Here is a 72,089-nt window from a genome sequence, read left to right as displayed (position 1 = left end):
CAGACATCGACATCGCAACAGCTGTTATCTGGCAGGCCCGGAGCACTCCAAAGACAGGTTCCAAACATCAAAAGAGTTGCTGGACAGCTTGTCCAGAGGGTCAAAAGATCACAGCGTGCTAGGCCGCAAAATGTCTGCCAAAGTAGGAAGAGTGCAGTGTGGCACTTTTTTGAACAAAATCCTCATGATCAGGCCAAGGTTATCTGTAAGAAGTGCGCAAAGACCTTTAGCCGAGGGAAAAATCTGAAAAATTTGAATACCAGTTGCATGCTTAGACATTTAACCAGCATGCACTTGCAAGCGTGGACACAACACCAAACCTCAAGTGCCACCTGTGCAACTGATCACAACGAAGGTAGTCAGCAACGCTACATTGTTTTCCCCACTGTAAGCCCACCGGTTAGCACAGCAGCAAATGTTGAGGTGTCGTTGCAAGACCACAGCAGTCAGGGAATCCCACTGTTATATCAACGAAAGACTGATTCTAGGCCATCAGAAAGAACACCAACTCCATCACCATCATCAACCCTCTCTCAGTCCGCCCTGTCCACCGCTACTTCCACCATATGCAGCTCTCAAGTCCAGCTCACCCTCCCAGACACTATGAGTAGGTCAAGAAAGTACTCAGTCTCTCATCCGCGTACACTGGGTTTGAACGCCCACATTGCCAAACTAATCTCGTTTGAGATGATGCCCTTTCGGTTGGTGGAAAGCAGCTTTCCGCGAACTCATGGCCTATGCAGTACCACGCTATGACCTACCCAGTCGCCACTTCTTCTCTCGCAAAGCCATCCCAGCCCTCCACCATCATGTGAAAGACCGCATTGTCCATGCACTCAAGCAGTCAGTGAGTGGAAATGTGCACCTCACAACTGATGCATGGTCCAGTCGGCATGGCCAGGGCCGTTACGTGTCCATCACTGCGCACTGGGTTAATGTGGTGGATGCAGGGTCCACAGGGGACAGCGGTGGTGGGACAGTGCTGCCTAGCCCACGGTATAGGAAACAGTTGGCTGTAGGCGTTCGACCCTCCTCCTCCAGAAGCGAAAGCTCGTCCACAGAGCGCAGTCGTACGAGCACTCCATCTGCAGCTGCCACTGTTGCACACGATGTGTCCCCCTATCGAGCAGCTAGTGGAAAGCGTCAGCAGGCTGTGTTGCAGATGATGTGTTTGGGCGACAGACACACCGCCGAGGTGCTGGCCGAGTACTTGAAGCGACAAACTGAGTCATGGCTGGGCAGTGTACATCTTGAGGCATGCAAGGTAGTTAGTGATAACGGCCGTAATTTTGTGGCAGCCATAGCCCTTTCAAAACTCAGCCACATACCTTGCTTGGCTCACACCTTGAACCTGGTGGTGCAGTGCTTCCTCAACAATTATCCGGAGTTAACAGCCCTGCTCCAGAAGGTGCGAAGACTGTGCGCGCACATCCGCCGGTCGCCTGTACACTCCGTTCGTATGCAGAAGCTGCAGCGATTGCTCCACCTTCCCAACCACCGCCTCATTATCGACATTGCAACAAGGTGGAACTCCACCCTGCACATGGTGGAGCGGCTGTGCGAGCAGAGGCAGGCCATAATGCATTTGTGGGAGGATACACGGCCAGGCACTTTGAGAGCAGACATGGAGTTGACAGGTGTGCAGTGGTCGAAGCTGAAAGACCTTTGTAAAGTCCTTCAGTGTTTTGAGGAATGCACACGGCTGGTAAGCGCAGACGACGCCATCCTAAGCATGAGCATCCCACTTATGCGTCTGCTCATGCAAACTTTGACGCACCTTAAGGAGCAGGCGTCTGCAGCCAATGTTGATGAGGAGGAAGAGGAGGAGGGAATCCTTGATGACATTCAGCCATTGTCTGCTCAGGGACCTCTCCTGGACGAGGTGGAGGAAGAAGAGGAGGAGGAGGAGGATGATGGGGATGATTACTTAGGGGAGGAGGATGCATCTCGTGGGGCAAGTGAAAATGTTGGCGTGGCAAGGTCTGGTACAGGGTTTGTGCGTGACTGGAGGGATGTGGATTTGCCAGAAAGTGCTCCTCCACCCAGCACTCTCAGTGCATCATTGACACCGGGAACATTGGCCCACATGTCAGATTATGCCTTGCGGATCCTAAAAAGTGACCCCCGCATTGCCAAAATGATGAACGATGACGACTACTGGTTGGCCAGCATCCTGGATCCACGCTATAAAGGCAAATTACAAAACATCATGCCACAGGAGAACCTTGACCTTTATATTGGCTAATAAACAAGCAACTCTGGTAAATCGGTTGCTTGAGGCATTCCCAGCACACAGCAGCGGTGATGGTTCTCACACGAGCCGTACGGGCCGGGGGCAGCTTGGCAGAGGTGTTCGTGGTGCACACAGCAGAAGTGGCGTTGGAGACAGGGGTTTCATGACAATGTTGTGGACTGATTTTTCAAATACCGCTCACACAACTGGTAATACTGCATCGATGGAAAGTGACAGGAGACAGCAGTTGTCAACTATGGTTACAAACTACTTTTCCTCCCATATCGATGTTCTCCCACACAGGTCATTCCCCTTTGACTATTGGGCCGCTAAACTGGACACCTGGCCTGAATTGGCCCAATATGCCTTACAGGAGCTCGCTTGCCCAGCTGCAAGTGTGCTATCGGAAAGAGTCTTCAGTGCAGCTGGATCAATCCTGACAGAAAAAAGGACCCGTCTGTCAACCCAAAATGTGGATGATCTAACCTTCATTAAAATGAACCACGCATGGGTTTCCAAGGATTTTGTCCCACCTTCCCCTGATGACACATAGGGTGACAGAAAAATGGCTTGCTTTGGTCCACCTCTTCCTGGTACTTCACCTATTTCGCCTTTTGCATCAGCTGAATGTCCAACATCAACATATGCCACTTTCTAAAACTCCCTAACTGTGCTGCCTCCCCCCCATGGCCGGGGTCACCACCTACCGCACGACACCGTGCGAGTGCCGTTGCCCTGGACAGGTGGGTAGGCCGACTCTTGGGCGCGGGCACTGGCACAGGGTCCCTCATAGTGCAATCAAGTGTCTCTGACGGTGGTGGTGCACACCTGCCGTCAGACACACCGCTGTACTATGAGGGGCCCAGTGCCAGTACCGACGCCCACGAGTGGGCCCCCCCTTGCTTGGGCAGGGCCCCAGCATTTGCAATCTTTACCTCTCCCTGTTCCTCTGCTGTGTAGTCTGGGCCGTCAAATCCATACTGTGCCTGACACCGTCTGAGCCTGCCTCCTGAGACATATATTTTGAATGTGTACGCTATCCATACATGTTATCCGGGGATACGGTACCCTTTCTAACCTTTGTGCATTCACGTGCAATCCATACTGGGCCTAACACCGTCTGAGCCTGCCTCCTGAGACATATATTTTGAATGTGTACGCTATCCATACATGTTATCCGGGGATACGGTACCCTTTCTAACCTTTCTGCAATCACGTGCAATCCATACTGTGCCTGACACCGTCTGAGCCTGCCTCCTGAGACATATATTTTGAATGTGTACGCTATCCATACATGTTATCCAAGGATACGGTACCCTTTCTAACCTTTGTGCAATCACGTGCAATCCATACTGGGCCTGACACCGTCTGAGCCTGCCTCCTGAGACATATATTTTGAATGTGTACGCTATCCATACATGTTATCCAGGGATACGGTACCCTTTCTAACCTTTGTGCAATCACGTGCAATCCATACTGGGCCTAACACCGTCTGAGCCTGCCTCCTGAGACATATATTTTGAATGTGTACGCTATCCATACATGTTATCCGGGGATACGGTACCCTTTCTAACCTTTGTGCAATCACGTGCAATCCATACTGTGCCTGACACCGTCTGAGCCTGCCTCCTGAGACATATATTTTGAATGTGTACGCTATCCATACATGTTATCCAGGGATACGGTACCCTTTCTAACCTTTGTGCAATCACGTGCAATCCATACTGGGCGTGAGAACGGCTGGCGAGCTGTTAAGCAAGCTACAGCACCTGTCCAGACAAGTACAGGGATTCCCTAGCGAGGAGACTTATTTGATTGTTTTCAATGTTGGGACAGCAATTTTTGGGGAGCACTATACTCTGGAGAATGATAGATGGGGCCCACCATACACTGGAACATTCCAAAGGTGGACATCAGACACTGGAGCAGCATTTACAGGGCCCATTATACACTAGAGCATTAGAAATGGGGCCCATTATGTTTGGAGCATTATTTGGGCCCATAAGACAGTGGAGCTTCATCCATGGGGACCAACATATACTGTAGCATTATGTGGAGCTCATCATATACTGTTTCAAACATTATATGGGACCAATGATTCTGTATGGAGAAATAGATGGGCCTCGTCATGAGATGTAAAAAGTGAGGTATTTTTCATTGTACTATACCGCTATTTATCTGCCGTATCGGAGCATGATGAGTTGTGGTATGTGTTAAAGGGGCGCTCTTTCGCCCAGGGCACATGAAAACCTGCAGCCAGCCCTCCCCCCCACAACTTTAGCCAAATAACCCCCATTTTTCAGTGCGTAACTTGTATTATGAAGTTAATTAAGGTTGACAAGCTTAAGTAAGAAGAATTGATGCTTTTGGCATTCAAATGGGCACTGTAGGTGTGTTTCCTGTCCTCCTCTCACTGCCGACTTTTATTCCCCATTGACTTACATTGGGTTTCGTGTTTCGGGACGGCCCCGACTTTTCCCTATAATCGGACGATCTTGCTCGACCCGACTTTTGGAAAAGTCGGGTTTCACGAAACGAAACGCGACCCTAAAAAACCAATAGTCGCTCAACTCTAGTGATAACTAAATGGCTCAGGGAACAAAACAGAGATTTTGGGACCATGGCCTGGAAACTCCCCAGATCTTAATCCCATTGAGAACTTGTGGTCAATCATCAAGAGACGGGTGGACAAACAAAAACCTTCAAATTCAGACAAAATAAAAGCATTGATTTTGCAAGAATGGACTGCTATCAGTCAGGATTTGATCCAGAAGTTGATTGAGAGCATGCCAGGGAGAATTGCTGAGGTCCTAAAGAAGAAGGGTCAACACTGCAAATATTGACTTGCTGCATTAACTCATTCTGTCAATATAACCTTTTGTTACTCATAATATGATTGCAATTATATTTCTGTATGTGATAAAAACATCTGACAAACACACATAAAAACCAGAGGCCAGCAGATCATGTGAAAATATAATATGTGTGTCATTCTCTAAACTTTTGGCCATGATTGTATGTACAATAATGGGAGGTCATTCAAGTATTATCATAAATTCTATTTGGCGATACAAAAAAAAAAGTCCATAAAAACCCGACTTTGCCTAATATACTGTATGGGTATATTCTTTGACCAAGGGATACGGCCTCTCACCATTGCACATATAGTAATCCTACCCTAAATGGGCACATGTATGTACCCATACAAAAAGGAAACCATAGGAATTAATGTGTATTGAGCTTGACTACAATTTTTAAAAAACAAATCCCCTCAGGAACTCAATGTTGAACAAATTGTAAACAATTTTTGTAAGAAAAAGAAGGGGAGACAATCTTGCATACGTCCCCATATAGACTAGATAGTAGTAATAAACGTTCACAATAATAACCACAACAAGAGGAAAATCTTGTATATTCGTCTTGGAGTATTTGACCCGTCGTCCATTCCACGATTTTTATATTGTCCCAGTCCATGTTATGACTTGTAAGGAGTGGTCACACAAAAAAACAGGATTTTTGGGTTGCTTACCGTAAAATCTGTTTCTCGGAGCCTTCATTGGGGGACACAGAGACCATGGGTGTATGCTGCTGCCACTAGGAGGCTGACACTATGCACAAAAAAGGTTAGCTCCTCCTCCGCAGTGTACACCCCACCGACCGGCAGGAAATTCCTCAGTTAGTGAGAAAGCAGTAGGAGAAGTAACAGAATAGATTGAAAACAGAACAGACAACTCAACTGTAAACAGCCAACAAACATAATAACAGGAGTTGTAGAACATGGGAGGGTGCTGTGTCCCCCAATGAAGGCTCCGAGAAACAGATTTTACGGTAAGCAGCCCAAAAATCCTGTTTTCTCTGTCGCCTCATTGGGGGACACAGAGACCATGTGACGTCCCAAAGCTGTCCCTGCGGTGGGAAAAACAAACTTCCATCAGGCCAGCAGACTCACTACCGCAGCCTGCAGGATCCTTCTACCTAGGCTGGCGTCCACCGAAGCGTAGGTGTGGACCTTGTAGAATTTCACAAACGTGTGAACCGACGACCAGGTTGCAGCTTTGCAAAGCTGCAGCGCGGAAGCTCTGTGACGTACCGCCCAGGAGGCCACCACTGCCCGGGTAGAATGCGCTCTAATTCCCAGACGGGTCGCTCGATGTTTGACCCGGTAGGCCTCCAAAATTGCCGATCTGACCCAGCGAGCAATAGTGGCTTTGGAGGCCGGCTGACCTTTTCGCGCTCCATCTGGAATGATGAAGAGAGAGTCTGTCTTCCGCAAAGGAGTCGTCCTAGCTAGGTAGACCTTCATCGCCCTGACCAAGTCCAGCTTGTCTTAGGAGCGCTCCCGAGGGTGAGTTGGACCCGGACAAAAGGACGGGAGAAAAATATCCTCATTCAGGTGGAAAGTGGACACCACTTTAGGAAGGAAAGAGGACGGAGGCCGCAGAACTACATTGTCCTGGTGGAGTACCAAGAAAGGAGAGCGGCAAGAGAGCTGCCAATTCCGACACGCCGGATGGAGGTGATGGCTACTAGGAAGGCTACTTTCCATGAAAGGAGAGATAGGGAAAACCTCCCTGAGAGGTTCAGAGGGAGGACCTTGCAGGACCTCGAGAACCAGGTTAAGATCCCAAGGATCTATGGGCGCTTGGTACGGAGGAGCCGTATGAGCCACTCCTTGAAGGAAGGTTTTGACCTGAGGACGAGAGGCCAAGGTCTTCTGGAATAAAATGGACAGCGCCGAAACTTGACCCTTTAAAGAGCTGAGGGCGAGGCCTGCATCAAGCCCTGCCTGAAGAAACGCCAGGACAGAAGGGAGCGAGAAACGCATGGGCGGAATATCGTTGGCTTCGCACCAAGTGAAATAGGCTTTCCAAGTACGGTAATAAATCTTGGAAGACGATGGCTTCCTGGCCCGGATCATGGTATGAATAACTCGATCCGAAAAGCCTGATCGTTTCAAAACCTCGGTCTCAACAGCCACGCCGTTAAATTGAGCGGCCGAGAATTGGGGTGGCAAATCGGACCTTGAGACAGCAGATCTGCCCTGTCTGGAAGTTTCCAGGGGGCGTCCGCGAGAAGGTTGACAATGTCCGCGAACCAAGCCCTTCTGTGCCAATTCGGGGCGATGAGGATGACTGGAATTCCTTCCGCCTTGATTTTCTTCAGCAGCCTGGGAAGAAGAGGCAGGGGAGGAAACAGGTAGGGGAGCTCGAACTGCGACCAAGGAATGGCCAGAGCGTCGGCGCCCACTGCGAGAGGATCCCGAGCCCTGGATACAAACTGTAGGAATTTCCTGTTGAGGCGAGAAGCTAGCAGATCTACGTCCGGGGTTCCCCAACGACGGCAAAGCTGAAAAAATACTTCTGGATGTAGGGACTACTCTCCCGCCGCGAGACCCTCGCGGCTTAGAAAATCGGCGGCCCAATTGTCCACGCCGGGAATGTGCACCACGGATATTGCCGGGACTGAAATCTCCGCCCAAAGAAGAATCTTGGACACTTCTGCCAGGGCTGAGACACTCCGCGTCCCCCCTGGCGGTTGACATATGCCACCGCCGTGGCATTGTCTGTCTGAATCCGGATAGGCAGTCCCCTGAGAAGTCTCTCCCAGTGAACGAGAGACAGATTAATCGCTCGTATCTCGAGGACGTTGATTGGCAGGGCTGACTCCTGAGTTGACCAACGACCCTGAAGAGTGTGAATGCAGAACACTGCCCCCCAGCCGAGGAGGCTGGCATCTGTCGTCACAATCTGCCAGTGAATGGGGAGGAATGACCGTCCTAGGGAGATAAGAGGAGACGTCAGCCACCAATTGAGGGACTGCTTGACACGGTTTGAATGACAAATTGGGTGATCCAGGGAAAGGACAGACCTGTTCCACCGGGATAGGATGGCGAGTTGGAGAGGTCTGGAGTGAAATTGGGCAAAGGGAACCGCCTCTGTTGCCACCACCATCTTTCCCAGGACTTTCATGGTTGTCTGGAGAGATGGAAATCTCATGATCTGCAGCGATCGTACATCCCGTTGCAGGGAGCCAATTTTCTCTTGAGGGAGAAAAACCCTCGATCGACGAGTATCGAGCAATAGACCCAGAAACACAAGACGTTGTGTCGGGACAAGACAGGACTTCTTTTTGTTGATGAGCCACCCGAAATTGGGCAGGTTGTCTAGGACAATGGTAAGACTTTGGCAAGCTTGATGAAAGGAAGGAGCTTTGATCAGAATGTCGTCGAGGTACGGAAAAAGAACGAGACCTCTGATTCTCAACAAGGCCATCAACGTCGCCATGATCTTTGTAAATACTCTGGGTGCGGTGGCGAGACCGAACGGCAGTGCAACAAATTGGTAATGTTCCTGGCGAATCGCGAAGCGCAGGAATTTCTGATGCCAGGAGAATATGGGAACATGTACATAGGCATCTTGAATGTCTATTGAACACATGAACTCCTGCGACTCCATGGAAGCGATTACCGACCGAAGAGACTCCATTCGGAAATGACGCAGTCGGACTCTCCTCTTGAGTAACTTGAGGTCCAAGATGGGGCGAACTGTCCCGCCTTTTTTCGGTACCATGAACAGGTTTGAATAAAACCCTGTGAAACGTTCTGATTCGGGAACAGGCACAATCACCCCGGAACTGAGGAGAGAGGCGATGGATGCAAAGAACCCCGGAACTAAGGCTGGATCTTTTGGAGGACGGGACTCAAAGCGATCCCGTGGACGAGAAATGAACTCGATCTTGTACCCTAAAGATACAACCTCCCTGACCCAAGCGTCCTCTACTGAGGCCAGCCAGACGTCCCTGAAGAAACAGTCGACCTCCCAATTGGGAGGGACCCTCGGGAGATCGTTGATAGTCATGCTGATGTGGACCGTCCAGATCTGGACCCGGAGGGTCTGCCCTGGGAGGAGTGAGATCGCCAGGAGGGAGTGGGTCTGAATGACACCTTCTTTCTATCCTGGCGTGCCTGTGGTCTTTGTTGGTTAGAGAAGTTCTCTGTCGTATTGAAGCAACGGTAAGTCCGAAAGGGCCGAAACTGACGCCTTGGCGGGGGTCTGCGAGGCTTGGACTGAGGGAGGAAGGTACTCGTGCCTACAGTGGCGTCCTTAATAATCTGGTCCAGCTGGGACCCAAAGAGACGCGCTCCCTGAATAGGCAGATTGGTAAGAGACTTTTTAGAAGACAAGTCCGCCTGCCAAGCCTTGAGCCAAATTGTACGTCGGATTGCCACAAAGTTGATTGACGCCTGAACAGCGCAGGACGCGGCATCCAAGGAAGCAGAAAGCAGATAATACCCTGCATGGGAAATCTGGTTGGCCAGATCGGCCAATTGCTCTGGTTGGGCCTTATCTAGAATGCCCTTACAGAGATGCTCTGCCCAAGTGGCTATGGCCCTTGCCACCCAAGATGAGGCAAAGACTGGACATAGCGCCGCTGCAGCCGCTTCAAATGCTGACTTTGCCAAGGATTCAATAATTCTATCATTAGAATCCTTTAGTGAGGCTACACCTGAAAGCGGGAGAACCGTGTTATTAGAAAGTCTGGACACGGGTGCGTCCTCCGAGGGGGAAGCAGACCAGTTGTCAGTGAGCTCTTTAGCAAACGGATACAGCATGCTGAGGCGCTTCCCTCTTTGAAATTGCCTGGACGGATTTTCTCTTTCCCTGGCAAGGATCTTGCCAAACTCAGAGTGGAAAGCGAATACCCTGGATGGTGTTTCTGCCCGTCTGAACGAAACCTCCTGATCTGAGGATTTCGCAGGGGAGTCAGATATTTCGAAGGTGTGGTTAATCGCCACAATGAGGTTCTGTACCGTAACCTTCATGTCCGCGTCTTGGTCAGATCCAGCTCTAAAATCCCTTCAGAAGACATATCCGAGAACGCTTCACCTGACTCTGGTGAGGAGGCACGGGAGGGCAACTGCTGGGAAGGACTAGGTGCAGATGAGAGGCCAGGAGAGGATTCCGGCCGGGGATCCTGCCTGGGCCTTTTGCGGCTTCTGCTAGCTGGCTCAGATGGAACGTCTTGCGACCTGCTGGACCCTGCAGAAGTGTCCAGGGGCAACTTATCAAGAACGGCCACTAGGGACTGAGACACCCTGGTGAGGTCTGCCACTGATTGTGATAGAGATGAAGCCCAGCCAGGAATGGGGGGTTCACTCTCACGTGGAGCAATAGAAGGCTCCTGAGCGGCGTCGGGCTGAATGGGGTTGCTGCAGTCGATGCAGAGGGGAGTGGACTGACTTGAGGGAAGTTTGCAATTGCAGGAAGAACATGCAAAGAACTTGACTTGAGTGCAAGAGGGAGCCAGAGGACGGGCACGATCAGGCTTAGAGTTAGACATAGTGAAGGAGAACAACTGAAGCAGTGCCGGAAGGTTGGGGGACAGAAGGCAAAGGAGGGTGTCAGTCTGCAGTTGCAGAGCTTACTCACCGTCCGGTGTCCCAAGAAGCTATGCTACACGACTTGTCTGCAGATGCAGGGCAGAGGAGAGCGGTGTCCGGCTGACAGGCTGAGAAGATGGCTGCCGCCTGAGAGGAGCAGGAGGAACGCGCGCTTTCAGGGGAAGAAGGGCGGAGCTAGCCGTCGAGCTGAAGGAGGTACTGCCCGCTGGCCAAGAACAAGCTAGGGTCCAAAGGAGAGGCGGTGGGCGGACCTAGAACGGGCGGGAGAGAAGCCCGCTTAGGAGAAAGGGGCGGGGGGCGTGGCCGCAACGCTGAAGTAGGCCCGAAATGAAGCCGGGACCTAAATTAATAGCGGCGGCCGCCTGTCAGCGCGGGGTGGCGCGGAGGTCCCGCAGCGCTGCCGCGGCAACCGTCCTGAAGAACGCCGCCTGATGTCTGCCGGGCGGGAGAAGCCCGCCTAGGAATGAAAGCGGGGGGAGAAGCGCAGAGCAAGGCCCACACTGAAGCCGGGGCCTGGATTAATTGCGGCAGCCATAGAGGTGCGGGCGGCGCAGAGACCTTGCATTAATGCCGCAGCAACCTCTTTGAAGAATCTTGAGGAAACCGGAAGCCGCTGAGAAGCCCGCCTAAGAATGCGGAGGATCCCATACTTACCTCCGTTTGCATTCAATAAAGGTACCTCAATATCCCACGCTGTCCGATCCGTCTTCTGTTGTGTCCGCGCCTCATCCAACCGACAGGCTCTGGTAGGCGAGTGGGTGGGAGACGGAGGGCGAGGACCATCTGGATCGCTGGCACGCAGCCGTGCTCTCATAGTCCTGCTGTGGAGAGCTATGAGGATACGGGGTGGCAATACACGCCGTACTCAGTCTCTTTGTGGGAGTACAGTTGTGACTATTCACACTGTATCCCTCTGGAAACCTGAAAAGGACCGACGCACGTCGAGGTAGATAGGGGTCTAACGAAAGACCCGTGTCCACCTCCTACTGACACTAAGCTAAACTGAGGAATTTCCTGCCAGTCGGTGGGGTGTACACTGCGGAGGAGGAGCTAACCTTTTTTGTGCATAGTGTCAGCCTCCTAGTGGCAGCAGCATACACCCATGGTCTCTGTGTCCCCAATGAGGCGACAGAGAAATACAAAGATATGCTCTACAAAAGACAAACAAAATAAAATTAGTAAAATAAAAACAAGGTGAGATAAAAATTGACCCAAACATATCAGAGAAATGGAACAAAAGTGCAGGTTTCATTTAGACCCTGTGGATGCATAGTCTTCAGAGTCCAAATCTATTTGGTCTCTAAACGTGCTAGAGGCCGACTCACTTCCCCTCCCCTGATATCAAGTAGAAGTCTATCAATGCCTCTAACTTTCAGCCCTTTGGGGTCACACTGGTGATATAATATGAAATGTTTTGGCAACGTGCGTAAATGATCTATACATGTCTCCTCTTAGGCAGCAAGAATATCACGCACATGTTCTCTGACCCGTATTTTCAAGGCTCTAGTCGTAAGACCTACATAAATCTTCCCGCAGGGGCAGCGAGCATAATATATAACTGCCTTGGTTGAGCATGTAATAGATTGAGTAATCATATAATTCTTGCTGCCATCCGAGGAAGAAAAAGTAGTTGCACATTTAATGTTTGGACACGCCATGCATTTTCCACACGGAGTGCAGCCCCATTTTTCTTTTTGGGGTTGAGTAAATGGGAGTTGTTTCTGATCACTTTTTTCGTAATGACTACGAATTAGAATATCCCTCAAGTTTTTGCTACGTCGAGCAGTAACAGTTGGAGTTGGTGACAAATAGTTGCCAAGGGTACGATCGGCAAGAAGTATAGGCCAGAACTTGGCCATAGTCTTACGCATGTGATGTTTTTATGATCTGGCAAGGTACTTTAGAACAGCTAGCCTCTTTTTTCTCGACGTGAAAAAAGGAAGTGAGTGGGCCTCTAGCACGTTTAGAGACCAAATGGATTTGGACTCTGAAGACTATGTATCCACAGGGTCTAAATGAAACCTGCACTTTTGTTCCATTTCTCTGATATGTTTGGGTCAATTTTTATCTCACCTTGTTTTTATTTTACTAATTTTATTTTGTTAGTCTTTTGTAGAGCAAATATTTGTATTTTTTATGTGACCACTCCTTACAAGTCATAACATGGACTGGGACAATATAAAAATCGTGGAATGGATGACGGGTCAAATACTCCAAGACGAATATACAAGATTTTCCTTTTGTTGTGGTTATTATTGTGAACGTTTATTACTACTATCTAGTCTATATGGGGACGTATGAAAGATTGCCTCCCCTTCTTTTTCTTACAAAAATTGTTTACAATTTGTTCAACATTGAGTTCCTGAGGGGATTTGTTTTTTAATAATTGTTGTCAAGCTCAATACACATTAATTCCTATGGTTTCCTTTTTGTATGGGTACAAACATCTGCCCATTTAGGGTAGGATTACTATATGTGCAATGGTGAGAGGCCGTATCCCTTGGTCAAAGAATATACCCATACAGTATATTAGGCAAAGTAGGGTTTTTATAGACTTGTTTTTTTGTATCGCCAAATAGAATTTATGATAATACTTGCATGACCTCCCATTATTGTACATAGAAATAATGTGCCCATACATAGGGTTAATCTGTGCTTTACACCTGCTTGAGTATGGTCCATGTCTTATTTGGATGTCCATAATATAGTTCCATCTATGCTATGCTTCTTTTTTTGTACATAGAAATAATGTGCCTATATATAGGGTTAATTTGGTCCGTTATTTTTGGGCCAATTTGGTTAATTGTAAGTCCGTAATAGGTTTCCATCTGTACTATGGCCCTCCTTTATTTTTGCTGTCTAATATCCTTATTACACTCTATGTATTTCTATTTATATAAGTTTTATGGACTCTGGCTGCCCGGGGTGACCGCTGTGAGCACACGACCGCTGGACGGTTTCTGGGATATTAGCAACAAAAATCCCATAGGTAAAATAAATGGTGTGGATACAAGGGACAACCCTGCTCCAACACCATAAACATAAGCTCTGCAACTGATATGAAAAACCAGGAGGAGCAAAAAGAGCATAAAGTCACATAATTGTAATAAAATGTCAAAATTCTTTATTTAAATATCAACAGTGCAATACAGATCATAATGAGGTGCTCATGAATAAATATGGACATATATCCCAGGGAAAACCCCCCAAGTTGGAAACAACCCGGCAATTATACAAAAAATATATATATAGATATAGCACGAAGCCCCAAAAAGGGTCCTATTACCATATTAGTCACCAGGGGACTGAGTCATATCAAATCAGTAACAAAAATGGGGCTTTAGTGCTACCTAATATAAGAGCATAGTGGCAATAGATCATAGAAAATGCTCATAAAAGTTTTCACAAGAAGCCATGTGGCAACTTACCAGGAAGGAGAGAAGAGGGAGAGCCCAGCGTAGGTACCCCCGACGCGCGTTTCGCGACATCCCCCGTCGCTTTATCAAGGAGGCGATAACGCTAAGTGTCCCAGTAGGGCCTTAAAATAACCCCTAACCCCGATCATGTGACCGATATCGGCCAATCACAATGGCGCTTGCGGCGCATGCGCCATGACGTCTGCAGGTCCTGCCCTGCAGCCTGGCGTCAAACACAGTGCGCACGCGCCGGGAAAACCCAGAGCAGTGCACACCATGTAAAGAGACACCGGCCACAGCGCGGAGCCGCAGATAGCATGGCGATGCGCTCGGCCATAAGGGCACAAGATAGTAAGGATGTAGGCACAATACCACGGATCAAGGAGAGAGAGGGAATTACAATAATATATTTAGTGGCCTTCTACCACCATGTAGGTCTATATGCCAGAGTAAAATTCATCTCAATAACATATATAATTTAACCCTCTATCTTCCTGCAAAAATTGGAAACCACCACAATGAAAAATATATGACGCATATGCAATGAGATCATTAATATAATGCAGACTCAATAAGCATATAATAGTGCCCATGGGTATACACTAAAGGAAATGAATACATTCAATGAACCTATAAAGAGTTTCATACAACATCCTAATTTAAGTGCACCCCAAATACAAAAGCCTACATCCCCATATTTATATGGAACATGGGGAAAGCATATAATCAGTTGACAAAATACATAATAAATTCCATAAGGTGTTTGATTGCAGTAGATGATGTATCAAGTCCATGATAAGGTGCCACTTCAAGAAAGAACTGGGACACGCCAAATAACAACTGTAAAAAGGTAAGATGAGGAAGAATAAGAAAAATATAAAAACAATAAGAAATTAAAAACAACCACCGCTAAGCGGCCTGGGAGATATAGGGTCATGCGAGAACAATAAACAAGGAAAAAACAGGAAGATGTCAATATATACAAATATATATACCTGCATATCAAGCTTAGTTAGAAAACATAATAATGTAATGGAAATCTGAAAAAAATGGGTCCAAAGTCAGGTTGCACAATTGGTCACAAAAATGGGGTGAAACTTAAAGACTCATTAAGGCCTCTCGGGCTCAGTGTCCAACTGGACAATCCATCTGACCTCCATTTGCCCGAGAACCTTTTTGTAATCACCTCCCCTTATCCCCATGTGCAGCACATCGATACCCCTAACTTTTAACAATCCCGCATCACAATTGTGATGTGCCCGAAAGTGTCGAGGGATAGTCTTAAGTTCAAAAGGGTCAGATGCAGCCCTGACTGCGCCAATGTCCCGCACGTGTTCACGTACTCGCACCCTCAGCTCCCTGGTGGTAAGGCCAACGTAAATTTTGGGACACGGACATGTGGCATAGTATATGACATTAGTCGTGCCACATGATATTCTTTGCTTGATCTCAAATTTCCTCATACCATCCGAGGAGCTGAAGGTGAAGCAGCATAGGACATTGGCGCAGGCCATGCAGTGCCCACATGGAAAGGAACCACAGATTGGACCACTGGATCCGAAAAAGTTTTGAGGAGCGGGTAGTGACTCCGTACAGGAAGGTCGCCCAAGTTCTTTGAGCGACGTGGCGTCATGGATGGGGAGCACCCCAGAGCGGACCTCAGGGATGGATCTGTTTCCAAAATAGGCCAATGTTTTTGTAAGATGGTACGCATATTGTGCCATTCATGATTAAAAGTAGAAATGAACCGTATAGGTCCATCTCTACTTAATGTACCACTCCTCTTTGTTGGTTGTAAAAGACTGCTGCGTGGGGTGTATCCCGCTCTATTATAGCCCCTCTTGATACACCTATGACTATAGCCCCTCTTTGAGAAGCGATCACTCAAGTCATGGGCTTGTCTCTCAAATCGATCATCGGTGGAGCAAATGCGTCGCATGCGGAGGAATTGTCTGACCGGGATGGCCCTCACCGTGGCCGGATCATGGGCCGATGAGGCATGCAATAAAGCATTTACGGAGGTGGGTTTCCTGAACACATCCGTCTGGATAAGCCGACAGGAGTCGACCTCCAGACGGACATCCAAGAAGTCCACACTCCTATCATCATACTTGTATGTCAAATGGATATTAAAATTATTGTCATTCAAGGACCTCATGAAATCCCCGAGCTGGTCGACAGTACCATCCCACAGAAATAAAATATCGTCTATGAAGCGGTACCAGCACAGCACATGGGAGATGTCCCACGGGCCCCCGTCGCCAAACAAGTTCCTCTCCCAAGCGCCCAGGAACAGGTTGGCGTACGAGGGCGCACAAGCCGCCCCCATGGCCGTGCCCCGCCTCTGTAAGTAAAACTGATCCTTGAAAACAAAAAAATTGTGAGTTAAGATAAAGTCGACCAGCTCTAGGACCAACTCACATAGAGGGCCATCCAGGTCTGAGCCCCTCAAAAACAGGCGAACAGCATCCAACCCCACCGAATGATCGATACACGTGTAGAGACTCTCCACGTCAGCAGTAACAAAAAGGGTGGAAGGTTCCACAAGGATGCCATCGACCCGAGCCAGGACGTCCGTTGTGTCCCGAATATAAGATGGCAATGTCTCAACTAATGGTTTTAAATAAAAGTCGATAAATCGACATACGGGTTCACATATGCCACCAATCCCCGACACAATGGGGCGCCCCGGAGGGTCGAGGGCATCCTTGTGGACCTTGGGGAGAAGGTAAAAAGTGGGGGTCCTGGGAGATCTAACTACCAAACCATCCAAGACCTTTTTAGTAATGGTCCCATTTGCAAATGCCCTCTCCAAAGTTACCCGAAGTGAATGTGCAAAGTTAGCCCTGGGATCCGAAGGTAACCTTTGATATGTTGCTGGGTCCCTCAGTTGACGAAACGCCTCTCTCTCGTATTTACAATTAGGCCACACCACTATATTCCCCCCTTATCAGCTGGCTTGAACACTACATCCTCCAATGATTGTAATTGAGAAATCGCCAGACGTTGTTTATGAGTTAGATTATCCAACCTCCGTCGGGAGGACAATTTCTTAAAGTCCTCACTTAATAGCTTAGTAAAGATGTCTACAGAAGGACTAATAGTTAAGGGGGGGAATCTAGTGGATTTAGGCAAAATTGAAGTTGGAAACTTACTTGAAGTCGGTTCATTTTGTTCAGCGAGTAGATCCTCCAAATCATGGATCGCTTCCCTCTCAATGTCACTGAGGGACCCAGGAACATGACCTGCAGTATGAAGTTTTTTCAAGATCAATTTTCTTGAGAATAATTGGAGGTCTTTCAGGGCTGTAAAGTAATTGAATGAGTTAGTAGGTGAAAATGTTAGTCCCTTACCCAGGACCGCCAACTGTATCTCTGTAAATACATGATTTGACAGATTCAATACCGGCAGGTCACCCCGAGATCCGCCCTGATGGGCCCCCAATCCAGACGCTTTATTTTTTGAAGTTTGAAGAGTCTCAATCCTCTTGGGCGGAAGCACCCTGGAACCGCTACTCAGCCCAGTGCCTCTTGGCCCCAAGTCATCCTCCTGGGTGGAAATATTGGAACGCAAGGATGTGGATCTAGATCGTGAATAAGATGTATTCCTATATCTTGAACGAGAACGGCCAGTTGTGTCACGCCATTTGTATACTCTGGACAATTGTTTATCTTGGACATCCCTTTTAAATTTTTTTGCCTTATTGGCTTGAATGTCGTGTGCCCATTTTTGTAGATCAGAATCAATCTGATCATTCAATTTTTTTAGGGCGTCACTAGACATTTCTTTTTGCAAAATAGTCTGAAGTTCATCAATTTCAGTTTCAATGGAAATAAGGGATTCTTGGTCCATTTGTTTTAGAAGGGCCATGACCCCCTTGGAGCAATTATTAATTAATTCCTCAAATTTGTTTTTAAAAGTCTCATCCGAGACCGAAAATGAGGGAAATACTTGAATCCTAAGTCCCCTAGGTATCAGTTCCTTCTGAATATATTGGTCGAGAAATTCATGACTCCACCATATCCTTGTGCGTTTACACAACAATTCCTTAAAACGAAAAATAACCTCTTGTAAATCCTTATTAGAGGTCCCGCAATCCCCGTCCACACCATTCTGAGACACATCATTTAATTGTGCTCGCCACGTAAGGTCACGTGCGCGGAAATCCATATTATCAATGGGAATAGCTGTGAAAAACACAGAGAATTAATAGCAACAAAAATCCCATAGGTAAAATAAATGGTGTGGATACAAGGGACAACCCTGCTCCAACACCATAAACATAAGCTCTGCAACTGATATGAAAAATCAGGAGGAGCAAAAAGAGCATAAAGTTACATAATTGTAATAAAATGTCAAAATTCTTTATTTAAATATCAACAGTGCAATACAGATCATAATGAGGTGCTCATGAATAAATATGGACATATATCCCAGGGAAAACCCCCCTCAAACTCCCCAAGTTGGAAACAACCCGGCAAGTATACAAAAAATATATATATATAGATATAGCACAAAGCCCCAAAAAGGGTCCTATTACCATATTAGTCACCAGGGGACTGAGTCATATCAAATCAGTAACAAAAATGGGGCTTTAGTGCTACCTAATATAAGAGCATAGTGGCAATAGATCATAGAAAATGATCATAAAAGGTTTCACAAGAAGCCATGTGGCAACTTACCAGGAAGGGGAGAAGAGGGAGAGCCCAGCGTAGGTACCCCCGACGCGCATTTCGCGACGTCCCCCCGACGCGCGTTTCGCGACGTCCCCCGTCGCTTTATCAAGGAGGCGATAACGCTAAGCGTCCCAGTAGGGCCTTAAAATAACCCCTAACCCCGATCATGTGACCGATATCGGCCAATCACAATGGCGCTTGCGGCGCATGCGCCATGACGTCTGCAGGGCCTGCCCTGCAGCCTGGCGTCAAACACAGTGCGCACGCGCCGGGAAAACCCAGAGCAGTGCACACCATGTAAAGAGACACCGGCCACAGCGCGGAGCCGCAGATAGCATGGCGATGCGCTCGGCCATAAGGGCACAAGATAGTAAGGATGTAGGCACAATACCACGGATCAAGGAGAGAGAGGGAATTACAATAATATATTTAGTGGCCTTCTACCACCATGTAGGTCTATACGCCAAAGTAAAATTCATCTCAATAACATATATAATTTAACCCTCTATCTTCCTGCAAAAATTGGAAACCAACACAATGAAAAATATATGACGCATATGCAATGAGATCATTAATATAATGCAGACTCAATAAGCATATAATAGGTTTCTGGGATATTGCAGGAGGCGGCTTTCGGCGCCGGGGCCCAGTCACATAACTCGGCTCTGCTCACAGTGGGCGGAGTTTGACTCGCAGCCCGGCGCTTTGCCGCGTCTCGTGATCCTCCGGAGCCGCCTTGTCGGGACAGTGTGCGCCGCTATAGCGGGGCGCCGTTGGGACACCCGGACTTTATAAGTACATAAATTCACTGCTGGAAAGTGAGCATATCTAGCGGCGATTTGATAGGTTGAAAGGAAGGTATATTCCTCCCATATGAAGGACCGGTACCTCCCCCTTTGTTTATTCATTGGTCCTTTGTGGACTGAGGTGTGGGATATATTTGGCCATAGTAGGTCTTTGGACCAATCAGAATCTATGTAAGAATATACAATCTGGTACGTGACTTGTTATTGTAACGGTCATAATATAAAGATGTGCTCCTGCTGGTGTGATACCAACCCCCGGAAGAAGGCTGAACCCCGAAACGTGCGTTGGGGCTCACACCATCACCCACAGGAGTTAAACAATTAATCTCTGCACTATTTGAATAGGACTACTGGCTATTGATATGGTAATTACCGTGCCTTTGTGGCACTCTCTCACAGTTATACAGCGTCTCTATGAGGGATTGTTGGGGTCTTTTTAGATATGTGCAAACCTCTCTTTATTGTAAATGTGGGTAATGGGGTCTATCTTTGGGTTTCCCACTTTAATATATTGTATGTTATGTATGTCTTTTTGGCTATTCAATAAAAATTATATTTTTATATACTCTTTTGGGTTCATAATTAAGACATGTACTACCTTACATTATACCCTGATATTAGCGCGGTTTACGCACAATTGGTGGTCTTGTATTTATTTCTTTGTAGCCACATAGTGGGCCCCATGAATGATTTTCTCTGGTGGTCCCAAGGTGCTCCACTCCGATGCTGCCAACGAGTAAGGATTAAATTACTTTAGATGAGGTGGGAGGGTTGGTATTTCGATAGGACACATTATGGGGCTATGGGGAAATGAAGGGAATATTGTGAAAAGGGGAATAGTATAGCGAGGGACAGTAGGGTGGGAGACTTTATGCAGAGTGGCAATGTGGGAGGATATTTTGGAATGCCTCTATTCCCATTGCCTTTAGCGGTGGCTCATAGGTTAATGTCACCTTGCTATTGAAAGGTGACATTAAAGATGGATGCCACAGTCTACAGGAAAGCACTATCACCAGCTTCCAGCCTTTCACCAAACTACTTAAACCAATCCTAAAACCAGGGGTCTAACTGGTTAAATACGAATGGATTTTTTACGTGTGGTGCCACAATGTGCAAGACTTGTAAGTTTGTGCAGAAATGCCCCCATGTTACTGACTCTAGTAATAAAGTCGCATATCCAGTAAAAACGCTTTTAACCTGCAGCTCACACAATGTAGTGTATGTAATGGAATGCAGAGTGTGTCATCTCAAATATGTCGCCAGCACCAAGCGCCAACTAAAGAATAAGGGAGCATGTTACTGATGTCGCGAATAGTAAAGTAGATAAAAACACATCTCAGATTTCCACTCATTTTATCAATCAACAAAATAGTAACTTGGAATCTCTAAGAATCTATGCGATTGAAAAAGTCCATAAACCACCAAGAGGAGGAGACGTAGGAAAAACGCTCAGAAAGAGAGGCCTCGTGGATGTTTAAACTGGAAACTAGAATTCCACAGGGTTTAAATAAAAAGAGACATGATGTTATTTTATTGATATAATTCCAACAGATTGCATAATTGGAAGGAATATCATTATCATGCTAAGTTTTGATAATAACTTTTATATCTTTTTCTTATATAGAGATGTTTATCATGAAAATTTGTTGTATACAGCTTATTTCGACAGACAAGGCTTTAGGCTGTGTGCACACGTAGAGTTTTTTTTTTTTGCGTTTTCACGGCATTTTTTAACTTGCAAAATTGCCGCAAAAAAGGGGGGAAAAAAAGCATCCCATGTAATCCTATGGGATTCCGCAATGCTGTGCTAATGCTGCGGATTTTTCCGTGGAGGAATCGCATCACGGAAAAATACGCAGCATGCTCATTCTTTTTGCGGAATCGCGGGAATTCCGCACACATAGGAATGCATTGTTCCGCTTACTTTTCACATGTGGCTATGCCCACTTTGCACGAAGTAAGCGGATAATTTGCGGATGGTACCCTGTGTAAAAAAAAAAAAAAAAAAAAAATTAAAATAAAAAATCATGATATTCTCACCTTCCAGCGTCCCACGCAGTGTTCCCGATCCTCGCGATGCTCCCGGCAAGTCCTGTTCCCAGCGATGCCTTGCGACCATGGCCTTTGATGATGTAGTCGTCTCACGAGACCGCTACGGTATCGCGAGACCGCTATGTCATATGGGGTCATTGTCGCAAGGCATCGTTGGGAACGGGATTTGACGGGAGCATCGCGAGGATCGGGAACACTGCGTGGGACAGCGGAAGGTGAGAAGATCACGATTTTTTATTTTTTTTTTTTATTATTTTTACATTCTACCTTTTACTACTGATGGCGCATAGGCAGCCTCAATAGTAAAAAGTGGGTCACACTTGTCAAACACCATGTTTGACGAGTGTGACAAACCTGTCAATCAGTTTTCCAAGCGATCTGTAGCATTCTGCAAGCTAATTACGCTTGTAAAGCGCTATTTTTTAACCCCACCTTAACCCAATTTAGCTGTGTGAATATTTTTTTTTTTTAGTTCAACATAGTCATAATTATGTCTTGTCTTTGGTAAAATTAACATTTGCAGCAGACTATTTGTCTGTTCGTTGCTTTATCTATGCTTCATATGTTTTTGATTTGCTCAGCTAATTAACCAGCGCACTGCTGTGTGGAAAGGAAACTGGGCATATAAGCATTGTGACACTGCAAACTTAGATGTCATGATTAAGGGTGCTAGTCCACCAGAAAGGCGTTGATATCGCATTTCCATCTTGAATTATGCTGATGCTTTTATCCTCAACTTGTCACTTTGCATGGTGAATAAAATATTGGTTTCACTATATTGTTGAGCTGGATATTTTCCTTTTCGTAATTTTAATTCCTCCCCCAAAGAGATTTTAAATGATCTTTTTACATACACAAAATCAGCAGGGAATGATTTAGGATTTGAGCTCAGATGTAATTGAAATGCTACCATATCAGTCACATTTGGATTGGCAGATGGAGCGCTCTTCACGCTTGTTAATGCTCTGTTCATAGAGGCATAATAATGAATCGATTTTCACACAGATCACATTGACTTGAAGGTGCAGGATAAAAAAAAATGGTTAAAAAATAAATGTACAAAATGTATTTTAGCTTAGAATTATAATATAACCCACATAAAAGCATAGCTTTTACTCCACACTTAATACAATTACTTCTGCCGACGAACTCCGTGCTTGCTTGATAAGAGACGGCTTTATTCCACATCTCAGTCTCTGATATCCCATTTTGAAATATTGGGAAAAAAATGCAAACAATTGCAAGGATAATTTCCACACAAAATGGAAAAAATGGGAACCAGCCTGTCCCTATAAGAGACAGGAGAACACACAAGTCTATGAGAAGCTTGTACCGAACGGCTCCAGTCACCATTGTCTCTGCGATGCTAAGTCCATATTACTTCCCTCTCATTTTTCTTCTTTTCAATTCTTTCCATTCACCCTCCTGTGTAGATAAACTGTGGAAAAGTTCCTTTACCTTCCTCTTCCTCTCTGAATCCCTGCAAAAAAAAAAAAAAACACAAAACAAAACACAAGACAATGGGTCAGTTAAAGAAGGTAGAAACATGTATCAACCGTCCTCTAATGGGAAACCGGAAAGTCATCCCCTACATAATTCCAGGAAAAAGTTATAACAAAAATAGTTTGAAAAAAATAAATAAATCACATTTTTATGAACAATTCTGGAATAAAATACACTTGCAGTCCCATGCCACCAAACTTAGAGAACATCACTGATGTCAGTAATAGTTGATATTAGCAGCGCTCTTTACAGGACGTAAATATAAAGACAAAGGACGTTTTCCATTGACCTCACTGCTAGTAATATTAAATTTGATGAGGGGCGCTACATATAGGCACCGCTTATCTCCTGGCAGACGCTGTCTGCACAATTCTGCAGGTAATTCATTCTCTTGCGCCAGTTACTGACCAATAAAAAGTAAATAAGCTTGTTACCTCCACAATTGGTAGCACCAGGAAATCACCCTACAATAAGTCAATGTCCTACCCCATTACGAGCTTTGCACCAAGACTTAGCATGCTCAGTCAGAAGAAAAAGACAATGACAACTTCTAGACTCGGGGTTATGGCTTCTCATCCGTGCAGAATAGGATATTAGTTGGCTGGGGGAAGAGGCCTGGAAAAGGGCAAGAACCCTAATGGCCGACTGCAGGTGGATGTCTTTTCCTATTCTAAAGACGACTCTGGTTTGGTTGAAAATCTAGTCATGATGCCGGGGTCAGACATGAAGTTATAAGGTGGCCATCTTCAAAAGATGGCACTAGAGAGTCACCTTGCTTCTTTCTGAAAGAGGCTAATTTACATAGGTTTTCCCCAAGGTGCAGGGCCTGGTCTTTACCTTACACCCCTGGACCTTAGTCATCAAGGTGACTCACATATACTACACCCTCTTTATTTGAAGAGAGTTTCTTCAGCAGCTGCAGTTGATATTTTATAGTTTCATGCAGCTGCAAACCCATCTGTAGGCTTCTTTTGTTCTACCCCTTGCTCTTCACAAAAGAGGTTATTCAGCATCTGAGGCATTTAGTTTAAGGATACGTGCCCACGATCAGGAACGGCTGCGGGTCTGACGCTGCGTATTTATGCAGCTTTTAACCCGCAGTGGCAAGTGTTGACAGCATAGTGGATGGGATTTCAAGAAATCCCACGTGCAATATGCGTGCATGTGCGCCTGCGGATCACCCGCGGACACCAACATGTGGCACAACTTTTAAGACTACAGTATGTCAATTGCTCTTGCAGAGACGCGAGTCTCTGCAACAGAAATTAAGAAATTACACCAACAGAATGTATTGAACGTGGCCAATCTGTACGGTTCAGTGAACACATGCAGATTTACCTGTGTTTAATAGAAGGCAGCGCTTTGGATTCACTGAACATGTGCTGTCCAAAACACTGTTATTTTCAGATCGTGGGCACCCGGCCTTAACTTTATACACCCTTTGAGACCCGGAGCCTTTTTCCAATACGCAGGGCATAATGACTATGAAAAGTCAGTAGAAACCCGCTCCCACCCCCCAAAAAAAGGACATCAGACAAGACTAACCTCTGTGCAGTCTCTTGAAGTTTCTCTCTGGCCAGGAACTGATTGTCCCTGCGGATTTCTCGGACGGCGCCCTTAAACTCCCTCTTGTGTTTATGGATCAGCCTCTTTCGCTCGCGCTCCACTCTGTTGCATCCCTGTTTCCTGCCAAACTCCAGCCTGCCAAAGTGAAAGCAACAGAAATGACCAAAATTGTGCAAAAAAAAAAAAAGACCCTCAACAGTCTCAGTTGTATCAGAAGTCACCACACTGAGTGTGTACCGACACCAGGGTGGCAGCTCTAAATTTCCTGATACATAAGCTGGACATACTCACACTGGCATGTCTTTGGGAGTGAACATCTTCTTTAGGATGGGCATCTGTTTCTCAAAGACGAGAGGACTGTAGGGCTTCGAGCTGTACTTCCCAATATCTCCTAGTATGTTCTTACATGCGTCCTGAAGCACAAAAGATACTGGTCTCTTACCGGTATAGAATAGGTCCATATGTACACTATGAGGCCACACGTAGCCCTAGCCTGGATGGACAATCACAGCACCGACATGTAAATCTAAACTCTATATCCCAAATTACAACATATAAACTCTAGAGCTGCATTCATAATTCTGCTTTTATCAGACACAGTTGGTTAACATAAGGAGCCATCATGCAGCACATCTAATGGTGCAAATCACCAGGCAAGCCATGTGAAGACATGGAGCAAACCGGGGAGGCTAGGAAACTTCAGATCTGAAGCCAAGTGAATGGTATACACAGACTGCAAATCAGTGCAGAAATCAGGCTTATGATTGGCGACAGCGGTCAAGAACGGCATGTCATGGGACAGCAGCACTGCTGAAGTCAGTGATTGATAGCAGCAGTTATGTGAACAGAGAGCACATGATCACTGCTGCAAAGTCAGTCAAAAATGAGGTGGTCTTAACATAGAAGTGGATCATGGGCGATTTAGTTCCCCCTCTGAACCCTCTTAAAATAAAGTTAAATTCTTCAATTTTATAACCAGTCCTCCACCTAGGACAAAATATTTACCTGGATTTTCTCAGGGTATGTGTTTCGGGGCAGATGTTCGCAGATAACCTTCTCTATTGGACCGAAAATCTCATGAAAGGCAGGTAAAGTGCTATAGCTGTCTAAACATCTCTGGACCAGATCCAAACACACCGAAATACACGTCAGCCTACACAGGAGCAAGGCAGAAAGTGTTAGCAAAGAACAGTACGTCTATGAAAATGTACACAGAGTGGAAAAAAAAAAGCCACCGATGGGCTGCAGTGGTCATACACACTGTCCAAGTGATGTCACCGCTGCAGTCAAAAAGAGACCCAAGCAGCGGAGAGGGACAGTCCCTGCTCTGTTGATTATTTTAGGTATACATGAGCATTTGGGGTCCCCTTTCCTTATAGTGGAAAACTCCATTAAAGTGGTTCTCTGCTTGGTCCACTCCCTCAATTGTTACATTGGTTTCCTTACAGGCAAAATCAGATCAGATGTGATCTCTATGAGAATCTGGTAGTAAGTGTTCAACTTTCCTGCAGCGCCAACTACAGAGGAAGATAAAGCATTACATGGTTCCCCCTGCAAATCAATAGGTTAATTGTATAAAGCAGGGCAGGACGGGTTCTGCAGAGATGTAAATGTGTTTCCATTTTTTGTCAAACACAGAAACCCCTCTATAACTAAGAAAAGAACTTTCCAAAAATTTTTTAGGTTAGTCCCAACTACAATCCTTGCAATACAAGAAAAATGGAAATGTGCTAGTTAACATTTTGCTTAAAGGGAATCGGTCACCCTTTTTTTCCCCTATTGGCTGCCGGCATAGACATCAGGGGCTTATCTACAGCATTCTGTAATGCTGTAGATAAGCCTCCGATGTAACCTGAAAGAGAAGAAAAACACGTTATATTATACTCACCGAGGTGGGCGGTCCGATGGGTGTTGCGGTCCGGTCCGGCGCCTCCCATCTTCATGCGATGATGTCCTCTTCTCCCGTCCTGAAATGGCTCCGGCGCAGGCGCATTGCTCTGCCCTGCCGAGGGCAGAGCAGAATTCTGCAGTGCGCAGGCGCCAGACCTCTCCCGACGCCTGCGCACTGCAGAACTGTTGAGGGCAGAGCAGTGCGCCTGCACCAAAGCCATTACAGGACGGAAGAAGAGGATGTCATCGCATGAAGGGAGGCGCCGGACGGGACGGCGTCACCCATCAGACCGGACCACCCACCTCGGTGAGTATAATATAACGTGTTTTTCTTCTCTTTCAGGTTACATCGGAGGCTTATCTACAGCATTACAGAATGTTTTAGATAAGCCCCTGATGTCTATGCCGGCAGCTCAAAGGCCAAAAAAAGGGTGACAGATTCCCTTTAAGTTATACATTGACATCAGAGGGTGAGGTCCTTTCATCGATACTCACTTAAAATGATTGATCTCTGTTTCGTCCTCCGAGTTTAGGCCATTGATTGCCCTCAGGGGCAGATTCTTCTTCACCCACGAAGCAGCGTCCTCCGTGTTATCGATCAGCAGTAGCTCTGAGAACTTCCCATGAAGTTTGAATGGAGGAACCACAACATAATCTGTCAAAGATAAAGAAAACCAAATACACTAGTTATGAGACTGGACACAAAACAAAATGCTGAGGTAGACCCCACAGTACTACAGGGAGGGCACATTGGGCAGCGTGCCATCTATTCACATAAGTTTGCAATCTTCTGCTGCAGACACTACGTGTTAGTGCCGAGAAGAGAGAAGATTCCTTTGGTCTTCATGACAACCCTGGAGATAACTAAGGAGACCTCCAGAAATCCACCACCCGGTCTCAACCCGTGTGCACAGAAAATGAATATTTTGGGTACTTACCGTAAAATTTTCCCCTTCATTGGGGGACACAGGAAACCATGGGTTGTATGCTGCTGCCACTAGGAGGTTGACACCAGCAGTATATACCCACCAACTGGCAGGAAGATCATCAGTTAGTGAGAAAGCAGTAGGAGAAGCAACAGGTATACAACTATCATAACATAACCACAACGAACAAAAAACAAGGGCGGGTGCTGTGTCCATCAATGAAGGCGCCGAGAAAGATTTTACGGTAGGTAGGTACCCAAAATCTTAATTTCCCTATCGCTTCATTGGGGGACACAGGAAACCATGGGATGTCCAAAAGCAGTCCCAAGGGTGGGTAAAGGTGGTACTGTCAAATCAGAGCTCGGGTCAAACCTATATGTGCACCTTGTAGGACTTGGCAAAGGTATGACAGGAGGACCATGTAGCAGTCTAACAAATCTACGAGACCAACGCCTGGCTGTGGGTGACAAAGGAGGCCCACCACTGAACAAGAGGAGTGTGCGGTGACCTCAAAAGGATGCAATCTGTCCATTAGTCAGTAGGCTTCAGAATAGCAGAGCGAACCCAGCAGGCCTCGATAAACTTGGAAACAGCCAAGACCTTTATGAGTACATTCTGGGATAAAGAACAGTTAATCTGCACATCTGACTGGTGCTGTCCTGGGAAGGTAGTTACAGAGAACTCTACCAAGTACAGTTTGTTTAGAGACCATACTTGATAAAGAAAGGGAACACAAATGGACAAAAGGAAGAAAAAAAACAGTATCCTCATTGGGGAGAAATACAAAAAAAAAAAAGACACCTTAGGGAGAAAGGATGGTAGCGGATGTAAGGCTGGTTTTACATTAGTGTTTTTTAGCGCAGCGCATTGTGCATGTCCATGCGCCTCTATGTTTAACATGGGTGCGCATAGGCTAGCGGTTGCACGCGTTTGTATGCGTTTTTCGTGCGCATGCGGTTTTTTTGTAGTGTGCGCCTAGGCGTGCCGGACGTAACCTGTTGCATTTTTGGTCCGTCTAACCGCTGTCAAAACACGGAATGCGCCAAAATACAACATTACAGTCTATGGGAACGCAGGCGCGCGCATGGACATGCGCACGCCTGCTTTTAAAATCGCATGCATTTTAAGAGTTAACATGGCTAGAAACTTGTTAAAACGCATGCACCTAAAAAAAAAAAGCAAATGCATGCAAAACGCATGATGCAATTTTTGCATGCGTTTCTATTGCGCACGAAGCACAGTGCTAAAAAACGCTAATGTGAAAGTAGCCTAACACCACCTTGTCCTGGTGACACTCTAGATAAGGAGGAACAAGAGATCTGCGAGTTTGGAAACTCATCTGATAGAAGAAATGGCAACCGGGAAGGCAACCTTCCAGGGAAGGAGTGAAAGGTGCCTCTTAGAGGTTTGAATGTTGATTCTTGAAGAACATCGAGTACTAAATTGAGATCCCAAGGTGTTACCGGAGGCCGGTAGGGGGAATACAGTGCTCAACTCCCTGCTGAAAGGTCTTGATCTACAGGCGAGACGTTATAATCTTTCGAAAAGGATGGAAAAGCAAAAACACCTGTCTCTTGAGAAAACTGAAGGAGAGGCCAGATCTCAGACCCAAACGTAAGGACAAAATGGAAACATGCTAGGGGAGGTCTGATTAGTTACAACCAAGCGGAAAGATTTTCCACGAACGATGGGAAATGTGAGAAAAGGAAGGCTTCATAGCTCTGATCATCATCTTGAAAACCTGATTGGAGAACTCGGCTTATTTCAGAAACATGGTCTTAGTCATGCTGTCAAAACAGAGTGACAGAGAATTCTGGTGGAACACAGAACCCTGCGAGAGAAGATCTGGAAGTTCCTGGAGTTTCTACGGCGTGCCTGTGAAGAAGTTGATTACTTCTGCGTATCCAAGTCTTCTGGGGTGAGGAGAATGATAGGCACTCCAAAGCGTCAGTGCTGATTGCTAGCGTGACGTGTGATCTGGAGATCACATTAAGAATTTTGTGACTTAGCCTGGATTATCAGGTTTATGTCAGGAAACCCTCAAAGGAGCTAAATGTCATAGGAGACTGAATGATTCAGGGACCACTCGCCGGCGGCGGGAACCTCTCGGCTGAGAAAATCGGCGACCCAGATCTCCACTCTTGGAATGTGCAGTGCCAAGATCATAACCGAGTATGCACTTATGACAATACTGCTAGACTTTGGGTTCTTCCTTGAAGGTTCATCTCTGTCACCGCTGTGGCATTGTCAGTTTGGACCCAAAACTAATGGTAGAGAATAGGATCCTTGCTAGAAAAGTAGAGCAAGAGGGAGGGACCCAAAATCCAGAACGTTGATGGGAAGAGACGATTCCTGGGTGGTCTATCAGTCCTGGACTGTTAAGTTCTGAAAATAAGCTCCCCAATTGAGAAGATTGGCTTCTGTAGTAGCGATCTTCCTACATGGTGTGGGAAAGATATACTGCAATTGACTAGAGGAGATTAAGTCCACCAGACTAGAGACTTATTTATCCGGAGAGGGGCATGATTAGTCGATACAGGCCATTTCAGGACGGAAGAAGAGGACGTCATCTCATGAAGAAGGGAGGCGCCGGACGGGACGGTGACACCCATCAGACCGGACCGCCCACCTCGGTGAGTATAATATATCGTGTTTTTCTTCTCTTTCAGGTTACATCGGAGGCTTATCTACAGCATTACAGAATGCTGTAGATAAGCCCCCGATGTCTATGCCGGCAGCTGAAAGGCCAAAAAAAGGGGTGACAGATTCCCTCTAATCACAGAGGAAAAAATCACAAGATTACAACTCTAAATACTTGGAGAAGACTCGTTTACGTGATGTTCGGACATCGGATCCAAGGCTGAAGAGGCTCTTGTGCTCTTGGCTGCAACTTGACAAGGACAAAGTGCTAACCAATCTCTGTAAAGGCCCCGTCACACACATCGATATCGCCCGCGATATAGCTGTGTGTGACAAGGATCAGCGACCGGCCCCCCTGCCGGGTATCGCTGATCGTGCAGCAGGATCGTCCTGGGCCATTTTTTGATCGCTGGTCTCCAGCTGGCCAGCACGCATCGCTGCGTGTGGCAGCGAGAGACCAGCGATCAGCAACACTGTTTTCCAATGTAAACAGCGGGTATCTAAGAGCCGCGCGGCTCTTCAGTCTTTTGACGTCAGTCGAAATCCTCCGTTTTTAGAAAAAAGCGGATCCTTTTTTTCTTATAGACTTGCATTAGCGACGGATGGATGTCCGTTGCATCCGTCATTTGACGGATCTGTCGGAATCTCAGCGTCCGTCGTCTGGATACAATGGACATAGTAACGTTTTTGTCTGCGTCGAAGAGACGGGCGTTGATGGATCAGTCTCCGTCCGTCGTCTGCTAGAATGGACGTCGGATCAGTCACATAACGGAATCCGTTTATTTAAACTGAGCATGCCCAGAAGAATTTCCATTCATTTAACCCCAAAAGCCGTTCTGGCCCAGAAGATCAATCTCTCTCAGAATCCTATTCCTTTAAATTTCCTACTGTGGCAGCTTCGACGGATCCGTCAAAAAAACGGATCCGGTGCATCAGTTTTTTGCCAATCTTCACTGGATCCGTTTTTTCACAATTTGATGGATTTTCGCTGACACCAAAAGACTGAAGTGTGAAAGAGGCCTATAATAAAAGTGTGTCCTGGAGTCATGAACTTTTTTTTTTTTACATAACATTAGGCTGGTTTCACATTAACTTTTTTTGCGCAGCGCATCGTGCGCGTCCATGCGCCCCTATGTTTAACATGGTGTGCGCATGGTCCTGTGTTTGCACGCGTTCGTATGCGTTTTCATGCGCATGCGTTTTTTCAAGGTGTGCACCTATGCGCGCCAGATGCAACCTGTTGCATTTTTTGGTCCGCCGAAAGACGTTAAAAAACTGCATGGGCACGCTTGCGCACGGAATGCGACAAAATAACGCATTACAGTCTATGGGAACGCAGGCGTGTGCATAGACATACGTTCGTCTGCGTTTTCGGCGTAAAAATGTGTAGACACTTGTTTTAACCCCTAGAGAATGAATGCGCATAAAAAACGCAAATGCATGCAAAAACGCATGATGCGTTTTTGCATGTGTTTCTATTGCGCACGATGTGCTGCACAAAAAACCGCTTATGTGAAACCAGCCTTTAAGCCCCCGTCACACTAAGCGACGCACCAGCGATCCCGACAACAATATGACCTGGTCAGGATCGCTGGTGTGTAGCTACATGATCAGGACCAGCGACGACGCGGATAACAAGCGCGTGCGTCGCTTAGTTACTCGCTGTGTACCCTGGATACCAGCGTGCTCGCGCTGGGAGCTGGTATCCAAGGTAAACAGCAGGTAACTAAGCGCGTGGCACTTAGTTACTTGCTGTTTATCTTGGATACCAGCTCTCGGCGTCTGCTTACAGCACTGGGAGCTCGCTGATCGATGGTTCCTGCTGCCACCCGCAGCGATGCGCGCTGGCCAGCGGGAGACCAACAATCAAAAAAAGGCCCAGGACATTCGTGCACGATCAGTGATACCTGGCGGGGGGGGCGGTCGCTGGATAGGTGTCACACACACAGCAAGATCGCTGCTGAGGTCACTGTTGCGTCACAAAACTTGTGACTTGGCAGCTGTCTCACTAGTGATCTCGCTTAGTGTGACGGGGGCTTTAGAGACACAGGTGGTTTAAAGCCCCCGTTACACATAACGATGCCCCAGGGATCCCACCAACGATCCAACATGATGGGATTGCTGGGACATCGTTAGACAGCCCCTCCAGCGATCAGGACCAGCAACGCTGGACGCTGGTTTCTAATGTAAACATCGGGTATCCAGGAGCTGCGCGGCTCTTAGTTACCCGATGTTTACCTTGGAAACCAGCGTCGCTGATCGTTGGTCTCTCACTGTCACATGCAGCGATGCGCGCTGGCCAGCGGGAGACTAGTGATCGAAAAACGGCCCTGGCCGATCGAGCACGATCAGCGATACCCGGCAGGGGGCCAGTCGCTGATCCCAGTCACACACAGCAATCTCGCTGGCGAGATCGCTGTGGCGTTACAAAATCAGCGATCTCGCTGTGTGTGACGGGGCCTTAAACTGCTGAGCCACAAGCTCTGGACATTAGGAGGGAGAGGAGGAGGGGGTAGGCTCTCCTGCAGGGAGAGGAAGAGGGTGCAGTTCTCCTAGAGGGAGAGGAAGAGGGGGCAGTTCTTCTGGAGGGAGATGAGGAGGAGGATGAGGAGGAATCTGCTGCGGTGTACAGTAGTGTACGGTAGAATTTAAATGAAGCCAAAATGAAAAACGCTGTGCACTTGCTGCGGCTTTTGTACAGATCCGCGTTTTGACACCTGCTCCATTATAAGAATCCGCAGGTGTTAAAGCGCTGGGGAAATCCGCACAAAAACTGCAGTAAATTTGCACAAAGACTATGTGCACACGGAGTTTTTTGCCTCTGCGGATTTTGTAGTGAAAACCGCAGATAAATCCGCACTGCGGTTAATCTGCGGTTTTACATCTCATAATGGATGATGTGTGAAACCGCAGCGTTTCAGGACAAAAGAATTGACATGCTACGGATGGTAAACCGCGCGGAAAAATCTGCAGCATGTGCACAGCGTTTTCCAGTTTACCATTGAAAACAATGGTACTGTACAACAAACCTAAATCTGCTGCGGACCAACAGCTGTAGAAACGCTGCGGATCCGCAGCAGAATCCGCACCGTGTGCACATAGCCTAAATCCGCAAGTAAAACGCAGGACATTTTACCTGCGGATTTAGCAAAATCCGCACAGAAAATTCCACAGCAGAATCCGCAACCTGTGCACATACCCTTAGGCCAGGTTCACATAGTATTATGGCAGTCCATTTAACGGTTTGTTACAAAGCGTCATTACCGCAATGTAACGCATTCGTTAACGCACCCATAGACTGCCATATCGTAGCACATTGCGAACGCATCTCAAAATCGGCATGCGTTAGCGATAAGCCGTCATGCTGTGACGGAATCTCGGACGCGGTCTGCAGCGTTCGAGGGTCTGTCACGGCTAGAGTAGATGGAGCAGCTGCGCTAACGTGAACGCATAATGCGATCAGAAAACAGTAGCGTTAGCGCAGTCCGTTTAACACATGCGTTGAATGGACTGCCATAACGCTATGTGAACCTGGCCTTGGGCTGTGTGCCCACATTGCGCTCAAGCGTTTCCGTAGCATTTTTACCGCTGCAGAAACGCTTAAACACACTAACAAAACACATCCTATGGGATTCCACAGTTGCTGTGCCAATGCTGCGGATTTTTCCGCTGCGGAATCGCATGTCGGTAAAATCTGCAGCATGTCCATTACTTTTGCGGAATCGCGGCGATTCCACCGCCATAGGATTGCATTGAAATGCTCACTTTACGCATGTGGCTATGCCCACCATGAGTAAAGTGAGCGCTTCATGTGCGGATGGTGCCCAGGGTCTGGAGGAGAGGAGACCGCTACGACATCAGAGGTCATTCGCGCAAGGCATCCTTGGGAACGGAAGTTGCTGGCTGCACCGCTGAGGGCCGGGAGGACTCCGGTGTCCGACAGAGGGTAAGTATATCCCTTTTTTTTATTATTATTTTTAACATCCTATGTTTTACTATTGATGCTGCATATGCAGCATCAATAGTAAAAAGTTGGTCACACTTGTCAAGCACTATGCTTGACAAGTGTGACCAACCTGTCAGTCACTTTTCCAAGCAATGCTTCAAATCGTTTGGAAAAGCGCAAGCATTCTGCAAGCTAAAAACGTTTGCAAAACGCTTGTGTTTTGCGGGAAAACGAATGCGAATTCCGCATGCGTTTTACCTGCGGCGGGGAGTTGCGGAAATGCTGCAGACAATTCCGCAGCATTTCTGCAACGTGGGCACATAGCCTTAAGGAATAAAAGGGCGCTTTGAGTTCCCGTCCTTCTGGGGAACAAGTCACACAGAGATACCTGTAATGAAGGTCAGGGATCCATCTTCGTAGCATGATAATGAAGACTGTCATCAGACGTCCCGGAGGGACAGGGGGCTGGAGGGTACCTGGTCCCGAGGAAGTATGGCGGGCAGCTATAAGGTACCGAGACCGTCTTCCCATCCTGCATGTCTGGCTCTGGAGGGTGAGCGGGCTAGGGGGTAGTTGCAAGGACCAGTCCGCATCTTCCTCCTTGCGGATGCCCCAGACACGCTTGGAGTGTGAGGGTATGTGCACACGGTGCGGATTCTGCTGCGGATCCGCAGCGTTTCTGGCCCTGCGGGTCCGCAACAGTTTCTGCTGCATTGTATAGTACCATTGTTTTCAATGGTAAAACAAAAAAAACGATGTGCACATGCACATCTCAATTCTTTGTGCGGAATCCGCTGCGGTTTCACACCTTATCCATTATGAGGTGTGAAACCGCAGGACTTTTGACCTGCGGTTTTTAACAAATCCGCGGGGACAAATCCGCGGGGACAAATCCGCAGCTCTCAAAAGTATGTGTGCACATACCCTTAGGAGGAATGGGGTCCTGCCAGGTAGACACGAGAGGGTACAGTAGTGACGCATTCTCACACTGTGCTCCCGGTCTCTAGGAGGGAGAGCGGAGAGACCAATTACACTCCGTCACCCAGAATCACAAGCTATATCTGAAAAATAAAGATTAGTATTAGGAGTGCAGCCGATGTCCACCTCCTACTGAAACTAAACTAAAACTGAGTAGCTTCCTGCCAGTTGGTGGGTATATACTGCTGGGGAGGAGATAACACTTTTTTGCAGAGTGTCAGCGCCTCCTAGTGGCAGCAGCATACACCCCATGGTTTCCTGAGTCCCCCAATGAAGCAATAGAGAAACAAACATTACATTTGCAAATTAGCTTTAGTCTCTTCAGCAGAGTTTCCCCTAAAAGGTCGTAACCCCGGAGCCCAACAGGCAAGCGGCATTACGCCTCCCCGACTCTACAATGTCTAGTGTCTGCACAGGTAACTTTCTTTTGGGAGAAACAGGTTCTTCTTGGAGAGATCCATCAAAAACACGAAAGTCTTAAGGGAAATGCTTCTTGGAAAAAGGTAAGTTAGATCTTACAGGTTAGAATAAAACAAAAAAAACCCTATAGTTTCCCCAACCCTTTAGGTAAGTATCTGATAAGTCAAAGTCAATGTCCCCATTATTGGGGTTAGCCACTATTTTTTATTGATGGCCTATCCTTATCTGACAGTCACACCCCCGCCAATCAGCTATTGAAGTAGTTGCTAACCTATCACCAGTCTGGGGTTGCCCTTACTTGTGTAATATTCAGGAGATTTTTCCAAATAATACTCATTAGCAAAAGTGGCCATAAGGATCCCTGCAGTCCCTACCTAAAAGGCCTGACTTTCTTGCAAAAGACAGGCACAAATTTCCAGAGTAAACAGAGCAGGACCCCATGACTCTCAGCAGTCTCCTCCGAGATCTCACGCATTGTCACGAGATCCTGCTCTTTCCCTTAACCCGATGCAGACACGCTACCGTTAGGTAACCGTTTAGTAATGTACACCGCCGCAGCACCGGGATCTCATGATAACAGCGCCACCAGCATGGGGGTCATTACATATCATTTAGTATATACGGGAAATGTAACAGTTGCAGATGGCGCTGGTTGTTTGCTACAATGTGCCAGCATGGAGTCTGAGCACTGGCCAGACTGGACTCAGTGGTCCGCACTCTGACTAACGATATACAGGTTATTTTCCACCAGATATAAACCATAAATGTTACCATTCACTGACAGAAAAACAAATATTTTGAGAATACTAAAAAGGAACACAAACAAAAGCTTATACCTGTACGACGTGCACTTACCTACAGAAGCTTTGCGTGGCGTGGCCAAGTGCAAAATTCCCAGTAGGAAGTTTATCATCTCCGGTATAAACCTCTTGGACAGGGATACATACTCCAGGAACATGCAGCTAACGAACAGGCCAGCAGCGACATCTTCACAGGAGGTGACGGGACACTAGAAGTAACGCAGGACACTGGTAAGTGACTAGGACGTCTACATGGGACGGTGTGGTGACCATACTACAGACCTGGGCTCTCACCTTTGTCAGCAGCTGGCTCATCACGGTGACGGCTGGAGTGACCACCGGGTGCCAGAAATCAGACGTGGGGAATAAAATCCCAGTAATTTTGAAGTACAAGAGCTAAAAGCAGAGAATAATAAGGAATGTGATTACCACACACTCGTGAGACTGCTTGCAGAATAAAAAAAAATTATATGGAAAAAATAAAAAATTAAATGTCTAACCACATGTAATGCCGGATAGGAAGCTCGGCCTTTGGATTCAACTGCTTTATCCATGGTACAAGCGATATCCCGCAATGCATCCCTTACACAGTTAGCTGCTGCTTCTGGAAACATCTGGCACAGCTTGTTCAAAGGCCTGCAACAAGACAAGAGAGGATGGTTTAGGATTATCTCTTTCGTTGTACAGAAATGAAGGGTACCAATTATAATTACCTTCCCCACCAGCAGCATTAAAGGTTTATTCACACCTTCATAGATGGATAATGTTTGTAAAAACAAGCAATTTTGCAATTTATTGCTGATTAAAATTTGAAGCCGTTCTTACATTAACGACTTGTTGACAGTTTGTTGCCTGTGCGACCGACCACTGCTGTCTTGTAAGCATTGTGCTGGCCAGGATTAACAAGTAGCAGCGATCCAGGGCAGCTTCAAAACAAAAACAGTGCTTACAAGCTCGATAGAAAAGCTCTTGCAAGCGCTGCACATGTTCTGCTGCTTAGCAGTAGCGGTCGTTCTCTAGCTGTAAAGAAAAGAGTTAATATTAAGATAAAAATGTTAATATGCAATAAACTGCAAAATTACTTGTACTTAGAAGCATTATTTATGAGAATAGTAATGGCCGACGCCATCCTGGATCCAGACGTTGTCCACGCCAGCGACATGTTCTTGCGGCGACGCCATCTTGAGTATCGTGAAATCCCGCGATATTAACATTTTAATGTTAATATGCAGACGTCTGGATCCAGGATGGCGCCGGGGGAAGATGTCGGGGATCGTGGATCAGCGGCGATGACGGCGTGAGTATGAGAGACGGAGTGAGAGAAAGGGTCGTATGTGGAGTGAAAGAGTGAGTGGACGTGAGTGGAGATGGTGAAAGGTGAGAGGAGTGTGTGTGTGTTGAGGGTTAACATGGAAAGAGGGGTGCGGTGACGTCACCGGTTACAACTGGACGGAAGTTGTTACAACCGGAAGCTGCTTAGGGCAATTATTATTATAGATCCTTGTCTGCATGGTTCCTTATCCCCTATCCTTGTCTGCATGGCTCCTTATCCCCTATCCTTGTCTGCATGGCTCCTTATCTCCTAGCCTTGTCTGCATGGTTCCTTATCCCCTAGCCTTGTCTGCATGGCTCCTTATCCCCTAGCCTTGTCTGCATGGCTCCTTATCCCCTAGCCTTGTCTGCATGGCTCCTTATCCCCTAGCCTTGTCTGCATGGCTCCTTATCCCCTAGCCTTGTCTGCATGGCTCCTTATCCCCTAGCCTTGTCTGCATGGCTCCTTATCCTCTAGCCTTGTCTGCATGGCTCCTTATCCCCTAGCCTTGTCTGCATGGCTCCTTATCCCCCAGCCTTGTCTGCATGGCTCCTTATCCCCCATCCTTGTCTGCACGGTTCCTTATCCCCCATCCTTGTCTGCACGGCTCCTTATCCCCCTATCCTTGTCTGCACGACTCCTTATCCCCCTATCCTTGTCTGCACGGCTCCTTATCCCCCTATCCTTGTCTGCACGGCTCCTTATCCCCCATCCTTGTCTGCACGGCTCCTTATCCCCCATCCTTGTCTGCACGGCTCCTTATCCCCCATCCTTGTCTGCACGGCTCCTTATCCCCCATCCTTGTCTGCATGGCTCCTTATCCCCCATCCTTGTCTGCATGGCTCCTTATCCCCTATCCTTGCTTGCATGGTTCCTTATCCCCCATCCTTGTCTGCACGGCTCCTTATCCCCCATCCTTGTCTGCACGGCTCCTTATCCCCCATCCTTGTCTGCACGGCTCCTTATCCCCCATCCTTGTCTGCACGGCTCCTTATCCCCCATCCTTGTCTGCATGGCTCCTTATCCCCCATCCTTGTCTGCATGGCTCCTTATCCCCTATCCTTGCTTGCATGGTTCCTTATCCCCCATCCTTGTCTGCATGGCTCCTTATCCCCCATCCTTGTCTGCATGGTTCCTTATCCCCCATCCTTGTCTACATGGCTCCTTATCCCCCATCCTTGTCTACATGGCTCCTTATCCCCCATCCTTGTCTACATGGCTCCTTATCCCCTAGCCTTTGTCTGCATGGCTCCTTATCCCCTACTAGATTATGGCCCGATGCTATCGCATCGGGAGGATGCGATAGCATCACACCTCTTGCCATGTTAACCCTATCCCCCTATCCTTGTCTGCATGGCTCCTTATCCCCCATCCTTGTCTGCACGGTTCCTTATCCCCCATCCTTGTCTGCACGGTTCCTTATCCCCCATCCTTGTCTGCACGGTTCCTTATCCCCCATCCTTGTCTGCATGGCTCCTTATCCCCCTATCCTTGTCTGCACGGCTCCTTATCCCCCATCCTTGTCTGCACGGCTCCTTATCCCCCATCCTTGTCTGCACGGCTCCTTATCCCCCATCCTTGTCTGCACGGCTCCTTATCCCCCATCCTTGTCTGCACGGCTCCTTATCCCCCATCCTTGTCTGCATGGCTCCTTATCCCCCTATCCTTGTCTGCATGGCTCCTTATCCCTTAGCCTTGTCTGCATGGCTCCTTATCCCCTAGCCTTGTCTGCATGGCTCCTTATCCCCTAGCCTTGTCTGCATGGCTCCTTATCCCCTAGCCTTGTCTGCATGGCTCCTTATCCCCTAGCCTTGTCTGCATGGCTCCTTATCCCCTAGCCTTGTCTGCATGGCTCCTTATCCCCTAGCCTTGTCTGCATGGCTCCTTATCCCCTAGCCTTGTCTGCACGGCTCCTTATCCCCCATCCTTGTCTGCATGGCTCCTTATCCCCCTATCCTTGTCTGCATGGCTCCTTATCTCCTAGCCTTGTCTGCATGGTTCCTTATCCCCTAGCCTTGTCTGCATGGCTCCTTATCCCCTAGCCTTGTCTGCATGGCTCCTTATCCCCTAGCCTTGTCTGCATGGCTCCTTATCCCCTAGCCTTGTCTGCACGGCTCCTTATCCCCTAGCCTTGTCTGCACGGCTCCTTATCCCCTAGCCTTGTCTGCACGGCTCCTTATCCCCTAGCCTTGTCTGCACGGCTCCTTATCCCCCAGCCTTGTCTGCACGGCTCCTTATCCCCCATCCTTGTCTGCACGGCTCCTTATCCCCCATCCTTGTCTGCACGGCTCCTTATCCCCCATCCTTGTCTGCACGGCTCCTTATCCCCCATCCTTGTCTGCATGGCTCCTTATCCCCCTATCCTTGTCTGCATGGCTCCTTATCCCCCATCCTTGTCTGCATGGCTCCTTATCCCCTATCCTTGCTTGCATGGTTCCTTATCCCCCATCCTTGTCTGCATGGCTCCTTATCCCCCATCCTTGTCTGCATGGTTCCTTATCCCCCATCCTTGTCTACATGGCTCCTTATCCCCCATCCTTGTCTACATGGTTCCTTATCCCCTAGCCTTTGTCGGCATGGCTCCTTATCCCCTACTAGATTATGGCCCGATGCTATCGCATCGGGAGGATGCGATGGCATCACACCTCTTGCCATGTTAACCCTATCCCCCTATCCTTGTCTGCATGGCTCCTTATCCCCCATCCTTGTCTGCACGGTTCCTTATCCCCCATCCTTGTCTGCACGGTTCCTTATCCCCCATCCTTGTCTGCATGGCTCCTTATCCCCCTATCCTTGTTCCTTATCCCCCTATCCTTGTCTGCACGGCTCCTTATCCACCATCCTTGTCTGCACGGCTCCTTATCCCCCATCCTTGTCTGCACGGCTCCTTATCCCCCATCCTTGTCTGCACGGCTCCTTATCCCCCATCCTTGTCTGCATGGCTCTTTATCCCCCTATCCTTGTCTGCATGGCTCCGTATCCCCCATCCTTGTCTGCACGGCTCCTTATCCCCCATCCTTGTCTGCACGGCTCCTTATCCCCCATCCTTGTCTGCATGGCTCTTTATCCCCCTATCCTTGTCTGCATGGCTCCTTATCCCCCATCCTTGTCTGCATGGCTCCTTATCCCCTATCCTTGCTTGCATGGTTCCTTATCCCCCATCCTTGTCTGCATGGCTCCTTATCCCCCATCCTTGTCTGCATGGCTCCTTATCCCCCATCCTTGTCTGCATGGCTCCTTATCCCCCATCCTTGTCTGCATGGTTCCTTATCCCCTAGCCTTGTCTGCATGGCTCCTTATCCCCTAGCCTTGTCTGCATGGCTCCTTATCCCCTAGCCTTGTCTGCATGGTTCCTTATCCCCATCCTTGTCTGCATTGCTCCTTATCCCCTATCCTTGTCTGCATGGCTCCTTATCCCCCTATCCTTGTCTGCACGGCTCCTTATCCCCCATCCTTGTCTGCACGGTTCCTTATCCCCCATCCTTGTCTGCACGGTTCCTTATCCCCCATCCTTGTCTGCACGGTTCCTTATCCCCCATCCTTGTCTGCATGGCTCCTAATCCCCCTATCCTTGTCTGCATGGCTCCTTATCCCCCATCCTTGTCTGCATGGCTCCTTATCCCCCATCCTTGTCTGCATGGCTCCTTATCCCCCATCCTTGTCTGCATGGCTCCTTATCTCCTATCCTTGTCTGCATAGCTCCTTATCCCCTATCCTTGTCTGCATAGCTTCTTATCCCCCATCCTTGTCTGCATGGCTCCTTATCCCCCATCCTTGTCTGCACGGCTCCTTATCCCCCATCCTTGTCTGCACGGCTCCTTATCCCCCATCCTTGTCTGCACGGCTCCTTATCCCCCATCCTTGTCTGCACGGCTCCTTATCCCCCTATCCTTGTCTGCATGGCTCCTTATCCCTTAGCCTTGTCTGCATGGCTCCTTATCCCCTAGCCTTGTCTGCATGGCTCCTTATCCCCTAGCCTTGTCTGCATGGCTCCTTATCCCCTAGCCTTGTCTGCATGGCTCCTTATCCCCTAGCCTTGTCTGCATGGCTCCTTATCCCCTAGCCTTGTCTGCATGGCTCCTTATCCCCTAGCCTTGTCTGCATGGCTCCTTATCCCCTAGCCTTGTCTGCACGGCTCCTTATCCCCCATCCTTGTCTGCATGGCTCCTTATCCCCCTATCCTTGTCTGCATGGCTCCTTATCTCCTAGCCTTGTCTGCATGGTTCCTTATCCCCTAGCCTTGTCTGCATGGCTCCTTATCCCCTAGCCTTGTCTGCATGGCTCCTTATCCCCTAGCCTTGTCTGCATGGCTCCTTATCCCCTAGCCTTGTCTGCATGGCTCCTTATCCCCTAGCCTTGTCTGCACGGCTCCTTATCCCCTAGCCTTGTCTGCACGGCTCCTTATCCCCCAGCCTTGTCTGCACGGCTCCTTATCCCCCATCCTTGTCTGCACGGCTCCTTATCCCCCATCCTTGTCTGCATGGCTCCTTATCCCCCATCCTTGTCTGCACGGCTCCTTATCCCCCATCCTTGTCTGCATGGCTCCTTATCCCCCTATCCTTGTCTGCATGGCTCCTTATCCCCCATCCTTGTCTGCATGGCTCCTTATCCCCTATCCTTGCTTGCATGGTTCCTTATCCCCCATCCTTGTCTGCATGGCTCCTTATCCCCCATCCTTGTCTGCATGGTTCCTTATCCCCCATCCTTGTCTACATGGCTCCTTATCCCCCATCCTTGTCTACATGGCTCCTTATCCCCTAGCCTTTGTCGGCATGGCTCCTTATCCCCTACTAGATTATGGCCCGATGCTATCGCATCGGGAGGATGCGATGGCATCACACCTCTTGCCATGTTAACCCTATCCCCCTATCCTTGTCTGCATGGCTCCTTATCCCCCATCCTTGTCTGCACGGTTCCTTATCCCCCATCCTTGTCTGCACGGTTCCTTATCCCCCATCCTTGTCTGCATGGCTCCTTATCCCCCTATCCTTGTTCCTTATCCCCCTATCCTTGTCTGCACGGCTCCTTATCCACCATCCTTGTCTGCACGGCTCCTTATCCCCCATCCTTGTCTGCACGGCTCCTTATCCCCCATCCTTGTCTGCATGGCTCTTTATCCCCCTATCCTTGTCTGCATGGCTCCGTATCCCCCATCCTTGTCTGCACGGCTCCTTATCCCCCATCCTTGTCTGCACGGCTCCTTATCCCCCATCCTTGTCTGCATGGCTCTTTATCCCCCTATCCTTGTCTGCATGGCTCCTTATCCCCCATCCTTGTCTGCATGGCTCCTTATCCCCTATCCTTGCTTGCATGGTTCCTTATCCCCCATCCTTGTCTGCATGGCTCCTTATCCCCCATCCTTGTCTGCATGGCTCCTTATCCCCCATCCTTGTCTGCATGGTTCCTTATCCCCTAGCCTTGTCTGCATGGCTCCTTATCCCCTAGCCTTGTCTGCATGGTTCCTTATCCCCATCCTTGTCTGCATTGCTCCTTATCCCCCTATCCTTGTCTGCATGGCTCCTTATCCCCCATCCTTGTCTGCACGGTTCCTTATCCCCCATCCTTGTCTGCACGGTTCCTTATCCCCCATCCTTGTCTGCACGGTTCCTTATCCCCCATCCTTGTCTGCATGGCTCCTTATCCCCCTATCCTTGTCTGCATGGCTCCTTATCCCCCATCCTTGTCTGCATGGCTCCTTATCCCCCATCCTTGTCTGCATGGCTCCTTATCCCCCATCCTTGTCTGCATGGCTCCTTATCTCCTATCCTTGTCTGCATAGCTCCTTATCCCCTATCCTTGTCTGCATAGCTTCTTATCCCCCTATCCGTGTCTGCATGGCTCCTTATCCCCCATCCTTGTCTGCATGGCTCCTTATCCCCCATCCTTGTCTGCATGGCTCCTTATCCCCTATCCTTGTCTGCATAGCTTCTTATCCCCCTATCCGTGTCTGCATAGCTTCTTATCCCCCTATCCGTGTCTGCATGGCTCCTTATCCCCCATCCTTGTCTGCATGGCTCCTTATCCCCTATCCTTGCTTGCATGTGTCCTATTAAAAAAAAAAACACAGACTTCCTACTTGCCTTGCCTGCAAGCCTTTGCTGCATCTCGATCTAGTGCCAGCAGCTCTTCCGGCCGAGCGATCACGTGGCCCCGCTCAGTAAGGTAATGAATGAATATTCACTCCACACCTATGGGAATGGAGAGGCATGCATATGCATTACCTTAATGAGCGGGGCCACGTGATCGCTCGGTTGGAAATGCTGCTGGCTACCGATCCAACGAGATGCAGCGAGGGCGCGCAGGAAGGCGAGTAGGATGTTTTCTGGAAGCCGGCGGCTGCGGCTGTCACTGCTATAAGAGAAATGAATATTAATTTCACTAATAGCTGCGGCACAGTTACAGCCGCCGGCTCCTGCCTCCTGTTGCTCCGCCGCACCCCCTCCCCCACCGGCCCTCTGGGACAATTGACTCGTGCATAAGCCGAGGGGGGCGTTTTCGGCACAAAAAAATGTGCTGAAATACTCAGTTTATACACGAGTATATATGGTAAATGCCTTTATTTTCGGCTAAATTTCACTTTGCTCTTATTAAACATTTTCCCTCTGTAGCCTCAGTGTTTCACTGCACTGCCGTTTTCAGAATGGAGTTAACAGAGAATCCATCAGCGAGTTCATTCTGATAGTCTGTAACTCTTCTTGGTCTTCCTCTGAGATTCTCCCAGCCGATTTATGAACACATGAAGGTTCAGCAGTCCTTTTATGTAGTTTGTGCATATGAATCAGCTGAGAAAAGACCATTCATATACTGACAGTACTTGTTAGTGGTCGTAACGATACCCAAGCTTCTGCAATGCCCTACACATGGGGCAAGTGACATAGCTAATCAGAAGAACTATACTTTTTAATAGGAGTTAACTGCAAATATATTTATTATTACACCTACTACATATTGAGCTATGATCTTAGAGATGGGAATACCCCCTAAAATTAAATCATGTACTTGATAATGGTCTAGTGTTACATCCGTGCCTCCCCTCCACTATTCTTGTATGCCACCAGGGGCAGTATACAGATAAATCCATCGAGATTTAGAGCAAAAAGGAAAAAAAAAAAAAAAAAAAACTTACCCGATCATCTTGTCAACGGCTTGAAGATCAGGGGTTTTCTGCTCTGCCAGGTCCGTTATATAGTCCAGAAGAAAACTAAATAGTTTCTGAGAAAATATGTAATATAAATAATTTTAGTATTCCGATGTAAAAAAAAAAAAAAAAAAAAACATAAGTCACCCCAAGCGCAGATCTAAAGCATGTCACAGACACGTGATTCATGAGACACATATTACCAGACCACTTTCCCAAAGAGAGAACTGAACAGTTTACATATCCGTAGCTAGGGGCAGCAGCCCGGCAGACCCGTGGCTAGGGGCGGCAGCCCGGCGGACCCGTGGCTAGGGGCGGCAGCCCGGCGGACCCGTGGCTAGGGGCGGCAGCCCGGCGGACCCGTGGCTAGGGGCGGCAGCCCGGCGGACCCGTGGCTAGGGGCGGCAGCCCGGCGGACCCGTGGCTAGGGGCAGCAGGGCGGCGGACTCGTAGGTGCCAAGGCCACGGCTTTGCTGCATTGTTACGTGTGGGTAGTTCAAGCATCACAATTGCAGAAAAAAAGCAGTGGGACGTCTGCAGTAGCGATGAGGGTTCAGGCGATTAGAAGTTATGCATCTTCTTTATTTTCTGAACCACGGCTGTTAGCCTCACCTCTAGCTTCGCCTTGTTCCCCTGAGACAGACTTGGATGATTGCACTTCTGTATCCTCTCCAGGATGACAAGCTGCTGATCGGGAGACTTCTCACTCAGGAGAGACAGGAAACCTTCATAAGACTCCGGGACTAGAACAAACAGCAGAAGGTGGAGACTTTACAATGCACTCTGCATTAGAGATCAAGATGCAGGGTTTGTACATATAGATTTAAGGCGTGTTAACGGGATTGTTCATGGATGATGTGACATGGAGTGTGGATGGAAACTTCTGCCCATTGCTGTACAGTCAGTATTCGGCCCGGGTCCTATGCTAATTATTGGGCCCAATACTGGCTGTACCACCCCGCATGCACTAGTATCTCTCCAATCCCGGGAGAGATCGCCTAGACATTCATTTGTGCTTAATGGCATACTTAAGATCTCAAATGTTCCCCCACGTCCCAGTGTCAGCGCTCCTTCTGCCACCCCCAGCAGCTAGCCCTCCAAAATTCATCTTAACAGAAGAAAGAGCTTCCTCATCCTTTAAACTGGCTGATGGGGATTGGTTATCCATTTCTACCGCTCGCAGCATCAGTTACTGTCTGCAGCACTGACATTCGACAGCACTGTTGCCAATCAGTCAGCTCAGCAGCTCATGCAATCATCTCAAGCAGAGCCGCTGAGCTCAGTTATTGGCTGTAGCGCTGCAGACAACACATCAGAGCTGCAGACAATCACAGACACCGAGAGTGAGGAGGACAAAGTCCTGATCGGGAGCCAACATCATTTGATTAGAATTGGTCTTACAGACTACATATCCTCCAAGAAACTCACCATCAAATGTGAATGGGAGCTGAGAAGTGACCTCATCGGGATGTTTCACTTTCATCTCTTTGTTTTTCTTTGTTATCTTAACTTGCACTTCTTCATCTTCCTCGCTGTCTTCGCCAGATTCCAGGTCTGAGAGGTTGTCAGAGGCATTGCTTCCCTCCTCCTCTTCACCATCACTTCCTTCATCAACTTCACCCTCGCTACCCTCATCTGCACCATCACCACCATCGTCATCTCCGGTCTTCAGCTCACTATCGTCTGATTCAGGAAGGTTTATCTTGCCATCCTATCAAAGATGAAAAATACAGATGTGAAAACAGGTTGTCTTGAAATATCCTACAAAGGCTCTGCTCACATCTCAGGTGCCAGCTGACCTGTACTAAAAGTAATGTTGCTGTTGACCGTAGGAAGCAGCCATGTTTTTCTAACCTCATACAACCACTTTCATACCTTTTTCAGTTGCTGGCAAGAAGTCTAAGACCTGACCATCACAAACATGTGGAGAAACCTTGTATACAGTTAAAAGTACCATGGGGGAACCCAATGCATTCTTACATTGGGAGGATGAGGGAGGCTGCAGCCTTGGAAGCATTTGTCACAATAGTCAACATAAAACCCGTCCATTGGCTGCCAATTCTGGGCATTCGGCCGGGGTCACACTTGCGAGAGCAATGCGAGAAACTCACGAAACTCCATACCTGGCACTGCTGACGACACTTGGGACCGGAATGTGCGGCTGCATGTCTTTAATAATAATAATTATATTTGTATAGCGCCGACATATTCCGCAGCACTTTACATTTGTCTTTCTATGAAGCTGAACGCTCCAGTCGGAACTGCCAGTGGCCATGCCGGGTATTGAGGAGCGAGCTTCTCGCCTTGCACTTGCGAGTGTGACCCCGGCCTTACTCACTTTCCCCAGGTCCAGAGCCGAGTCTCCCCTGCTGCTTCCTGTGTCTGTTATTGTCTGCAGCGTCCTCAACAGATATCGGGAAGGGCGAGAAAGCACTTTTTTTCAATTAAAAAAAAACTTCAGCCAGCGGACAGGGGTTATCAGAAACTAGAAAACTTCTTTAACTTTGACATTTCAACCTTTAATAGTTTGGGGTCTGCGGGACAGGATTTAAAGGGAATCTGTCCCCAGGTTTATGGTGCTGTATCTAAAGGAAGCATAAAGTAGATTCCAGGGCTGGATGTATTGAAGTATTTCACATATAATGAAAGTATAACTTCCTGCAACAAGAGCATCATCCTGATAGTCACAAGTGTCTGGCTCCCTCCGCAGCCGATTACCAGCATTTTCACCATAAAATCCAAAGAGAAACCTCCAATCAAGGAGAAGAAGAACCAGCAGTTCAAGAATATCAAAGACAAGCCAGGCCGTGCCCACCAGTATTAGGCTGTGTTCACACACAGGTAAGCACAATACCCAAGCCCATTATCCTTCAAAGTTAATAAAACATGTATTTTATGAAATGAGTGTCACTCTTGGTTATTGGGTCACCTGACAGTGACATAACCTTTGTGATATGTGTTCACACAGCGTTTTTTTTAGCGTTTTTTACCACGGTTTTCACTATAAAACCGCTAAAAATAAGCTTCCCAGTCATTTGTATGCATTTTGCAATTTGTGCACATTGATGCGGTTTTTACCGCGAAAAAAACGCATCGCGGTAAAAAACGCAGCATGCACATTAATTTTGCGGATTTTTCCACGGTTTAGGCTTCTTCCATGCGGTTTGAAACCGCTGCGGAAAAAATGCGCAAAAACTGCTGCGGAGAAATACGTGCGTTTTCTGGGAAGGGATTCAGGTTTTTGAGCATAAATTTTCTGCAACGTGTGCACTTAGCCTTACATGGCAGGACAAGAAACTACAGCAAGACACTGGAGTGACAAAATGCTTGAATCAGGGTGGAAGCAAAGTAAGAAAAGCTAGAATTACTGTGACTAATGCCTTCAAAGCTCACACTTACCTTGTAAGAAAGCATCAGACGATCGTCCTTATCCAGCACGAACCCATCCATCAAATCATCTGCAGATGTGTGTTTGGGCTTGTTCTTCACTTTGTCATCCTCTCCTCGCATGCGGCGCAGACGTTCAGCCTAAAACGGGAGCACAAAGGAAATGAACCAAAAGTCAAAATAAAGGACAATATAATCCCCAACCATGTAGACACTGATGGCAAATTTAATCAATAGGTACAGATCAGGGGCGGACACAGAGCGAGAGGGACCCGTAGTAAGAAAAATATATGGGCCCTTGAGCAGTACAATAGCTCATTATAAAGCATAATTCCACCTGCTCTGGAGGTAGAAGTGGCCCCAGTACCTCTTCGGCCCCTGTGCAGCTGCCTCAATTGTATGTTTGCCACCAAGACGGAGGGGGGAATAAATAAAACTTCTACAGATTCTGAAAATAAAGGTCAATGATGGATCATTATGTTACCTCAAGTTTCTGAAGCCGCTCTTGTTCTTCTTTAGCAATGTCTTCTTCAGACTTCATCTTGTCGGAGGGCTTAGCTTTCATGTCAAAGACAAGTTGACGGACCATCACGTCATAATCATCAGCCTGGAAATAGAAAAGAAAAAAAAAAAAAAAACACAGGATAATCAAGAATAGTGTATACATGACAGACACCAAGAGACTGAATTTATTAAATCTTAGAGATCCAGTGATAGAAGGGCTGCGGCCATCTTTTTACTGCTCCAATGCATCTAAAATAGTATATCCAATTTTAGAAAACTTCCACATGTCAAAGTGACCCTGGGGTTTTGTCCAGGGTGAGGATTGGGATGCAGAGCCCAACATCGATAACTATAAGGCTGCGTTGTGTCCTCCTAGTTTCATTGGATTTCTTTGCTTCTAAACCAGTTAAAACAACTCTGAGAAGGTCAAGATATTTTATCCAAATTGATCAGTACACAACAGATTTGAAAGACAAGGAAGCAAGATGGAAGGTGTCGGATTTGCACCGTAGTTTTAAAAGACCCTACTTGTATGGATCAGAATAGTCTCACAATTCTCACACTCGGATGCGTGACTATCATGGATCCAGGTGTTATCCGAGAAAAAAAAAAAAAAAATCAGACATGTGAATTCAGTCTCACCACTGGACCGAAGTGCTCAGCTCTGCTCCATGCACAGGCTCTTAGATGGAACAGCTTTTACAGCAGATAAAGGAAAAATGCATAAAAATACAAGAAAATAAATCCCAGACCTCATCAGAATTATCTCTGAATGTCCATGCCATTAAGAACCTCTTGACGTCTTACCTTTGGCTTCTCGATCTCCACCTTCCTCTCAGATTTCGGAACTTTGTGTGATAATAATCCCTGGATCGCCTTCCAGTCGCTGTTGAGTTTTTCGGTCAGCTCCAGCGCCTTCTCTCTTTGACTCTGCCGTTCTCTCTGAAAGAGTGAATATCCAACAGAAGTCAGAAGAGTTAAACTCGTACCCCCTTACAGTCAATATTAGGGAACTATGGTACTAAAGTCATCTAACAATATTATGTGGAGCCCCCAAACCTGAGAACAGCAGATTGGATACTCAGGGAGGGGGATGTTCCATCTGGAGGTGCAGAAAATACTGAAGTTGCTGATCTGTAGTTTTATTCATCTTATTCTTGAGCCCAGGGCCATACAGACACACGGGCTACAGAAAAATGCACAGTCCCTGCTGTCTCCTCTTTTTGGTCAGATCCATCATGCTGTGAGATGTGAATTAACCCTTCCAATGAAATGTACAGAGCTCAGCATTAGGCCGGGATCACACTACCTGTGTGATGCGAGAAACTCGCACGAGTCTCTTGCATCAACACCCGGCGCTGCCGCCGGCAATCAAGACTGGAGCTGCAGTTGCATGTATTTCTATGCCGCCGTAGCTCCGGTCCTGAGTGCCGGCGGCAGCACTGGGTGTTGATGCAAGAGACTCATGCGAGTTTCTCGCATCACACAGGTAGTGTGATCCCAGCCTTAGTAAGAAAACAAGAAGGAGCACAGTTCGAGCAGAGACAAGAGTGCAAAGGTAGTCGCTTTGCAGCAGAATCTTTTTCATTCACACCCTACTACCAGAAGATGGCAACTAAAATAAATCAAAGCTTCTCAAAGTGTTTCTGAGCCACTCTGTCCCAAGACGCTCTCCATTCCATTCATACATGTATAAAATAATTTATGCAATTGGTTTCATCAAAAACATTGCACCGTATGGCTCTTAAAGGCGGTGCACTTCCCCGCACCTTTCACTTTGATATGGTTTGTGTTCATAAATCAGCTCAGAAAAATAAAGAGGGATTTTTGGTACTTACCGTAAAATTTCTTTCTTTCTTGGAGTCTTCATTGGGGGACACAACCATGGGTGTATGCTGTCGTCACTAGAAGGCGCTGACACTACGCAAAAGTAAAAAATAACTCCTCCCCAGCAGTATACACCCACAGACAGGCACTAGGCTACTCAGTTGCTGTCAAAGCAGTAGGAGAAGCAACCAGAAACTCAACATATGTAACAGCTCAAAATAACGGAACGTAGGCCAACAACTGTACAAACATGCAGGGAAGGTGCTGTGTCCCCCAATGAAGACTCCAAGAAAGATTTTACGGTAAGTACCAAAAATCCCTCTTTCTTTATCGCCTCATTGGGGGTCACATAACCATGGGACATCCAAAAGCAGTCCCAAAGGAGGGAGAAGGAGAATATAGGTAAAGAGAAAGGAACCTAGATCGGCCGGTGGGAAACTGCCGCCTGCAGAACTTTCCTGCCCAGGCCTGTGTCAGCCGAGGCTTGGGTACTAACTTTGTAGAACCTAGCAAATGTGTGTAAATACGACCAGGTTGCAGCCCTGCAGATTTGCAAGGCCGAAGCCTGGTGAGGAACGGCCCAGGAAGATCCCACAGCCCAGGCAGACTGAGCCTTCACTCCCGGAGGAGGCTGTTTGCCTTGATCACGGTATGACTCCAGTATCGCCGAGACAATCCAACGGGCAATCATGGACTTAGAGGCCTGGAGCCCCTTTCGACGACCCTCAGGGATGATGAGTAAGGAATCTTACTGATGAAAGGAAGCAGTCCTAGAAAGGTAGACTGCATAGCTCTGACCAAATCCAGTTTGTGGAGGGACTTTTCCAGTGGATGAACAGGGGAAGGACATAGAGAGGGAAGGACGATGTCTTCATTGATGTGAAAGGCAGGAACCACCTTGGGCAAAAAGGAAGGAACAGGACGAAGGACTACCTTGTCCTGGTGAAGAATAAGGAAAGGAGAACACGACACTGCCGCTAGCTCTGAAACCCTCCTGATGTAATGGCGATTAGGAAGGCCACTTTCCAAGACAGGAGAGAGAACAAGATATCCTGGATGGGCTCAAAGGGAGCACGCTGAAGAACATCAAGAACAAGATGGACATCCCATGGATGTATAGGAGGATGGTAAGGTGGCGCCAGGTGGGCGACCCCCTGAATGAAAGTCTTCACCTGAGGAAGGGAAGCCAAATCTCTCTGGAAGAGAACTGACAGAGTGGATACCTGACCCTTAAGGGTACTGAGCGACAGGTGTGATTCAAGGCCCGCTTAAAGAAAGCCAACGATGGACGGAAGGGAAAAGGACATCGGAATCAAACTGTTATCCTTGCACCACCAGAAGAAGGCTTTCCAGCATCTGTGCTAGATACGTGAGGATGCTGGTTTCCTTGCCTTATTCATGGTCTGGATGACCCTGGTAGAGAAACCGGCTTCTTTTAGGACTGAGGCCTCAACGGCCATGCTGTTAAACTCAGAGACCGGGAACTCGGGTCGAAGAGGGGGCCTTGCGAGAGAAGGTATGGACTGTCTGGAAGCCTCCATGGAACGTCCTCGACATGTTCACAAGCTCCGCGTACCAGGCCCGTCTCGGCCAATCTGGAGAAATGAGAAGAACTGGAACCCCTTCTGCCTTTATCTTTTTCATGAAACAATCACTGACCTCAGGGAGACCAGTCAAAGAAAACACTGCGGCAGCCGGCAAAGGCGCTCAATCAGTGAAATCCTAGGTGCATTGCTCCCTGGGAAATATGAATATGCATTCCCAGGGAGCAATGCACCTAGGATTTCACTGATTGAGAGCCTTTGCCGGCTGCCGCAGTGTTTTCTTTGACTGGTCTCCCTGAGGTCAGTGATTGTTTCGTGATGTTGGTCTACTAGGCATTGCTCCCACCTAGCCAGAATCCTACTCCACGCTGATGAGGGGCAACACCCCGAAAAAGCTGTCTGTGGATGGATACCTGGCCTTGGTATTTCCCTTGTCATATCTGTAAACTCGTAAAGAGCTGGATATTGACTTAAAGGCCCACTTAATATGATGGTAATGGTGGTTTCCAAAAGGAGCCACTCCTTGGCTGGGTCCTTCCCTGGAGGAAGATCTGGCTAGTCTCGTGTTTGAGACTCTTAAATGAGGCTCCACGGACTTTATTTGCATATTTATCTTTTTCATGACTCTCGGAATCAAGGGGAGAGGCGGAAAAAGGTAGGGAAGCTGAAACTGGGACCACGGGATCACCAGGGTGTCGCAGCCTAGGGTCCTTGGGTCCCAGGACCTGGCAACGAACAAAAGGAACTTTGTGGTTCACCCGGGACGCCATTAGGTCGACGTCCGGGGTGCCCCATCTCTGACATATTTGGTCGAAGACGGCGGGGTTGAGAGACCATTTACCTGACGAGATGCCCTGACAGCTCAGAAAATCGGCTTCCCAATTTTCCACCCCCAGGATGTGAACTGCTGATATGGTAGGGACGTGACGTTCCGCCCACCACAGAATCCTTGTCGCCGCTGACATGACTTGTTTGCTGCGAGTCCCGCCTTGATGTTTTATGTACGCCACGGCCGTGACGTCCGACTGAATGCGTACCGGCTTGCCTGCGAGCAGAGACTGCCAGCGGATAAAGGCAAGAAGGAATGCCCTGAACTCCAGGAGATTGATGGGGAAAAGGGTTTCCTGGGCGTTCCAGCGCCCCTGCGCTGTGTGATGCAGGAAGACTGCTCCCCAACAGAGGAGACTGACATCGGTGGTGATGACCTGACTCCGGAGAGGAAGAAAGGACCTCCCCGCGCAGGAGAGAGGCTGTAGCGTCCACCAAGTCAGAGATTGCCTCACTTTGAGAGGCAGAAGAACCGGTTGGTCCTGAGAGACGGCTGTCTTGTCCCAAGCAGGCAAGAGAGCCTGCTGAAGAGGTCGGGTGTGAAACTGGGCATAAGGGACGGCTTCCATGGCGGCAACCATCTTCCCCAGTACCCTCATGCAAGACCATAAAGGGAGAGGGAATGGTTTCTTTACAGAATTCCCTGACGTAGAGACGTAAACTTGTCCCTCAGAAGGAACACACGGGCCTGAGCCGTATTGAACTCCATACCCAGAAACACCAGGCATTTAGATGGGAGAAGGAAGGATTTCTCCTTGTTGACTATCCAGCCTAGGCGGGCCAGAGTGTCCTGAAGGCTGTGGTCACAGTCCTGGCGTGACGGTCCTTTGGTCAGGAGATCATCCACGTAAGGGATTATGAGAATCCCCTTGGAGGGAAGGATGGCCATGACCGCCGTGAAGACCCTGGGGGCAGACGCCAGGCCGAAAGGAAGAACGGTGAACTGATAATGGTCCTTCTGCATTGCGAACTGAAGGAATCTCTGCTGCTGCACACAAACAGGAATGTGAAGATAAACATCCTGAATGTCGACAGAGCAAAGAAACTCCCCCGGTTCCATGGAGGCGATCACCGAACGTAAGGACACCATCCTGAGATGGCGGGTCCAAACATGGTGGTTCAACCGCTTGAGGTCCAGACGGACAGAGGGACCCATCTTTTTTCAGGACTACGATTAGTTTGGAGTAAAACCCTGAAAACCGCTCATTTTGAGGAACGGGCACGATTACGCCGGAGTGTAGAAGGGAAGAGACCGCCTGAAGGACCCCTGGAGCTTGACTGGGACTCTTTGACGGGTGCGAGAGAAAGAAGCATCTTCCTTGGCTGGAAGAAAAGTCAATCTTGTGACCGGACGTGACTATCTCCCTGACCCAGGCGTCGCTGACTACTGACAACCATGCGTCCCTGAAAAGAAGAAGGCGTCCTCCCACCCTGAAAAGATTTCCAGGTGGGGGGTGACCCGTCATTTAGAGGAAAACCTGTGAGAGCGGGATCCAGAGGTCTTTGAGGGACGTCGCTTTGGTCCCAGTGAGGTGCTGGTCTGGAGGATGGTTTTCTCCTTTCCCTGGGGATGGACGAAGGGTCTTGCTGGGAGGAAGTCCCGGAAGAAGAGAAAGGTCAAAAGGAGCAGAAGGTCTAGGGCCCTTTCCTATTAAAGGGACGTTTAGGCTTAGACTGAGGAAGGAAAGTACTCTGCCCCCGGTGGCATCCGAAATTATTTGGTCCAATCTGGACCCGAAGAGCCTGGATCCTTGAAATACCAGGCTTGTGAGATTTTTTGGAGGTAGGATACGGCATATGACAATGATATTGCTGCTTGCTCTGGCGGAACAGCCAGCCGCAACCAAAGAAGCGGCCAGAAGATATTTGCCAGCGTGAGCTATCTGATCCGCCAAATCCGAGTTCTTCTGAAGGAGCTGCAGCTACAATGCCCTAGCAGAGGAACTTAGCCCAGGCAGAAATAGACTTCGCCACCCAGGTGGAAGCGAAGCTAGGGCAGAGGGAAGCACCGGTCACTTCAAAGGCCGATTTGGCTAAAGATTCATTCTGCCTGTATGTGGCGTCCTTGAGAGATGGGAGGGACAGAACTGTCTTTGAGGCTAGGCGAGAAACCGGAGGGTCCATCTTTGGAGACTCTGCCCATTTACCTGAAGGTCTGGGCTGAAGGGATATAGTATGTCTAACTGTATCCTTCCGGGGAAGCGCTTTTCTGGGTGCTCCCAGTGCTTGGCCATGGTCGATTCGAAATCTTTATAATGGGAAAGGTCCGGGGAGGACGTTTTACCCGTTTGAAGGAGACGGAGTGTTCTGGAGTGGGAACCTCGTCCTCTTTTAGCTTAAGGGTTTGAGTGATAGCTAGAATAAGGCTATCAACCATGCCTTGTACCTTGGAAGTCCGGTCTGAATCAGAGTTGGACCCAGACTAGAAATCCAGTTCAGACCCAAACGCCGCCTCCGAGGAGGGAAAATGGGGAGAAAGGGGCAACCTGGAAATGGTAGAGGGACCCAGAGAACGGGATGAGGAGCTAGAGAGTCCGCTTTCTAGATTCTTTTCTTGATCAGTCCCTGCGAAAGTTGTTGTCAGGTGCGTGCGAATCACCCCGTGAGGCATTCGGAGCACTAGTGGCCGCAGATACATTCGCAAGACGTTCCAGAGTCTGAACGAGGGGACATGGATACTTTTGTCAGGTCCGAGACCGACAGACATGGCAACAGCCCACCCCAGAGGGAGGGGTGTGCTCTCATCCCGGGTATTAGAGCGCTCCTGTGGGGCAGACATGGTGGAAGGACTGTAGGATGGGCAGTGGGGGGACGGCTGAACTGAGGACCACTTTCTCTTGCAGCGGGCACAGGCATAATAAATTACGGTGGGCTTAGAGGGAGGACAGAAAAGACTGCCAGAGCTATACTGCTGAGGGGTGCTATGGCGCAATAGGAACAAGAACCTTTACCTTTATGCATTATTTGCAGTATAATTTTTTTTACTTTTAGTTCAGGATATTTGTGTTTTTTGCTTTTTGTTTTCTCTGGTTAATGGTCATGTGTTAATATGCACTTACATTGTGCATACACATTAACTTACTTTTCTCAGTTCAGATTTGTTTTTTATTCATTTCATTGTGCATTCAGTGCATATATGGGTGTGACCGCCCTCTTTCTGAGCTGGGAAAGCCATCCAGTCTGGCCTAAGCTGTTACAAGTGGTTCAGCCGCTCGACCCTTATTCACATTCACGCCACTTGGCAAGTGAAAAGGTTTTAAATACTAGAGTAGGGACTGTCCCACAAGGGTTGCCGTGACGTGGCGGGATGGCTTGTTCATTATTTTGATCAAAATTATGTTTACTAAATACCCTTATTATTATTATTATTACCTTTATGCATTTTTTGCACTATATTTTTTTTTACTTTTAGTTCAGGATATTTGTGTTTTTTGCTTTTTGTTTTCTCTGGTTAATGGTCATGTGTTAAAATGCACTTACATTGTGCATACACATTAACTTACTTTTGTCAGTTCAGATTTGTTTTTTATTCATTTCATTGTGCATTCAGTGCATATATGGGTGTGACCGCCCTCTTTCTGAGCTGGGAAAGCCATCCAGTCTGGCCTAAGCTGTTACAAGTGGTTCAGCCACTCGACCCTTATTCACATTCACGCCACTTGGCAAGTGAAAAGGTTTTAAATACTAGAGTAGGGACTGTCCCACAAGGGTTGCCGTGACGTGGCTGGATGGCTTGTTCATTATTTTGATCAAAATTGTGTTTACTAAATACCCTTATTATTATTATTATTACCTTTATGCATTATTTGCAGTATATTTTTTTTACTTTTAGTTCAGGATATTTGTGTTTTTTGCTTTTTGTTTTCTATGGTGGAAGGACTGTAGGATGGGCAGTGGGGGGACGGCTGAACTGAGGACCACTTTCTCTTGCAGCGGGCACAGGCATAATAAATTACGGTGGGCTTAGAGGGAGGACAGAAAAGACTGCCAGAGCTATACTGCTGAGGGGTGCTATGGCGCAATAGGAACAAGAAAGGGGAGCAGGGCAGAGCCTATCCGATGCCAAAGAAGGTGCAGCCGAAGACCAATGGTTCCAGTGTCCCCCTTTCAGATGTCTGCAGAGTACGGTCTGTGTGGCGCAGGAAGAGCACGAGGAGGAATGCAGCAGGAGCACGGGGGTTAAGAAGGCCGCGTACCACGCTGAGCTGCACGATGCGATGGTGGGCGTGGCCAAGTACAGGGAGAAGAGAAAGGCTGAATGCGGTTGTCTGGAGCGTCGGAGGGGGCGTGGCCAGTGAGAAGAGCTGCTGGCCTGCAGAAGAGGCACAGCAATTGAAGCCGGAAGGCGTGTCCCCGCCTCTGACAGGCTCGAGAGCAGCGCGCACAGAGCAGGGGGCGTGGCCGGGGGGGGCAAACGGGAGGGGTGTCCACGCAGGAACTCCATGACAGGGGCGAAGAGGAAAGATGGCATGTGGAAAGAAGAAAGGGCGGTCTGTGATCGTTCTGCCTGGGACATGGGGGGGGAGGCATACATACCAGCCACAAGGATGTCCAGGATCCTCTTGCCAGGAGCCCTCGGATAGTGGAGGATCGCTGTACAACAGGGATCCTCCTTCCCGCACCAACTTCGGATGGTGCAGAAGACGGCGTCAACCCCTTACAAGAAGGGGGAGACCATCGCTGGTGTCCATAGTCTTCCTCTCAGCCCTCTCCGAGGAGAGGGGTGAGGAGGGGAAAAGGCAAGGAACTGGCCACCATAAATCACCCTGAGACACCCCTGAAGGTGACAGAGGATAAGGTCCTGCCTGCGGGTCTGAGAGTGGGCAATGTGGGTGACACCACACTGTTTTCTCAGTCGCATACATGTGGGAAAACAGGGTGAGACTTTACACCCTGTTACTCTGAGGATGAAGAACCTGGAAAACAAAGGAGAAATAGTAATAAAACATAACAGGGTACCCGAAAGAGAAAAAACTGCTGATCTGGGATCAGATCCAAGTCCGCCTCCTACAGACACTAAGCTTAAACTGAGTAGCCTAGTGCCTGTCGGTGGGTGTATACTGCTGGGGAGGAGCTATTTTTTCCTTTTGCCTAGTGTCAGCGCCTCCTAGTGACAGCAGTATACACCCATGGTTATCTGTGTCCCCCAATAAAGCGATAATGAAAAGGAGATTAAGTGTTACAAACTCTTCATCAGATTGTAATAACGAGCTCACAGACATTCTCAGTTAACTCATTCTGCAGTTAATAGACAGCACAGCGGCTATAAAAGGCAAACTGTGCCTTTTTTTTATTATAAAGAACAAGAAAAAAAAAAAAAATATATAGGCTTAGGCTTAATTACATGCACTTAAAGTTCCGAAAAAAAATGTGTCCAGAGGTGGACAACCCTGATAAAGTTATTCGCCATTGCTAGGAAGGGCACGTGAAAGGTGCAAGTGTCAAGCATGATGTATTTGGTACATTCAAGGCAGGGTTCAGCAGACCTCCAGCAATCAGGGGGATAAGTTAACATTTTGGTATAACCCTTTAAATGATAACAGATTTTGCCAGTAACCACCACTAGGAGGCATTTACAGTGTTCAGACTAATACAGCCAGCACTGAATTTTACAGATGTTTTGGGAGAACGCTCCAGGCATTCACAAGAATAACTGTGCACATTATACTCTGTTTAGGATCACAGTGGGGGTCCTGTAAGCCCTGACATCATACAGTGGGGTCCTGTAAGCTCTGATATCCATATCCCTCTTTATGATATATAAACAAGAGTTGCCCTGTAACAACAGCTCCTTTAAAACGCTTCCCGGTTCCCATCCATACAACCCCGTACCTTCTCAATCTTAGATTTGGCAATGAGCTCCTCAATGAGCTCTTTCCGAGTTTTCGGCTTTTCAGGTTCCTCCTCCTTTGGCTCAGAAGTGGCTTTCTTTCTTAGCAATCCACCGCCTCCAAAATGTGCAGCCGTTAATTCAGCTGTGGGGGGGGGGGTACAAAAGTAAAAGAAATAAGAATCTAGTTACATACTGCTATTGTTAAAAGAACCATCTCAGAAGAAACATTTAGGATGTGTCAGTAACAAGAGCCGTTGCAGAGCTCTGACTGCTGTGACTCGGTCTAGTCACTTTACACTTGGAAGGAATATAGGAATTTTACTTCCAAGTGTAAATTTCAGACCTCAAGGTCCTATCAGCTGAATGGCAATGCACCAATTGGCAGGAATTACCTTCAATGAGCTCCTACTATTACTGGTGCCTTATTATTATTAAATGGCAACTCTGTAACCCCCCTTTCATCCAATGATAATGTACATCATGACCAGTGGGTCATTCCTGAAAAATCATCATACTATTACACGCAATTGTGGTGGTGCCAGCTGAAAAGTGCAGACGACATCCCGCTGTAGCAGCTGTGATCAGAGATAACTCAAATCCCAGATGTTAAATCATGTAGATGCCACGGGAAGCAGCCAACACAGCACCTAAACAGTGTACGGCTTCTTCTGTCACCCAAATATTGCCTCCATGTTATGATCATGGGGTCCCCGATGGGTAGTAATGGCTGACTGGAGTCTTAAAAGACTAGTAAACCACTGACCAGCAACAAAACATGAGAATATTAACACAGTGATTTCAAGATGCAGAATCAGAATTACTGGCAGTAAATATATCCTACCAGACAATGCCCCCCGCTCCTCTGTGTCACTATCACTGTCCACAGGGTCGTTCATCTTTTCCAGTGCTGCCAGAGACTGGCCATAGTGAGTGAGTTCCTCCTCGTTCAGATTGTACAGTTTTCTTGGTAGCATGTTTCTATTAAAAAGAAAAAAAAATAAAACTGATCAGAAAATAAATGTTTCAACCAAGGAAAAGTTGACCAATCAAGGACACTAGTTTTATTGCATTCTCCCTACCCGATGGCTGACGTCAACTTTATGCAACTCCTTACCTTTCGCTCCAAAGCAAATCTCTTCACCATCTTCTCCTCCGGAGTCAGTTTGGTGTCATATTCCCCAAATCGTTTGTCACTGAACATGTTGGTCTTTCCTCTTCGCTGATATTCTTTAAGAAGAGTATCCTTACGCTGGAAAAAAAAAAAATAACACCACGATGTAAATGTTATGAACTTGGCTGCAAAAAGAAAGTGAGAATCAATCATGACTGGTCAGCTTCTGCATTTCCTCTTTTTCATAATCTATCATTTTTGACAAGTTTCTGTCTTACCATTTTGTTAATATAAACAAGTTGCCTGGGATTTAAATAAAAAATTAAAAATTAATGTTAGTGCCGGGAAGTCAATCAAATAAAAATATATTTCTGGATGGTTCAACCAGTAAACAATGTCAGTGCTGGAGCCACAAGAAACTGAACATGAAAGTATTGTTTTTTTTTCTTTTATGGCAGCCTTGCATTAATTTATTAACATCCCAGATAAATCCTATAAACCAGTATGAGCCAGAGGAGTAAGCAGTGGCACATCCATGTTCAGCACTGGCCACGACTACCCCATGTAATACAAGTCTGCCAACAGGGGAGCTGCTCATACAGATCCGCGCCCGATTATGCCATAAAGCGTTGGATGCCTCCCGCTTACATTTCCACATACCCTACCAGAGCCTGGGGACTGGGGGTTGTTGTCATTCTGACAGATCCATTACAAGGCAGACACCTGTAACTCCCAGCAGACCCCACTGACTTATAAGGGGTTCCGTTGGGTTTAGCCATGATGTGCATTATTTTAAGTGAATAAATATGTGATACCTATGTGATATGTATGGTGTGTGCATGAAGAAGATAGGTGTCCAGATTCCAGATTAGGTGATCACGAGTCTTATTGTTCACTTTTTGCATTTAATTCAGCACAGTTTAAGATGGCTGAAGTGGTTGACCGCTACATGACCTGATAAAAGCATGGGGGTTTTGGTGAAAAAACAATTATACAGCGCCTGCGTGACATGAGCTGATTACAAGCTCAAGAATTAACCACGCAGGCGCCAAGCAGATAGCTGAAAGGGTTGACCGCTACATGACCTGATAAGAGTATGGAGGTTTTGGTGTAAAACAATTATACGGTGCCTGTATGACATGAGCTGATTACGCACCCAAGAATTAATCATGCAGGCGTCAAACGTAAACATGTTATATGAGTATTACTTACAAAAAGTGTACTGCACATGACTGAACTGATATCTGATCGTAAACAGCATATAACAAAGGGGGTTCTCACTGATGAGCAGGGACATTCCAGGAGATTTTATGGACGCATAACTTCTGTGATGATGAGCTGCTGGATATTTCTCCTTCTCACTAGTCGAGTCCCCCGATAGAGGAGTGATGCTGCAATATCTGGTAATATATATATTGATGCTTACTTTCTCTATGTTATAGATGATGATGATGATTGTGTAATGTTAGACTAGCACTGCTATAATTCATGTGCCTATAATACATATATTGGACTATTATATTAATAAACTATAAATTGTTTTACCGATATAAAGACCTAGTAGTCTTCTTGCCTAATTAGGATATTAGTGAGCGCTACGTACGTAAGGGGCTTGCCCCTCTTAAGGTGAAAACTCGATAAGACATAAATTGGCGTAGTCGGCAGGATATTTTTTTTTTTTTCCCCCCCTAAAATGTTTAAGAAACGAAAGGAAAAGCAGGAGGATGTTGTGGATGTGCCCGGTTGGACTGAGGCACCGTATAATATATTGGCACATGAATTGAGCAGTTCTGGACTAGCAGAACAGTGGTCTAGTAAGCTTAAAGGTAGTGAACCCACTGATGTTGTTAAAGTACTCAGGGGTGATGTAGAGTCTTTAGGACGGCGTATGTGGATTTGTTTTCCCTGCAAAGGCAGGTGATGCAGATAACTCCTCGATGTTGTTTAGTTACTCAAGGTTTTCCCTGCAAAGGCAGGTGATGCAGTTAACCCATGATGTTGTTGGTTTACTCATGGGGATCCCTGCAAAGGCAGGTGATGCAGATAACCCCTCGATGCTGTTTAGTTACTCGAGGTTTTCCCTGCAAAGGCAGGTGATGCAGTCAACCCAGGATGTTGTTAATGTACTCAGGGGTGTCCCCGCCAAGGCGGGTGATGTTGTGTCGCTTGGGCGACGAACTTGGATTCTGCTCAGTGCATATCGCGCGATGCATGAGCGGAATCAACAAATGCAGAGGAAGTGCTCTCAATTGGAACAAAAAGTTGCAGAGCTAGGAGGGCAGAAAGTGGTGCTGGATTGCAATACCCGTCTGCTCAAAGATAAGTTGGAACATTACCAGAGTGTAGCAGAGAAAGCTGCTATCATAGTTGCTCAAAATAAATATCGCAAGAGAAGAGGAAAAATTAATAAAGAAAAAGTATTCCCACAAAATTCAAAGGTCCAAAAATTAAAATTGCCGGACTAGGAGGACAAGTAATCACCGGAGTACAAACACAAGTTGCTTTGAAAATAGGAAACCTACCAATAAGAAATTACCGTATTTTAGTAGTACCCATTCCGGAATATATATTGGGAATTGATGTTTTAAAAGGAATGACTTTAAATTTATCGGCTGGAAAATTCTCCTTTGGAGTAAAAAGGGCAGAAATACAAATGAGACCTGTAACGGTAGGAAAAGTAAAAATGCCCCCTGTACATATCCCTCCTGCTACCAAAATGGTGGCAATGAAACAGTATCGAATACCAGGGGGACACAAAGAGATTACTGAAACAATTAAAAATCTGGTGGACGCAGGAGTCATGCGTACCACTACTACTGCATGGAATAATCCAGTCTGGCCAGTTAAAAAGAGTGATGGCTCCTGGCGTATGACAGTGGATTACAGGGAATTGAACAAATGTACCCCTCCATTAACAGCTGCAGTGCCAGATACTATCACTATAATAGAAAATATACAGAGTCATAATGGAACTTGGTATGCAGTGATTGATTTGGCTAATGCCTTCTTTACAATTCCAATAGAGGAAAAGGCGCAGGATCAATTTGCTTTTACCTGGTTAGGTCGACAGTATACCATGACCAGATTGCCTCAAGGATGGCTTCATAGCCCTACTATTTGTCACCGGACGGTGGCAGAACATCTAGATCAGTTCTCCTTGCCCTCAGATATGCAAATTTCACACTATATTGATGATATAATGATACAAGGAAATGAGGAGCAGGCAGTGAAATTACAATTGGAAAAACTTTTGGTGCATATGAGGAGCAAAGGATGGGAAATAAATGAAGCAAAGGTCCAAGGACCGGCTCAAGTTGTAAAATTTCTTGGAATACAATGGAATAAAGGACATAGGGAAATTTTACCAAAAAAATAAAACAGAAGATTATTAATTTCCCTACTCCCAAGTCTAAGCAAGAGACTCAATCTTATATTGGGCTATTTGGATTTTGGAGACAGCATATACCTCATTTAGGACAGATGCTGTCCCCTTTGTATAAAGTTACGAGGAAGAAATATGAATTCCATTGGGGGGAAGAACAACAAACTGCTTTTGAGATGGTGAAAGAGGCCATACAACAAGCTGTAGATTTATGGCCAATGGCAGCGGGGAGTGTAGAATTGCATGTATCAGTACAAAATATGTATGCAAATTGGTCATTATGGCAAAAACAAGGGGGAAAAAGAGTCCCCTAAGGATTTTGGAATCGAAAACTCCCTGATGCTGGAGAAAAGTATACTCCATTAGAACAACAATTGCTAGCTTGTTATTGGGCATTGGTAGAAACAGAACAGCTAACTTTAGGACATGAAGTCTTATTAAGACCAGCAATACCTATAATGCAATGGGTATTGCCTAACCCTAAAACCAATAGGGTAGGATATGCATAGGAACAAAGTATCATGAAATGGAAATGGTACATTTCTGAAAGGGCAAAGAAAGGAGAAGGCGGGATCGCCTCCCTCCATGAGAAAATAGCTGAAATAGGGGAAGAAATCAAATCCCCTGTGAAACCAACTGTCCTGGAAGAGTCCCCTGTAAAATGGGGAAAATCTTATGAAGATTTAACAGAACAACAACAGCAACATGCTTGGTTCACTGATGGGTCAGCTCGATATGTTAATGGAAAGCGACACTGGAAGAGTGTGGCTTATAACCCGAAACTAGAAAAACATTTGGTTATGGAAGGTCACGGTAAAGGTAGCCAATATGCAGAATTATATGCTATCTTTCTGGCATTGAGTTTTGAACAAGGGAAAGAGTGTCACCTTTTCACAGACTCATGGTCTGTGGCTAATGGTCTTGCAACTTGGATGATGGGATGGAAGAAATATGGTTGGTTAATACATGGTAAGGAAGTGTGGGGAAAAGAGGTGTGGGAATTTATAGAAGAAATGGTTCAAATCACACTTACTACTGTTTTTCATGTTGATGCACATATGCCTGCTGACTCACTTGATCGTTTGTTTAATTCTGAAGCAGATAAAGCCACCGCTATTAGACAGACTTCTGAGGTTGATCAAGAAAAAGAAAAATGGCTGCAAGGTACAGCTGTTTGGGCGCACAACAAGAGTGGACACCTTGGAGAAAAAGCCACTTACAGGTGAGCCCAAGAAAGAGGTGTTCCACTAACCATGGACATTATAAAACAAGTCATTGCACAGTGTCCAGTATGTCAACATTCACAAAGAAGGGAAGTTCCACATACAGTAATGGGACACATAGCTCGAGGGCAATTACCAGCTCAAATTTGGCAAATGGATTTTATTGGTCCACTTACTGAGAGTAGGGGATGTAAATATGTCTGCACAGCAGTAGATAGCTACTCAGGACTTATGATAGGATTCCCTTGCAAAGCAGCCACACAATGGAGCACATTACGTACATTAGAGATTATCACACAATACTATGGTGTTCCACTGCAGATACAGACTGACAATGGGTCACACTTCACTGGTCAACAGATAAAGGATTATGCTAATGAGCATAATGTCCAATGGGTATATCATATGCCTTACTATCCCCAAGCTGCAGGGTTAGTGGAAAGGATGAATGGACTTTTGAAGTCTACTCTGAAAAAGATACACAATATGGAAGGAGAATATGGCCAGTGGAGAGACAATCTAAGTGAGGCTTTACAAATTATTAACAATAGGCCAATCACTGATTCCATGACACCATTGATGAGAATGCTGACACCCAATCTTACCATACACGAAACTCATATTGTACATACAATTACTTGGTGGAAGATGAATCAAGAGGCTAAAATACATGAAAGAGCAACTCCCCTATCTGCGTGATTGGATCTCAGTGCAATAGAAGTGACTATTGTACCTCCAGGTAAGACTGTTCCTATACTAACAGGATTGGGATGTCAAATGCCTAAAGGACATTATGGTCAGTTGGCAACTAGGTCTAGTTTTGCTTTAAGAGGGGCCATAGTGGTGGGAGGAGTAATTGATGCTGATTATCAAGGCGAAATCAAAGTTATTATGTCCAATTTAGGACAAAAGCCCCTAGTTATTTCCAAAGGACAAAAGATGGCTCAAATGTTGGTAATACCTATTAGTTTAGATCAAGCCATTGAAGGACAAGCTCCACTAGAACTCTCCTTACGGGGGGATAAAGCATTTGGGTCATCAGATGTGACCAATGTAGGAGCTAGAATTTGGGTACAGAGTCCTCAAGGACCGCCATCGGCGGCTGAAGTTATTGCTGTGGGCAAGGATCATACTTTGCTAATCATGAGAGCAGGAGTGGAAAAATGGGAATATGTTCCCCAGGAAAAATGTTATTTGCGTGAATAAATTTTTTCTCTTTCCTTTTCTCCCTTTAACAGATATTTCTGGGAATATGTGGAATTATTGGAATCCTTAGAAGCGAGTGTTTGGTGAAAGTTGAAGGATGGACACCGGGTACTCAAATCCAAAGTCAAAACACCAGTCGGATAAGGTGGTTGTGGAAGAAAAGCACAAAAGAACGAAAACAAGAGGATTTTATTTGCCCAGAAGGACAGAACTGTAACATAGCTAATGTAACAGTGGAAGGATATGTATGGATAGGCCCCCGTGGGACCACCTTATTTCAAGTAGCATATATGTTACACAATATGCACGGAACTGTGAATATTACCGCTAAGGTGAACTTAACATGTTGTAACGCCGGTGGGGGTTTTGAGTCTTTGTCTTCAACTCAATAAACACGGATCTATAAGAATTGCACCCCCACCATTGGAAGTGGAACAGAATTAGTATTCAATATTAGTGTCCTACAAACTTTACTTTGTCATAATGCTACTAGTATAACAAATAGAGGTACTTGGGCACAAAGTATAACGTTTGTTAATATGAATTCGTCAAAAACGGAACCGGGACATATGAAGAGGATCCCCTCGTCCTGTGTAAAGACTGGGACTCAATCACAAAAGACTGTAGTAACAGCTATAGTGATATTTCCATCTAATGTTCTCTGCCCTATAAGACAAAAAAGGGCATGGTATGATACGTTGCTGGGGGGAGTGGGAACTGTTACTGGGACTTTGAATTCTTTTGATATTGAAACTCTAGCAAATCGCATGAGTAAAGCAGGTGCAGGAATACAAGATGTTTTAACTTTACAAGGTAAATGGATGCCTACAATATGGCACCCACTGACACAAGCTTGGCAAGCAGATAAATTTTTACTAGATATGCAGAATATTTCAAATTCTTTTATATTCAAGGAAGGATCAAATATTAGTGCGATACTTAATTGGACTATGTGTACAATGCAGGCTATTTATCAGATGCAGCAGAAGGCAACAATGCAGACTCGTCTTATGACAGGAAATGAATGGGTATGGAGGACTATGTTTAATAACACAATTCCTGGAGTTTCATGGCTTAAATTTGAAGCTCCCAAAATGGTTTGCAATGACACAGTATGTCAAGGGATATTGAATATATATAATGTAACCAACCAGCAAGTAATGTGTAGATATGTAGTTTTACCACTATTATTGGGACCCCCAGGGGATCAATAGTTGTGGATGCCTAAAATGAATGGCTTATATATTGATGACAATAATCGCACGCATGATTTAAGCTTATGTGAAGACACATTAGAAGGTAAAATTTGTAGGTTGCATTCTGCTGTATACGAACCATGTTTGCTACAAGAGACTGTGAATATTTGTGAGTTCACCATTCTACCAATATCCTACAAGATGTTGGTGGAGATAGGTTCACAAGAAATGTGTGTAATAACTGATGTCCCTATTGTTCCTGGGATGAAAGTTCCTTACGTGGGGTGTTTACAGAATGTTTCCGCTTTACAGTGGGAAGACCAAACCTTCCTTCTCACTCATGACCGGGAAGTACAGAAAACAGTGCAGTGGCAACCGACCAAGTTGCAGATAAACAACTGGGAATTGAATATGACCCGGCTCAGGAATATTATGGAGGCATCTGAAGAAGGGAATAGAATAATTCAAATGTTAAATAAAACAATACAATATCATGTTGTTAGTACCACCATAGTGGCAGGGAAAATTGTTAAAATGGGTTCGGCAATTGCTGATGCCACTTCTCATCATTGGTATGATATTTTCATAGGTCATTCTCCTTCGGCTCAAAGGATGTTAAATTGGATCATTCACCCAGTGTTGGTGCTTGTCCTTGTAGTAATAATTCTATCCATATGGAATTGCTACATGGCATACAAAATCTTCTGTAGGAAACCAAAAGTGCTGATGGTAACCTATAGAAGTGGAAAATAATTCCCGTGATCAAGGACCGATTGTGATACATATGTGATATGTATGGTGTGTGCATGAAGAAGATAGGTATCCAGATTCCAGATTAGGTGATCACGAGTCTTGTTGTCCACTTTTTGCATTTAATTCAGCACAAGTAGAGAAGAGCTGAACTTGACCGATACATGACCTGTTAGGAACACGGTGGGTTGAGTGATAAACAACCGCAATGCGCCTGCGTAACACGAGCTGGCCACGAGCTCAAAGATTAACCACGCAGGCGCCAAGCATGAACGTGTTATATAAGCATTACTTGCAGAAAGTACTGCGCATGGTTGAACTGATATCTGATAATAAACAATATAAAACAAAGGGGACTTTCATTGGGAGGGAGGGACGTTTCCAGGAGGCTTTATGGACGCATAACTTCTGTGATATTGTGTTAGCTGGATGTTTCCTCTTTAACCCGTCGAAGTCCCCCGAGGGAAGAGTGATACTACAATATCCGGTAAAAAAAATGAATTGATGCTTACTTTTCTCTATTTTATAGATGATGATAATGATCAATGTAATGTTAGACTAGTGCTGCTATAATTCATGTGCCTATAACACACATATCTAAGTGTTACCTAAGTCATTAATTACGTAAATGTTTTCTCATTACTAATAAAATATAAATTGTTTTACCGAAATAAAGACCTAGAAGTCTTTTTGCCTAATTAGTATATTAGTGAGCGATGTAAGTAAGGGGCTTGCCCCTCTCAAAGTGAAAATTCGGTAAGACAGCTGCACGTGTACGAGGTGTGCGGAGCAGAGCCGCATGTGTACGAGGTGTGCGGAGTGGAGTCGCGCGTGTACGAGGTGTACGGAGCGGAGCCGCGTGTGTACAAGGTGTATGGAGTGGAGCCGCACGTGTATGAGGTGTACGGAGCGGCGCCCCGTGTGTATGAGGTGTACAAGGTGTACGGAGCCACGTGTGTTAAAGGTGTGGGGAGCGGCGCCGCATGTGTACGAGGTATACGGAGAGGAGCGCATGTGTGCGAGGTGTACGGAGCGAAGCCGCATGTGTACGGGGTGTACAGAACGGAGCCGCATGTGTACGAGGTGTACAGAGCGGAACAGTGCGTTTATGGGGTGTACGGAGCAGAGCCTCGCGTGTACAGGGCATACGGAGCAGAGTCGTGTGTGTATGGAGCAGAGCCGTGCGTGTACGTGGTGTACGGAGCGGAGCAACGTGTGTATGAGGTGTATGGAGCGGAGTCGTGTGTGTACTCCGTGTACGGAGTGGAGGCGCGTGTGTACTTGGTGTATGGAGCGGAGACGTGCGGAGTGGAGCCATATGTGTACTGGATGTATGGAGTGGAGCCAAGTGTGTACGAGGCATACAAAGTGGGTGTTTCCCACGGACACAGGAGTACACGGCGGAGCCCCAAGGAGCACTTTAAAACTCGCACATGACGTTCCACCGGAACGTGATGTGCTGGAAGCTGACCGGAAATGAGGTAATTTCATGAGGAGATTGTGACGGAACCAGGAATGCTTCAGGTCCATCACCATGTCTTCCTCTGACAGCGCGGACAGCAGGATCACCTTGGAATCAGGGATGCCAGCCATGTGAGCGGATCATGATATATCCTGTACCGGGAAGCTCAGGTGGGCACTTCAATGGGAGTCAGGCTGCTATGGTATCTTTATAGAATCTCTTTCTTTCTCTGTTTCTTTATTTCTCTGCTCTTTCTTTCTCTCTGTTTCTTTCTCATTCTCTGTTCTGTCTTTCCCTCTCTAATCTTTCTTTCTTCTCTTTCTTTCTCTCTGTACTTTCTTTCTTTACTTCTTTCTTCTCAGTCTCTCTCTGTTCTTTCTTTCCCCTCTTTCTTTCTCTGTCCTTTCTTTCATTTCTTCCCCTCTTTCTCTCTATCACTCTGTTCTTTCTTTACCCCTCTTTCTTTCTTTTTCTCTCTGTTCTTTCTTTCTTTTTTCCTTTCTTTCTTTTTCTTTCTCTCTCTCTATTCTTTCTTTCCGCTCTCTTTCTTTTGCTCTCCCTCTGTTCTTTTTTTCTGTCCCCTCTTTCTTTCTCTCTCTGTTCTTTCTTTCCCCTCTTTCTTTCTCTCTCTGTTCTCTCTGTTCTTTTTTCTTTCCCCTCTTTCCTTCTCTCTGTTCTTTCTTTCTCTCTGTTTTTCTGTCCCCGCTTTTTTCTCTGTGTTCTTTCTTTCTCTCTCCTTTTTCTCTGTTCTTTCTTTATTTCTCCTTTTTATTTTTCTGTTCTTTCTTTCTTTCTCCTTTCTTTCTCTCTCTCTGTTCTTACTTTCGCCTCTTTCTTTCTCTGTTTTCTTCTTTCTCTCTCTGTTCTTTCTTTCTCTCTTGCTCTCCTTTCTTTCTCTCTATTTTCTTTTTTGTCTCTCTGTTTTCTTTCTTTCTTTTCCTTAGTACCAGTCAGTGTGCCCACAGTACCAGCCACTGTGCCCATAATGCCAGCCATTATGCCCCTAATAGTCAGTGTGATCAGCAGTGCTAAATGGGTGTGACTGGGTGTGGACATGGGTGTGACTAGTCGTGAAATGGGTGTGGTCGGGGGCATCGCCTAAAATTTGAGGCAGCACACAGCCTTTGTCCCTCTTTCCCTTCTTCAAAAGTTGGGAGGTATGCTAGAGCATTGCTGGAGATATTGAGTTGGCGATGTGAGCCAGGGCTGTTTTACTCTGTTAGGAGGTTTTGAGGGTGAGGGTCACTACTTGGTCCAATGTGCTTCTGAAAGTGTCATTGTAGTGATATATATACAGATCAGGACACGGCAAAGAGGAGATTGGGGACAGTGATGGCTTGTAGATTTCTGAATGTGTGGTAGGTAGGAATGTGCTGGGGTGGGTGAGGATTTCTGAGGTGAAGGAGAGTGAAGGAGAGGAGAGTAGTTAGAGAGGGGAAGAGTTATCTAGGTAGGAGTTTGAACAGACCCGGACAATGGGTTTAACTAGAGCCTGGTGTAGTCTGTTAGGCTGTGTGTATAGTCTTTTTGTGGAGTTTTGAGAGCAGTAACTCAAATTATTTTAGGATTTTTTTTTTTGTTTCAGCTCCAAAATCCCCAAGAAAAAGTGTGTGCGCATTAACTTTTATCAGTAAGGCTTTCAGAAATTTTTGTAGTGAACCCCACCCCCCACCCCATACACACCAGAGATGTCAGCTGAGTGATTGACTGAGCGCTTCTGTGTTGTCTATGAGAGAGCCATTGCCAAACGGCTTTGGTCTGGATAACCTGATTGGAGAAATCGGCTGATTTCAGAAACATGGTCTTAGTCATGCTGTTAAACAGAGTGACAGAGAATTCTGGGGTAACATAAAACCCTGCCAGAGAAGATCTGTAAGATTCTGGAGTTTCTACGGAGTGCCTGTGAGGACGTTGATTACTTCTGTGTACCCAAGTCTTCTGGGGTGCTGAGAATGATGGCCACTCCCTCAGTCTTGATCCTCTGGACCACCCTAGAGATCAGTGTTAAGATAGGTAACGGGTATGGGGGGAGCGAGACCAAGGAATTACCAAAGCATCACTGCCAATTGCTAGCTTGATGTGTGATCTGGCGATCACATGACTTGTGACTTAGACTGGACTCTATCAGGTTTATGTCGGGAAACGCTCAAAGGAGCCACATCATGGGGGACTAAATGGTTCAGGGATCACTCGCCGATGGCGGGACCCTCTCTACTGAGAAAATCGGCGGCCCAGATCTCCACTCTTGGGATGTGCAGTGCCAAGATCATAACCGAATCCGGTGCACTTCTGACAATATTGCTTGATGTCAGGTTCTTCCTTGAAGGTTCATCTCTGGTGGCTCTTGAGGACCGGAGTTGGGGAACACTGCCCTATGTGGTTTTCCCTATGTTGGGATATTGGAATTTTCATATGTGCTGCATATCGTCTATACGACTTAACTTCTCTGTAGACGTTTTTTCGAATTTTCTCTAAAAAAGGGTATTTACCCAGTGGTCTGTCTTTTGCAGCATGTAAGTATTTTTTGACTACGAGATAAGTTTAATTAAAGCTGCGTTTCTTACATTATTTTTGACTCTGAGATAAGCCCTGAATTTTGGGGATATATACTATAAGTTTACAGCACTTTAGCACTTTTTTATGAGTCAAATACAGCAAAAATGCCAATATCAGTCCGAAATGACAAATATTTGTCATCCAAATTTATAGTATATAGCAGCAAAAGAGATAAAATATAACTTTTAATACAACAACTTAAAAGTACCAAAAATAATAATAGTGTCACCCACAAGTGAATTTAAGTTGAGATGCAAAATAAATGGGTGATCCTCAAAGGATAATTGCAAGCAACCAAACGCATCACACAGGGATATAGAATGTGATTGATAAATCAGATAACAATCTATATAATGGATACACCATAAATAGTTAGCACAATGCTATAGCGAATTGCACATATATATTTCATAGGCTAGACCAACAGGTTCATAGCCTTCTATAGATGAGATTTCAAAAAAAGGGAACAATCTCACCGGTTTATGCAGACGGTCAGGAGTCATCAGGGATACTCTGTATACCTACAGGAAGGTACAGGAAAGATGTATATCTTTGTACCGTGTTAGCCAGTGGATAG

General features: G+C 46.7%; 1 pseudogene; it reads right to left on the bottom strand.

Moving 5' to 3' along the window:
* Positions 1 to 22,635: 22,635 nt before the first annotated feature.
* Positions 22,636 to 62,293, bottom strand: LOC141088591 (nucleolar protein 14-like; annotated as a pseudogene).
* Between the last annotated feature and the right edge of the window lie 9,796 nt (positions 62,294 to 72,089).

The sequence above is a fragment of the Dendrobates tinctorius genome, unplaced genomic scaffold (genome assembly GCF_039654945.1).
Source record: "Dendrobates tinctorius isolate UK_male_01 unplaced genomic scaffold, ASM3965494v1 ptg000039l, whole genome shotgun sequence".
In the NCBI taxonomy this organism is placed as follows: domain Eukaryota; kingdom Metazoa; phylum Chordata; class Amphibia; order Anura; family Dendrobatidae; genus Dendrobates; species Dendrobates tinctorius.
Note: the sequence above shows the minus strand (reverse complement) of the source record. Positions and strands in the feature narration are given on the sequence as shown.